The sequence below is a fragment of the Vicugna pacos genome, chromosome X, assembly GCF_048564905.1.
Source record: "Vicugna pacos chromosome X, VicPac4, whole genome shotgun sequence".
Classification (NCBI taxonomy): Eukaryota; Metazoa; Chordata; class Mammalia; order Artiodactyla; family Camelidae; genus Vicugna; species Vicugna pacos.
Genome location: NC_133023.1, coordinates 42,520,889 through 42,579,666, shown reverse-complemented (window position 1 = coordinate 42,579,666; position 58,778 = coordinate 42,520,889). Strand labels below are relative to the sequence as shown.

The 58,778-nt window shown below is 45.9% G+C and overlaps 3 protein-coding genes across 3 annotated transcripts; 2 read left to right on the top strand and 1 right to left on the bottom strand.

Annotated features, from left to right (window-relative positions):
* The first annotated feature begins 5,424 nt into the window (after positions 1-5,424).
* HSD17B10 (hydroxysteroid 17-beta dehydrogenase 10) lies at positions 5,425-7,858 on the top strand. Its single transcript, XM_006219261.4, has 6 exons — positions 5,425-5,555; positions 5,915-6,079; positions 6,715-6,879; positions 7,008-7,136; positions 7,215-7,323; positions 7,520-7,858. Exons 1-6 carry the CDS (start codon positions 5,529-5,531, stop codon positions 7,708-7,710), a joined length of 786 nt encoding a protein of 261 aa, XP_006219323.1. The 5' UTR covers positions 5,425-5,528; the 3' UTR covers positions 7,711-7,858.
* A 146-nt stretch (positions 7,859-8,004) lies between these two features.
* RIBC1 (RIB43A domain with coiled-coils 1) lies at positions 8,005-20,754 on the bottom strand. The gene is made up of 8 exons (XM_072956718.1): positions 20,578-20,754; positions 20,130-20,241; positions 15,339-15,455; positions 13,922-14,003; positions 13,374-13,718; positions 9,200-9,318; positions 8,364-8,758; positions 8,005-8,248 (listed from the first exon to the last, which is right to left on the bottom strand). The coding sequence occupies exons 3-8, from the start codon at positions 15,453-15,455 to the stop codon at positions 8,167-8,169; spliced, it is 1,140 nt and encodes a 379-aa protein (XP_072812819.1). The 5' UTR covers positions 20,130-20,241; positions 20,578-20,754; the 3' UTR covers positions 8,005-8,166.
* Positions 20,755-20,903: 149 nt separating this feature from the next.
* SMC1A (structural maintenance of chromosomes 1A) lies at positions 20,904-54,104 on the top strand. Its single transcript, XM_006219259.4, has 25 exons — positions 20,904-21,117; positions 25,398-25,586; positions 25,704-25,816; positions 26,792-26,995; positions 27,089-27,327; positions 27,991-28,249; positions 28,352-28,492; positions 29,319-29,401; positions 29,544-29,751; positions 30,716-30,901; positions 30,994-31,173; positions 31,274-31,420; positions 31,519-31,656; positions 32,489-32,605; positions 32,712-32,818; positions 35,769-35,910; positions 38,202-38,347; positions 38,439-38,592; positions 39,634-39,744; positions 46,475-46,631; positions 47,039-47,193; positions 47,317-47,468; positions 48,595-48,664; positions 48,954-49,064; positions 49,497-54,104. Exons 1-25 carry the CDS (start codon positions 21,009-21,011, stop codon positions 49,578-49,580), a joined length of 3,702 nt encoding a protein of 1,233 aa, XP_006219321.1. The 5' UTR covers positions 20,904-21,008; the 3' UTR covers positions 49,581-54,104.
* The last annotated feature ends 4,674 nt before the right edge of the window (positions 54,105-58,778 follow it).

Genomic DNA, 58,778 nt, shown 5'->3' with positions numbered 1-58,778 from the left:
GCATAGAGAGCTGTGGGAGCCTGAGGAGGGACATCACACTATCCTGGGGATTATCTGTGGGGTAGGGTGTCACATTTAGCAAATAAATATACAGGATGCCCACGCAGATAGGAATTTCAGACAAATAACAAATAATTTTAATTAATAACAAATAATATTAGTGTAAGAGTGTTTCAAATATTTCATGGGAGATACTTATACTGAAAATTATTTGTTGTTTATCTGAAATTCAAATTTAGTTATGGAACATCCTGTCTCTCATCTGGCAGCACTACTGTGGAGGGTATCAAGCTTTGTTGCTGGAAAGTACAGTGTTATATACAGGCTGAAGTCCGATCGTCAGAAGGCAGCAACTTATGGGAGCCCTAAAAGTGAGGTGGAACCACTCAAAGGGTTTAAAGCAAGCTGGGTAGTATAATCAAATTTTAGTTTTAGGAAGAGGCTTCTTCTGGCTTCTTGGAGGATCCTTTTAAGAGTGGGATCTCACCAATTATAATAGTACAGCCAGAGGTTTTGGATAGTGATAATAGGTAGGACAGAGGACGTGCCAGATTTAAGAAGTATGTAGTAGTTAAATCAACAAGATTTAGCAATTGATTAGATGGAGTGAAGAGGGCATCAATCCTAGGGGCCAGCTTGGGTGTCTGGGAAGGTTGTATTGCTTCCAACTGAGAAAGAGCAGCTGTTGGAGGCAATGACTAATTTTAGGTTAGGACATGTGTTGGAGATGCCTAAGAGACATCTGGTGTAGGGGACAAGCAAGAGATTGGCTATTTCATTCAGTGGAGAAAGTGAGCCTGGTGATTGGGAAGCTCTCAGCAGAGAGGTATTATTGAAACCAGGAGATGGATGAGTTCCCCAAAAGAGGAACTGAGCAAGAAGACCAAGAAGAAACAGAGAAGTAGGAGGAACCAGGGAAGTGAGGTGTCATGGAAGCCAGAGGTGGTTTCTAGGAGGACAAAGTGATCAACCATGTCAAATGCAGCCAGAAAGTTCTGACTTCACAAAGACTGAATATTGATTTGAGCAAAGGTAAAGTCATCATGACCTTAGGCTGGCATCACACAGGCTTATTTAGACATCAGTCCCATTTATTCAAATGATCAACACTTAGCTAACATGCGTCCTGAGCATGCTCTCAGATGCTCATCACAGTCATTCTCACATCCCACACACTCCTTCAGAATATAAACCATTCATACGAATTGTGCCCCAACTCACTCAGAAATTACAGGCACACATTCAGATGCTCTCCATATTCATTAGTTGGGGTCCTTTATATTTGCCAATGTCATCTCAGAGCTGGAGCCAGTGCAGCTCTGCCTTTGCAGGGATGACTTCAGGCACCCACAAGGGTTAAATACGTTATCCTGTGGTTTTTCTCTCCCAGGAATGAAGACCACCTTTGTTTTTCTCTCACCTCCTGGTGGGGCTAATAACCCCTTGGGACTATGAGATAACTCTGGATGTTCCTGGTTCTGGTGTCCCTGACATGCCTCTTTGCTCACCTCTGGCCCTTGTGCACCCTAACTGATGAGTATCTGTTGTGGCCAAAAGTTGAACTTGCTCTGTTCCCTATTTTCTAATTATCTTGGAGATAGTTACGAACAATAAAGACAGGGGATGCCCAATGGCACAGATCCCCAAGGAAGTGAGAGGGTTTGGGCCCCAGAGCTCAGTGGAAAAGGCAAGCCCCAAACAAGACTTGTCTTCTCTGAAACCCAAGGAAACACCAGCGTTGAATAGAGACAATGTTAGAGGTGACAAGAGAGAAAGTGTTCACCTAATGGCCTCCACTTACTTTATTTTTTTGTTTTTGTTTTTTTGGGGGGGAGTAATTAGGTTTTTATTTATTTATTTTTGATGGAGGGACTGGGGATTGAACCCAGGGCCTTAAGCACATGCTCTACCACTCAGCTATACCTTCCCTCCTCCATTTGCTTTAAACATAGTAGTTTTTAACCCAGGGTCCACAGCCCCTTCAGAGTCTGTAGACAGAATTCAAGGAACCCATGGACTTGGATGGAGTGGGGGGAAATTGCAACATTATTTTCACTATCACTAACAGAAATATAGCATGTCCTTCTAGGGGATGTGGGTAACAAACTATAGTAGTATTAGCAGTGCCTGTGGCTTAAATCAGATTTTCAGAGTATATCATGGTTGTTGCCAATCCCCCAAAATAACATTACTCTTTTGAAATCATGGTAGTCACTAGACCTGACTTATATTACTGCATTATAGATGTGTTCCTTATTATTTTGGTAATTATATTTCTTTTGTAGTCCTTATTTATCTTATGCATGCATTATTCTGGGAAGGGTTTCCTTAGACTTCACCAGATTGCCAGAGGTGTCCACACCATAAAAAAGGCTGAGACACTGCTCCGAAGAGTAACTAGCTAATATTTACACAGCTCTTCCTAGAAGCCAGGTACTGTTCAAAGTACCTTTTTTTCTTTTTTTTCTTATGTAGTTGTTAACTAATTTATTCCTAACAACCCTACAACAGAGGTGCTTTGATTATACCCATTTTATGGAAGAAGATAATGAGGCACATCAGTCAAGTAGCCTGCCCAAGGTCATCCAGCTAGTAAATGATGCTGCTGAGACTCACACCCAGACTTCTGGCTTCAGAGTCTGTGCTGAAAAGTCAAGGAGTTGAGTTGATAGAATGCCCAGGGGCAAATGGTTGAGGGTATTGGTGAGAAATGGGTAAAGAGAGAGGAGGGATGAGAAAGGATCTTCACTGTCCAGAAGAAAAGTAGAAAGAGGCTGCTAGGCTGGAAGAAAATGACTAGGCTCACAGAACAATGGGGTTCAAGGAGATAAAAGAAGTGGTGAAAAGGTATAGCTTAGTGGTAGAGTGCCTGCCTAGCACACCCAAGGTCCTGGGTTTAATCCCCAGTACTTCCATATAAATAAATAAATAAACTTAATTACCCCCCCAAAATAAATTAATTACTTTTTAAAATAGTAGTGAAGAGAGGAGACCCTAGGTGACTGGGAGAAGATGGTCAGAGTGAGAGACGGTGGTGTGTAGATGCCAGGGAGGTTGGGGGAGTCACTTCAGGGCGTGACAAGGTTAATAATGTGATCTAGACAGAGGTGGTTAAAGTAGGGAGGAGATGAAAATCCCTGGAGCTAAGCAGATGAAAGAACATGAAGCTGGACCTGCAAATTCTCCCAAGATTGATTGATGATGGATTAATATATTCTTTCATCCCTATTGAGTATTCTTGACATCGGGTAGCCAAGAGGTAAACCAGTAAGAGGAGACTCTGCTGCCATGGGGTTTACCTTGCAGTGTGAGGAGAATGACACAAACACACACACAAGGTCAGATTAGACAAGGCTCAAAAGACTTTAGGCACAATTCCATAACACCAAAGTTTCTGAAAAGTATAAGGTAGGTTTTTTTTTTCATACTTTGGAGCCCAAACTCATTAGGTGACAAAAACTGACCTGAAGTAGCATGAGGCTATCTGTAGTTTTGATTCACTCAGTGTGAATTCTCATACTTTCACTCTGGAAGTATTAATGTTGAATTCTAAGTGATGCTCCAGAACTTTCTCACTAGTTACATAATATAGAGTGTGTGCAGTGTACAGAGTTATGTAATGTAGGGTATCTGTCTTCTTGACTAAAATTGAAAAGATTCTGAATTCCAAAACACATCTGGCCCCAAAGTTGGAAAGAAGATTATAGACCTGTAAGTGCTATGCACAGAATTCAAACATGCAATGTGCTGGTTCAAAAATGGGCCCCTGTACACAGAGGGCAAGGAGAGATGGAAAAAGAGGCAGGACATTCCAGACTGGTGGGTGTCAGATTTAACGAGCAAGGGAACATACTTACAAGGTTTGTTTTGGGTGGCAGAAAGACGAGTAGATCTCTGCACCCATATGCCAGAATCTTAAAAGTTTATATAGAGGACTTAATGAGGTTTAGTCATGTATTAAATCCAGATGGTCTCAACATCACCTTACTCTCCCAAGGCTGTGTCCTTGAAAAAGCTTTGGCTGTGGGAATGGTAGGTAGAAGGTACATTCTAAGGACAGGGGAGGAGGTGAGGATCCTCCCAATGACTGATCCAACTCTGGGGTCAACCAGAGGTCACATCCTCTTGATGACCTCCTCCAACACAATGGACTTGGAATGAGGTGACTTACAGCTTGAGTGGTCAGGGAGGGGAGGTGACATTGCAGCTTCGTTCTGAATGACCAAACAACAACAACAAATACAGTCCTGTAAAGATTGGGGGAGAGCATTCCAAGTAGAGGGAATAGCTAATTCAAAGATGAACATAGAGACTGTGGCTAGAGCATGTTGGGATCAGTGAAGAGTGCTTTAGACTGCTAGGGGGACCTCATGTAGTCAGAAAGTTTGTGAATCTGGTACTAAACCCTTTGATGAATACAGTGTAGTGACCAGGGGTGTAGTGGTTGTCAATAATTAGGAAGCCCAGAGGGAAGTCTTCCTGAGTGGGAAAGCATGTAGGGAGAACCTTCAGATAGAAGAAACAGACAGCTGAATGTGGCTGAAAATGTAGACTAAGGTTTATGGTCTGAAGACCTTGGTTTGGGGAAAAGTATAGAAAGAAGTCAGATTAGGCAGATTAGGTGGGCTCAAGACTCTAATTGAGATACTGGTTGAAAGATGTTCTAGGATGATCAAAGACCTGATAAGTATGACAGTCCCTGGTTCAGGTCCAATCTAAAATGTATGACCTGGCCTTTGAGGTTTGAAATAGGTTAGACACGGAAGACAGTGGCAAAGGCTGAACTGATGAAAGATGTTGTTTGCTTCTCTGTTTATGTCTCCTTGAGTTTGTACTTCTCAGCAGCTGTGTCTCATAATGTCTGTCTCCTAGCTTCCTGTCTCTTAATGGCTCGCCACAGTCATATCTCTAGGATCCCGTCTGGCATCTCTGTTCCTCTCAATCACTTCATCAACACATGTTTCTCTACGTGGCTCTCAGAATCTCCGTCTTTGGGTATCTATGTCTCGGTTCCAGAATCTGATACTCTGTCCCTTCCTTTGTGTCTGTACTGTAATTATCTTTTTTTTTTACTGTAATTATCTCTTTTTCCAAAGGAATCGTGTCCTCCTGGAAGGTATGAACCTTTTATTATTCCCCTGGGTATTCCCAGTGCCCCGCACAGAGCCTGGCAAATAGAAGTCTCTCCGATATGTTTATACTTGAATGGAGGCTTTTTCCGAGGAGTAAGGGACACGCTCTCAATCTTCTGTCCCCCTCCCCCAGCAGAGCTGACCTCCTTACCAAAGGCCAGCTAGAGAGTTGGACGGAGGGCGCGGCGGTTTTGCAAGGTTCTTTCCCCAGGTGAAATAACTCTCTAGGGGTGGACCCAGCCTTGGCCTCGCCCTCTCTGCAGACGACGTGAGTGGCTGACACGCGCCGGAAGTTCCAGGCCGAGGACCGCCCGCCTCGCCGGCCCCGCCCCGCGGCTCCGCCTCCGCCAATCAAAGAGCGCCCGACAGTCCTGCCTGAGGAGAGGTGAGCGCAAGATGGCTGCGGCGTGTCGGAACGTGAAGGTAACCGGGTCTTCTCCCCAGCTGCTTACTCCGCTGAACCGCCCGGGACGGCGCGGCTGGAGAACTAGGGGGAAGAGCTCGGTGCTGGGAGAAAGGGTCACGCTTATCTCGGCCTGGTATTGCGGCGGTTGGGCTCGGGAGGTGAAGGTCAACTCTCCGAGGCACGTGTATGTGGGGCGACTAGATGAGCTGTTTAGGGGTGAGACACCTGGAGGTCCCATCAGTAAGGTGAGGCGGCATACCGCGGTCACTCCGCAGGGGTGACCAGGAGCCTCCCTCGAAGAAGCCTGGAGAATGGGCAGATGAAAGCGTGGGGGTGGTTTGCACAGTGTAACTATTAACAGTGCCCCTCTTCACAGGGTCTGGTCGCCGTAATAACCGGTGGAGCCTCGGGCCTAGGCCTGGCCACGGCAGAGCGACTGGTAGGGCAGGGGGCCACTGCCGTACTTCTGGACCTGCCCAACTCGGATGGGGAGGCCCAGGCCAAGAAGTTAGGGAAGAGCTGCGCCTTTGCCCCAGCGGACGTAAGTGGGATTACCCCGCCTTCCCCATGGGGTCCCTTTTCATAAGGGTGCCGTCTACGTGGGCAGTGGACCCGTCTCCTTTTCCATTTTGGCCTGAGCCATCCTCAAACACCTACGATAAGGAATTTCTAAAGCTGGGATTCACAACGTTGGGGTTGGGGATTGGACATGTCAGAATCTCTTCCAGGAGGTATGTATAGTTTGAAAATGCATATCATGCCCTGTAATTTTATATTTACAAAGTCGAAAAACTTTTCATGAAACAAACAACAGAAAGTAAAGCTTGAGGAAATCATCTTAGCAGGTAGAGGTACAAAAAAATCTAGTTTATCTTCATATCAATAATTCTCAAAACTCTTCTGATCCACAGCAGTTAAGAATCTCCAGGGGTGTGTGAATTTATCAAAAGAGGGTCTAGATTTGAAAAATATTTCACAACACTGCTCAATAGTCCGTAACATTTTCACCTTTGTCACATTCTTTTCTCTCCGCCTCTCCTTGCTTACACAATTCAGTTGTCACTCAAAGACTGGACTTGCCCTCCCCTCCCCCAGGTTCAGTTGTGTGTGTATGTGAGAGAGAGAGAGAGAGAGAGAGATGGGGGATGAATACCTTCTCCACTTCTCCCTTTGAAGGTGACCTCAGAGAAGGACGTACAAGCAGCCCTGACTCTAGCAAAAGAAAAATTTGGCCGTGTGGATGTGGCAGTCAACTGTGCAGGCATTGCAGTGGCCAGCAAGACATACAACTTAAAGAAGAGCCAGGCCCATACCTTGGAGGACTTCCAACGAGTTCTCAATGTAAGGCCTTAGAGGTTCTCCAGGGGTAGTAATGAGAGGTATCTGGCTGTGGGTGCCCCCAAAGCTTTTAGGGGACAAGAGACTGCCTCTGCCTCAGGTCCTACACCATGTCTCTACTGGTCCTCCAGGTGAATCTCATAGGCACCTTCAACGTGATCCGCCTGGTGGCTGGTGAGATGGGCCAGAATGAACCAGACCAGGGAGGCCAACGTGGGGTCATCATCAACACTGCCAGCGTGGCTGCCTTTGAGGGCCAGGTGTGTGGGCAAGGGCAAGGCTTGTGCCTCGGTGACTTGTTGGGGTCCTGCCCCCTGTAACCTGCACTCCTTCTTCAGGTTGGACAAGCTGCGTACTCTGCTTCCAAGGGGGGCATAGTGGGCATGACACTGCCCATTGCTCGTGATCTGGCTCCCATGGGCATCCGAGTGATGACCATTGCTCCAGGTAGACATATCCCCTCCCTGCCACACCTGGGATTGGGTGGGATCCGTGGGCAGTTAGTTGAGAGGGGAAAGTAGTTACCACCTAAATAGCAGCAGCCTTCCATTTCTGGGCACAGGAGGCACCCCAAGTAGGGAGTTGAGAGACTGGGTAAATACGAAAGCAGGGGTGGGTCTTTGACTCTGGCTGTCTTGTCTAGGCCTATTTGGCACCCCGCTGTTGACCACCCTCCCAGATAAAGTGCGCAACTTCCTGGCCAGCCAGGTGCCCTTCCCCAGACGACTGGGCGATCCTGCTGAGTATGCTCATCTGGTACAGGCCATCATCGAGAACCCATTCATCAATGGAGAGGTCATCCGGCTGGATGGGGCCATCCGCATGCAGCCTTGAAGGGGGAGGGCAGAGAAAACATGCACCATGCCCCTTTGCCCCTCCTTCTGGAGTTCTTTACTCCAGCTTAGGAGGAAGCCCAGTAGCCATTTTGTAACCTCTGCCCACCAGTCACCCTTTGTGCCTAATAAAGCCTCTGTTTCTCACAGGGAAGTGGGCAGCACTGTGTGCTGGGGGAGCTGGCATGGGGAAGAAAGGTGACTGGGAGAAGACTGACAGGGGTGCTCAGAGCCCAGGGGTGGGGCGGGAGAGGCAGTACCTCACACCTCTTGTGTCCTGTGACAATACGTGGCCTTGATTTTGGTGAATAACTTTATTACCTAGGGTCAAAGGTGGGGGTAGTGGCTCAGCTCTCTCCCACTGGGGAAGGATTGGTGGAGGGGGTCTGCAGCATTTTCCTCTGACTCAGCCTCTGTGGGCTTGATGGGGGAGGAGGGAGAGATGACCGTCCTGAGTTCAGCGGCTGCTGGTGTTGTATTGCAGGTAATACTGGGCTGTAGGCTTATCGATGTAGATGATTGCATTCAGATAATTTTGCCTGTGAAAGAAACCCAGAGGGCTCAGCTGACGGGCTCTGCCTCACTCCATGGCCCTTGCCATCCCTCCTCACCCTCCCTGGGCATTCACCCCTGCTGCCACCCCATAGAACTCACTGAGCCTTTTGCTCCTCAGCCAGCTGCTGGTTGAAGGAGCCTAGCCCCCTCCGAAATTCAGCACAAAGCTCCTTCTCCTGCTCTTCTAATTCCATGGCCGCCTGGGCTAAGTTCACAGCCTGGCTTTCCCATTCGCTATCCAGTGCTTGTTCGGCCTGGCGCTGTGCCTCCTTTTCACGGCGTTGTGCCTCCTGGACTCTTCTGATGGCAGCTCGCTGCTCTGGAGTCATGCCCATCAGGTAGTAGGGCAGGACCCTGTGTGGAGCCACAGGGTTTTGGGCGACCTGGGGGTTCTCCGACAGTAGGTTGCTCGAGACCTGGCTCTGGATCTCCATGAGGTTGGCCTCCTGTTGGCGCTGACGTTCACGGCGCTGCTGCTCAGCCATCTCGGCTGCCTGGTGGGGCCCTCAAATGTGAGTGTGTGGTTGCCCAACCTCAGGGGACTCTCAGCCACAGGGAAGGAGGGGACATGGCCCTACTTCCCTCCATTCCCAGGGAGAGAAGGACCAGATACTTCATGGTCTTTTGAGTGACTTAAGGTAGGGGGAGGGCTGGCATGGGCAAGGAATTTCCCTGCCCTCTGGAAGCCCTGAGACTGAGAGGCTGGGGGAAGGGAGGGCAGTGTTCTGTTCTCAGATCATCCTGAGTCTAGAGGTGGGGAAGAGTACCTTCCACCCTAAAAGGGCCCTTAGGTGAAGGGGGACGTCCTCAGGCAGATGAGGGGGCTGGTGTTGATTTGAGACAGAGTGTGAGGGGGAAGGATGTGGCTCAGGTTCCCCAGGACTTTGTTCAGGGGACTGGGGAGAGCCCAGTGCCCTGGGTGGCTCCTGCCGTACCTGGGCTTTGTTGGCATTAGCCATGGCAGACATCGGGGCCATGCGATAGGACTCCTCCAGCTTGGCCATCTGGGTGGCCCGTATGTTCATGGCTAGGCGCAGCTGGTCACTGAGCATATCTGCACAGAGAAAGATGGCCAGAGCTGTACTGTACTAGCTTGCTCCCTTCCCGCTTCACTCATTCAGCCATTTGTTCAGCAAGCTTTGTGGATGTCTATGTATGTGTGTTTGGGAGGCAGGTAATGTCCTAACTGCAGGAATGTGGAAGGAGCTACTCTTTAGGGCGATGGATAACCAAAGTGACAGCTACAAGGATTTCTCAGGTGCCTAACTGAAAGATTCCTCCAATGGACTTGGGTCTCAGTGCCAGCTCTATTGGATCTGAGCTTTGTGACCTTGGGGAAATCATTTTCATCTCTTGAGCCTCAGTCTAAGGGCCATGTGTTAGGTTTGGAGGACATCAGTGAATTCAATCCTGTTCTCAGAGAATTCCCTGTCCAGTAGAGGAGAGGGATCAAACATAAATCAGCATACCACAAGGTGGTAAGGGCAGTGACAGATGTGTACAGGGCATTAAGAGAGGTTTGGGTGAAAGGAAGGCTTCCAGGAGGAAGTGATCCTTGAAACATGTGTTGCATATAGCTAAAAAGAGCAAAGTGCATTCCAGGCTGCAGGTGCAGCACGAGCAAAGGTATTGACACTTTACTTCAGTCTAGCCACACTGGTCTCCTTGCTGTTTCCAGGACATGCCAGACACTCTTGCCTTAGGGATCTGCAATAAATGTTACCCTTATCTCATGCTCTCTTGCTTCCTGCTTCCCTCAGGTCTTTGCTCAAATGTTACCGCCTCAGTGAGGCCTGCCCTGTCTCTCCTACCTAAAATTGCAGCCTGCCTGCCCCCAACATTTATCCTCTTTCCCTGGTTTATTTTTCTCCCTAGCATTTGTCACCACCCAATATACCCCACATTTTACTTGATTATTTTATCTATTGCCTGTCTCTCTCACTAAAGGTAAACCTTTGTGAAGGCAGGGAATTTTGTCTGTTTTATCTGCCACCACACCCCAGCACCTCCATCAGAGCTTGGCACATAGTGGGTGCTCATTAAATATCAAATGAATAAGTCAAGAAACAGCATGGTCTGTATCTCCAATTATAAATAGTCTGCTCTTGCTAGAGCATCAAATGCAAGTAACCAGGAAGCTGTAGAGGGACCAGACTGAGGGCTAGAACCTTGACCCTGAGGGTGGTAGGGAACATGGAAGGATTTTAAGCAAGGAGGGGAGCACAGTTAGATTTGCGTTTTAGAAAGCTCCTTCTGGTAGCCAGTATAGAGGACAGTCAGGCTGGTGGGAGACAGTGGAGGAAGGGAAGCCATCTCGGAGGCTTTCACAGTAGGCCCATCGGGAGGGCTCAAACCAGGCCAGTGATGGAAAGGATGGAGGGGAAACAGATGGAGGTTACATCAGCAATACTTGATGGACTGGATGAGGGAATAGGGGAGAAGAAAGACTCAGGGATGCTTCCTAAGGTCCTGGCTCGGAGGACTGCAAGCATGGTGTGGCCAGCAATGGAAAGAAGATAGAGAATGCAGAGCAGGTTAGGCAGCACTGATTAGTTCTGTTTAGGAAGCTGGGTTGGAGGTGATCAGCATGCATCTGGCTAGCTGATTCTGCAAGTAGAGCATCCTCAGCACAGAGGTGGTGACATGTTCACTGAAACTGGAATGAGGGCCTGGGGCACCTGAGGTAAGCGTGCAGGTTAGGGAGAGCAGTGGACCAGGGACAGAGTCTCAAGAAGGAAGGAGTAGAAGGAAAAGGAGCCCAAAAAGGGCAGACAGGAGGAATGGTCAGAGAGCCATGAGCAGAACATGCTGTCACCGAAGCCAAGGAAGAGACATTTAAGAAGGAAGATGTGGTCAGAGGCAAGTGTAGCAAGAAAGGTCCGATCAAGGAGAAGATACTAAACAGCCTCTCATACCTCATAACACAAGGGCATGGACGATTTTAGTACTAGTAGTGTCAGTGAAGCTGTGTGGGGGGAAATGAGATCTCCGTGGTTGAGGTGTGGCTGGAAAGTTAGGAGGTAAGACAGCAAGTGGAAGCAGGTGTTTTCAAAAGTCTGGCCATAGAGGAAAACAGCTGGCTCACAGCATCTAGAGGAATCACAGGGTAGGGGGAGGCATTTGAGTTCTGAAGATGAGTTAGACGGAAGGAAGCATGTTTACAGCCTGCATGGAAGGGGCCAGTTGAGAATGCTGGGGAGGGGATACCTGACGGAGCATAGCGTGGGTGGCAGGCAGGGAAAATGGAGTCCAAAGCATAGGCTTGGCTCTGAAGAGGCACAGGGACATAGACTTCAGAGACTGGAGGGTTGGGGGAAAGAGAGGAGAAGGGTGCATTGTTTCATTTCACTCCTCACAGCAACCGAGAGAAGACAGATCAGCCCCATTTTTCAGAAGGGGACACTGAAGTCCAGAGGTGAGATCAAATGCCCAAGTTACACAGGCAGCGAGCAGGAGGCTGGGGCTGGAATCCAGGTCTCTTGAGGAAGCAGCCCACGCTCCTTCCATCATACTGCACAGACTCCCCCCTCAGCATCCTGCTGGCCCCTGCTGCCTTGCCCTCCCTTCTTGTATACCCACCTGCTGCCATTGGGCAGCTGGGCCCCCAGTGCCGTGGTAACTGCTCTGTCCCAAATCACCCAATACTCCGAATTTCTGAATCCAATAGACAGGTTTCTGTTCCCACCTGAACTCCTCCAGGGCGTGTGCCGACTCCCTCGGCCTCTCAGTCCCCACTTTCTCATGGTGACAGAGAGAGGGCCAGGATGGTGTCGCAGTCAAGGGTATGGGCTCTGGAGGCAGCCTGCCTGAGTTCACCTCCCACCTCCATCACCGACTAATGGTACGACTTTGGGCAAGTTATTTAACATCTCCGTCCTTCTGTTTCCTCCACTGACAATGGGGATACTACTGGTACTTACCTCACAGGGTTGTTGTGAGGATGAAGTGAGTTAATACACACTAGAAAGCTTAGTGCAGTGTCTGGGATGCAGTGAGTGCACAATGAAGGTTAGCTGTTCCTCTTGCTTCCCCACTTCCTCACCCCTCTAGGTGGAGGGGGGGGCACCTAGAATGACCTCTTCCTGTTCCCGCTCTCCATCTCGCAGTAAGTGTACCCGACTTTTCAAAAATGGTTCCTGACAGCTGACCTTTGCCAACCCCCTACGCTGCCTCCCTTCCCTTATGAGAATTGACCACCCCCATATTGACTGATGGTTGCTCCTTGTCCCTATATATTTCTATTACAGTATCTATCATAGGACCTCACACAGTGTTAAAGCATAGATATTTACTGATAAATGACTTACGCATGTGTCTTTTTCTCTTACACTAAACTGATTTTTCTGGAAGGCATGGTTCTGTGGGTTCCTAGGCCTGCCTTGTTCACTTGGGTCTCCAGTTGTTCATTCAACAATGATTTATTGAGCCCCTGACACTGTGGCAGACTGTTACTAGGCAACTGGGATACAAGGGGTGGAAGAGATGTGGTTCATCTGCAGTGAGCTGACAGCTTAGGAAGAAGACAGACATTCCATAAATACTTTGAGAATTAGTTACCTCTATGATAAGTGGTAGATGGAACAGGATGCTGTTAACAGGGCCAATTTTAAAGGTGAGCAATGTGGGTAGCTAAGAGATGGTCCTTGCCCTTGAAGGGCTTACTCTAATGGAAGAGGACGTGGCCACAGATGTCATAGTAATAGGAACTCCTGGTTATTGAGCACTGACGCTTGTGCCTTTACATACAGTATCTTATTTCATTCTCATACGAGCTCTTTGTGGTATGGATTATTATCCTCATTTTAAAGATGAGGAAACCGAAGCACAGAGAGGAAAATTCATTTGCTCAGACCAGCTATTCAGCAGCAAAGCCCTTAGTCTTCACTCTGCCACCTCCAGGTAATGGAGTGCCAAGGCTGATGGGGGAATCAATGGCAACACTGTCCGTTACTGAAGGAAGTCAGGGAGGTTGGGGCCTGCTCAGTCTAACCTTTCAGCATTAGCCCTGTGGAACTCCCCACACAATTCTGGGCTTCCAGGTGCTGAACCCAGCTCAGGACAACTCCCTGCTAGGCCTCAGGTTGCAGCCTGGAGGGCCCCACTGCTTACCTATACAAGTCTCATTAGCTCTGGCTTGCTGTTGCTCTTGTAGCTGCCTCTCCAGGTTGTACCTGAACTGCTCCTGCTGCATTCTCGGGCATCTGGCCCTGTCCCGGTTCTCCCCCGGGAAGTACTGCAGGCTGGCTGCACCACAGTAGGGATCATTGTCACGGAGAGGAGCTGGATACTTCATCCAGAGTCGGAATGGATCCCAGGGGTCAAATTCACACTTTTTCTTGAGCTGCTGCTTCTGCTCTCGAAACTCCTGGATTTTCTTGGACAGCCGACGGTTCCGTTCTGCTTCTTCTTTCTGTAGCATCTGAGCTACTACATCATACTGCACCTGGGTGGTACCTGGGGGTGGTGGTCATGGACGTTGGAGAAGGCCCCTCAGGAGGGACAGAGCCCATTCAGCACAGCCACTGTTCCCAAAGGCCCATCTGGTTTGTCCCACCACACGCCAGGCCTCAGGCCCCACTCCGAGGCAGAACTGCCCGACCTGCCCACTCAGGCCCTTGCTTTTCCCCTTTGGCTGGCCCCTGGCCTTGGGCTTTTACCATAAGCTGCCTCCTTGCTCCGTTCTGTTGTCTCCCGAAGTTTTCGTTCTTCCACCTGGCTGTTCAGGGCTTCTACATCCACCTGATCCCAAAGAAATGAGTGGAATCAGCAGAGAGGCCCAGCAGCGGGCCTTGAATGCTCTAACACAAACTGCTAAGAATTTACATGCTCAGAATCCCCCTACGGGATCTCCAGTACCTACTGAATAATGTGTCACCATCTCAATCTGGTTTGTAAGTTCCTCAGTGGTCTAGCCTCTGCCTCTGCCTCTGTCTCCAGCCTCATCTCAGTACCCTCTTGCACTGTCCCACCCTCGGGAGCTTTGCTTACAGTTCCCTATACCTCCTAGACTGTTTTGAACTGACAGCCTTTGCTCCAGCTGCTCCCTCTGCTTGGAGCCCTCCTTCCTCCCCTCTTTACCCAAACTCCTATTCATCCCTCAAGACCAGCTCAGGCTTGATTTTCCTGACCCCTCCAGCAGGTGCTACTCCCATAGAGTCCAGGACTCACTGTACACCTTATATTGAAGTTTGCCTCTTTATCTCCTACACCAGACTGTGAACCCACTAAGGGCAGAGACTGGGCCTTCGTCAGCTTTGTATCCCTACCGCCCAATCCAGGACTTGCTCGGCACAGAGCAGGCCCCGAGGAAACGCTTGCCAACTTGATCTCAGTCACACCACTCACCCCTCAGCCAACTACTTACTTGTGTCAGGCACCCCACTCTGTTTTTCAGAGCCATCACCATTTGTTAATACGCACCCCAACACTTCCTTTATTTAGCCTTATCTTACAGAGGAGGAGGTGGGAGCTCAGAGAAGAGCTTATCCAAAGCCACACCTCTAGTAAACTGCAGACCTGGCCCTTGAGCATAGGTATGGGGTCTTTTCCAGAACACCATGCTGCATCCCTCCTCTGTACACCCACCCAGCAATCTATTTTTCTTAAGCTATCAATATTTTCTCTTTCTTTTGGTTATAATTCATTTAAAACATTTCACAATAGTGCAAAAGGGACTACAGTTTAGTGAAGAGTAAGTGTCCCTCCCATCTCTGTCCCTCAGCCCGGTTAACAGTTTCTTATGTAGCCTTCCAGAGAGTTCAGGCACATATACTACCAAATATTCTTTAGACTTCTTTTTGCTCCATGTGCCTGTCTCTCGAGAACCCGGCCGCTTGGCCCAGAGCTGACTGGAGAAGAGTCAGCTGTCACTGGCTCCTCTTCCCCTGCATCCTCCACCCCCTTTCCCAGGCCCTTCCTGCACCTATAGGAGTTGGTGCCTTTTCCCCCTCCTCCCTCCTCTTCAGCTCTCAGGTCTGCTTGAGTCAGGGAGGGGCTGTGATGGGCCCTGCTATGCTCCTCTCCAGGGACATGAGTGAGGCGGCCCCTGGTCCAGAGATGGTGCTGCCCACTCACCCCCATGACTTTGGTCCGCACATTGAAGACTCGGCTTTGTCGTTCTTTTTCTCGATTTCTTCTAGCCTCAATGGCTGCCACCTCCTTGGGATCTGGTGGCACGTTTGTCTTAAACATCTGGAGCGAGGGGGAGGCAAATGGCCAATCAGTGCTGACCACCATCCTTGACTCCACCTCCACCCCAACTCCTTTCTCCCCACAGTATCTCACCGGTTATTGATTCCTACTGATTTTACTTCCTGATATATTTCATATCTGTGTCCTCCATCTCTACTGTCATCACCCTAATTCAGGCCTCACAATCTGGTGCCAGACAGTATTCCCAGGAGCCTCACTGGCCTCCCTTTCTCTAGTGTTAACGCTCTCTACTTCATTTTCTGCCCTGGCCACCAAAGTGATCTTTCTGAAAAGCAAGTCTGACCATGGAACGCCTTAGCTTAAAACCTTTAAAAGCAGCTGTAGAGTACATGGTTCCCCAGTATTTACAAGATCAAGTTCAGCCCCCTTTGTTAGATTTATAAGGGTCTTCAGGATCTGACCCCTCTTACCTTTCCAAGTCTCAAACTCACTTACAACACCCCCATTTGCATTATGTTCTGTTCAGTGTTCCCCATTTCAGTAAATGCCACTGCCATTCCCCCTTTATTCTTATTACTCATTCTCTAGTCAGATGAGAGGCTAGAGGCCATGTTCCTTCATATCTGGGGAAGCCCACTTTTGGCTCGAGAACCAGCCAAAGCCCCAGCCAAAATCACTTTTGCAAACGTAAATCTGATATGTCTCTCACCTGCTTAAAATCCTCCCCTGGCTTCCCACTGCACTTAGAATCAGATTCAAACTCTTTACTGTGAGCTTTCGAGATCCAGTTCCTCCACACGATCCGGTTCCTGCAAACGTCTCCACTTCATCTCATGCCACCCTCTCCCTTGCTTACAGTGCTCCAGGCACCCTGGCTTTCTATCAAGTCCTCCAACAGTACACCTTTCCCACCTCAGGCCTTTGTACCCTTTGTTCCTTTGTTTAGTACACCATTGCTCAACTCCTAGAGCTGGCTCCCGTCCTTTTTTTTAAAAAACATTTTGTAACTGTAAATATTTGACACATACAGGAGAATACATATAAGCCATATGAAAGTTTGGAAGCATGATAAAAGAGACCTATGAACCACCTCCCCAACTTAAGAAATAGAACCTGATCAATACTATTGAAGTAGGTCTTATGTCTCTTCTCCTCATCCTTATCCTAAGAGATAACCACTATCCCAAATGTTACCATTCCTTTACTAATATCATGCATTCATAGACTCTCTGTGTATGATTCCCTGAACAATATTTTAAAACATTTTCCTGTTTTGGAACTTTATGAAGTATCATGCAGTGTACATTCTTTTACATCTTGGTCTTTTCTTTCACCCATGTTCATTCTATCATTTAATGAATATTTGTGGAGTGCCTACTGTCAGACGATCCTTTAAGCATTTGGGAGACATCAAGTGACAGAAATCTGAGTCCTTGTGGAAGTTACTTTCTAGTGGGGACAGACAGACTATAGAGAGTACATTAAGTAGTTTGTAAGAAGATGATGATAAGTGCTTTGGGGGAAAATATAAAGCAGGATAAGGAGGATTGGACGTGCCAAGGAAATGGCGGGGGGTGGAATGTTGCAGTTTTAAATATGGAAGTCAGGGGAGGCATAACTGAGAAGGTAATATTTGAGCAAATACTTGAAGAAGGTGAGGGAGTCTTCTATTCTGTTATCTAGGACGAGAGCACTCCAGGCAGAGGGAACAAGTGCAGAGGCCTTAAGGTGGACACGAGAGGCACACACTCAAGGGGACAGCAGGAAGGCATGTGTGGAAGTGAAGAAGTGGGCTGGAAATGACATTAGGGAAATTAGAGGAGGTGGGGGGCACAGAGGATGTAGGACTTGGCAGACCATTGTAAAGGCTGCAGCTTTTACTCTGAGAGAAATGAGCAGCCATTGGAGGATTTTGAGCAGTGGGAACGATGTGTTCTGTCTTTGACTTTTAAAGGATCACTCTTGCTGCTATGTTAAGAATAGACTGCGGAGGGCAGGGGAGGCAAGGCTAGAGGCAGGGAGACCAGACAGGAGGCTATTGCAGTCGTCCAGGCAAGAGATGAGGGTGACTCTCACCAGGTTAACAGTAGCAGAGGTAGCGAAAAGTGGTCAGATTTCTGGATATATTTTGAAGGCAGAGCCAACAGGAATTCCTGATGGATTGGATGTGCGGTGTGAGAGCAGCCTTAAGAATTACTTCAAGGATTGGGGCTGGGGTGATCAGAGGAGTTGCTGTCAACTGAATAGTCTGTGTGGGGAGAACAGTATAGGATGGCGGGAGGATCCAGAGATGAGTTTTGGAAGTTTAGAGTTTGAGGGGGCCTAGTAGATATCCACTGATAGCACATGGATGGTATGGTAAGTGTTGTTATTGTTCAAAAAGATCTGCTGTTCCTCCTCACAGAAGGATTAGATATCCTTATCTCACTGCCCTCAGGGTTATCCTTATGATCTGCTTTGCTGTCTGCAATGTGAGAATTGACCTGTGCTATTCCCAAGTAGAACTGAGAGCCATGACGTGACAGCCACTTTCTCTGTTCACTCTCTGCTGTGAGACTGGCAATGTCTGAGGTAAGGGCTGCTCCTTCAGCCTCGGTCCTGGAATGATGACAGCACAGAGATGTAGCCAACCCACAATGGACAAGAAGCGGGAGTGAGGAATCTTTGTTTTTATGAGCTGCAGAGATTTTGAGGTTGTTGGTAACCTCAGCATAACAGCCCATCCTGTCGGATGTAAGGACTTTAAAGCTAGGAGGCTGTAAGAGATCTCCCAGGGAGTGAGTGTAGATGGAGAAGAATGCCTCAGGAGAGATGGGGAGAGGCGGAGCCAGCACTGGAGGCTTAGTGGCCAGTGAGGTGGGAGAAAAAACTGGAGTGGGTGGTGTTTGAGAGGCCAAGTGAAGAAAGTGCTTTTGGGCGGAGAGGGTGAGCAAATGATGATGGGTAACTAAGATGAGGACTGAGGACTGACTGATTTGCAGGGAAGGGTTGCTGATGCCCTTAACAAGAACATTTTGGGTGGAGCCTGACTGAACTGGGTTCAAGAGAGACTAGGACTCAGCAGCACAAACAACCAAGTTTAATTTATTTTTTCAAATTGCAATCTCTTGCAATAAGAGGAGGAACTTGCAGATTAGAAGAGACTGATACATACAGGTGGAAAAGTTTCTCTAGCATATACGTTGGAGTGGAAGTGCTGATTTATAGGGCATAAGCCTATTTAAACTTTACAAGATAATGTTAAGTTGTTTTCCAAGGAGATTGTACCAATTTATACTTCCACCATAGTGTATAAAACTCTAGCCACTCCACATCCTCACCAACAGTTGATACAGACTTTTTAATTTTTGCCAATTTGTGGGTATAATATAATGATCAATTTTAATTGGAATTTTCCTTACTGCTAATGAGGTTGCAACATCTTTTCATGTGCGTTTTGCCCGTTTTTGTTTCTCTTCTGTGAAGTGCCCACTCACATCTTTTGTTCATTAAAAAAATCATTTGTCCTTTTCATATTAATTTTAGGAGTTCCTTATGTATTCTACACACTAATCATTTCTTAGTTTAAATGTGGCAAACATCTCCAGTTTGTGGCTTGTCTTTTCACTTTATTATTATTATAGAATAATTTTATGGTAACAGTTGATACATACAAAAGAATATGGTTAACACACATGTAAGTTATGAAGTACAACAAAATGAACACCCATGAACCCTCTACAGAACACAGAGGAGAAAACATTATCAATGTACTTTAGACGCTTTCTGTGTACACTTACCATCTTTTCACTTTATGTTGTAATTTGGAGGTATTTGAATGTAGTCAAATTGACCAGTCTTTTCCTTTAAGCTTAGAAGTTTTTATTATTTAAGAAATCCCCTGAGGTCATAAAGATATTCTCCCATATATTGTTCTAAAATTTCTAAAGTTTTGCTTTTCTCATTTAAGTTTTTAATCTATCTGGAATTGCATTTTGTATATAGTGTGAGAGGTAGGGATCAAATTTGAGTTCTTCCCCGAAGCTCCATTTCATATTCTTAAATGGAGCAATAGTTCCTGTCAATTATATGAGATTGCTGTCCTTTGGTCATTTTACCCCTCAGCCTGATCATGACTGTTTCTCCCAAATGAACTTCATTTATGGCTCCAAGCTTTCTTACTTTCCTGGACTTATTCTAAGGCTCTACGACTCTTCCCAGCCCTCAGACATCATTTTAAAGACAGTTACAGGAATGGCTATGGCAGCCACCAAACCCTTTCCATGTCTAAGCACCAACCCCAGCCTACCCATTCCATCTATCACCACATTATAAGGTCACACTAAAGGGGAGGATTCCACAGACAGCTTCTTGGACTGCTAAAACCATGGCTTAGTAATGAACAGGTATAAGGAGAGGGGGGATGAGGGGATGGAGGAGAGGGATAGAAAAGTTGGGAAACAGGAGAAGGGGACAGAAAGGGCAGACTCAGGGGGCAGAGGGGGAAAGAGGAAGGAGGGCAACAGAGCAGTTGATGGAGGAGGGGGACAGAGAGCAGAGAGAAGAGGAAGGGAGGAAGCAAGGGAAGGGGCAGAGGGGGATGGAGAGGAGGGAATGGGGTGGGGGTGAGGCATGAAGAGTGGGAGAGAGATGAAGGAGGAGAAGCAAAGAAGGATACAGGTGGAAAGCACTGGCTTAGGGACACTGACTTCCGGGGGAGGTCACACAAAATACCTTTCTCAGCAAGAAGTCCCAATTTTGAAGCTCCCAGGTGGGGTCTAGGTTCAAGCAGCCAAGTGGCTCAGGTACAAGACTATTCTTGGGCTACTGCGGTAGCCTCTGAACTCTGGAGAAACAAGAGAGAGGCAGCGGACAGGGGTAGTACCTCTGGCCATAGTTTTCCCCAGCCCCGTATCCCAGTCGCTCCAGAGTCGCTTCAACTCCATTCACACCCCATCCCCCTTCACACCCTATCCCACTTCACACCCTATCCCACTTCTAACCCCAGCCCACTCCCAACCCTACTCCACCCTCAGCAATCTGAGCTCCCATAACACGGAATCCTCTCGCTGGCCCCTCCTTCCTGTACAGCCTTCCGCTCCCTGGGGTCCTTCCAATTCCCGACCCTGTTCCCATTTGAGCTTTCCCGCCGGCGAGGCAAAAGCCACAGCCAAGCTCCTACCTTCTTCTTGCCCTGAGGGCATAGCCCTGCTGGGACTTCTGACTTGTCTCAGCAGGCGTCGGCTCGGTCAGCCAGCTTCCCCGGCTCCCAAAAGCTGCAGACTCCTCCCGGCACCGCCTCCTCTACGACTAGGTAGCCGCCGTTTGCGTTGCCATGCAACAAGAGAGGGCGGGGCCTAAACGTCTGTCGTAATCTCGCGCCCTGGCAACGGATCAACCAAACCTCTACGTCACCCGAAGGCCCCGCCCCTGGCTCCCGGCCCCGCCCCTGGTTCCCGGCCGCGCCGGAAGCCGAAAATCCCGCTAGGCCTGGACAATTCTCGCGAGGGTTGCCGTCCGCCCGGCCTGCACTGCGGTGTTTCCCGCGCTGGCTACCCCAGTTCGCAGGCGTACGGCGGGGCCTTTGGTACAGCCGCCGGCGCCGCCACGGTCATGGGTTTCCTGAAGCTGATTGAGATCGAGAACTTTAAGTCGTACAAGGGTCGACAGATTATCGGACCATTTCAGAGGTTCACCGCCATCATTGGACCCAATGGCTCTGGTGAGATAAGCCCGGCTGCGGCCCTGCGCACGTCCCAGCCTGGACCCCCTATCCGGCAGCAAATTAGTACAACCCAGCCTGTGCAGCCTGAAATGTCGCGAACCCTAACAGGTTCTTTGCCCTCCTGAGGGGGTTCGGCCCGGACCCGCTTTCCCGGCTCGGGTGCTCTGACTCCAGCCTCTTCCCCAGGTGTCAGTTGCCTGCTCTTTGCGCGACCCCCGCCTCGGCCCGAATGGTACGGGCCGAATTGTACGTTACCCCGCCCACTGCCCCCTCCCGCCAAAAGTGGCGCGTCCCGAGCCGGCTGCCAGTTTCTGGCTTCGCAGTTCCTCGCCGGACCAGCTGCATCCGGCCTCCACGCATTGTTTGAACCCTCCGGAAGATGTGGGACCGCTGGTAGCCCTCCGGTGGCCTCCGGTCCCAAACGGTTTACTTCTGCTTCAGCTCAGCGCCCCCTCCCGCTTCGCATTGGTACACTCCAGTTCCTTTTTTTTTTTTTTTTTTTAACACTCCTCCGGAGGCGGCACTTTTGAATTTCGGACTCAGCGCTAATGTCTCTGGAGTGCTTGGGGTCTCGACCCCCCCCACCCTCATCTGAGAGGTGGGATTGCCTCGAATTCACCCCTTTCCTACCACTGAAACCGTCAAAAGTCAGAACTCATTCGCTCGTCAAGTTTATTGAATGTTTTACTGTTTTATAAGGAGTTGTTCAATCGAGGTGCTGTGGAAAAACGGAGACTAGAATAAGCTGTGCTCTCAGGGAACTTACGTTGTAGAGGGGAAAGACTATAATAAATGAGAAAATAAGTTATTTTTCGGCTGTGATAAGTGCTGTGCAGGAAATTAATGTGATACAGTGATGATGTGATAGAGTGACTTGGATGGCTCTTTAGAAAGTGGTCATTAGTTAACAATACTGTATTGTATATTTCAAACTTGGTACCAGAGTAGATCTTAAATCACAAGAGAAAATGTAGCTGCGAAGTGATATATATATTAACTAAGCTTACTGTGGCAATAACTTTACAGTCTATGCAAACACGGAATCATGTTGTACACCAGAAACTAATACAATGTTATATGTCAGTTATAGCTCATTAAAACTGGGTTGGGGGGAGTAAAAAGGAAAGAAAGAAAGAAAGAGTAGTCAAGTAAGGAAGGCCTCTATTTCTTATCTAAATTCCCCATCTCTAAATGGTACACCTTGGATTCCTCAAGCTTGGATTCCACAAGTGGTCTGTTTGGAATCCTGTGTTTCTCCACCCCAGAGGTGTTCCAGCCAAATCACTTCCTAGCCTGAGGGACTACCCTTGCTGAGGTAGCTCTAACTGATGTCCTTCCTTGGAGTCCTGCCAGAATTTGGCTCTCTGTTGAGCAGGGTTTCCCAACAGCAGCACTATTGACATTTCCAGTGAGATAATTCTTTGCTGTGGGGTCAGTTCTGTGCATTGTAGGATGTTTAGTGGCATCCTTGGCTTCTACACACTAGGTGCCAGCCCACCCCCACTACCCAGGTGTGACAATCAAAAATGTCTCCAGACATTGCCACATGTCCCCTGGGGGAGGGGCAAAAATCACTCCCCTGATCCTCCACCTCGTTTGAGAGCCACTGGCCTAGATGGCTGATGCTTGGGATTCCACTGCAGTTTCTTAGGATTTTGGTGTGGTGGCCCCTGTGGAAAGAGTCAGGATGCACCTCTTGGCCTTCGGTCCTCTCAACATGAGTCAATTTGTATACCCAATTATTCCGAAAAGGCCCTTGGTCTGACTGCACCCCCTCCCCCATTCTTCAGTGCCCAACTCCACAAAGGCATTCCTTGATTCCCCTCAGTGAATTCCTCACTGGTGTACAGTAGACACTTGGTACATGTTAATGTTTAATTTTTTCTGTTTTGTATTCATGGTATATGTTTTTGTATCTTCTTTACTGGTCTATGGTAAGTGCCCCAAAGAAGACATTGCTTAAAACATTGTACCATTGTTTAGGTCATAATGCATGTTATAAAAGTGTTTACAATGGTGAATGATTGGGATAGGGAGGCCTTTGGTTGTGAGATGTTCTTGCCATCCTTAGAGAGCATGGGAGGAGCCCAAAGGTTGGAAATGGGTGCCTAAAAGACCGACTCCTGGTCTGCATGATGTGCTAGTCTTGCTGTGATGAGGGAGATAGAGCCCAGACTGGTTAGGATAGCATTGCCACTTTTTGGGGGGTGGAGGGAGGATAGAAAAGAACAGCTTTATTGCTTTGCCAGGCAAGAGAAGTCACAGCAGGCTAACACCTTAAAGACTGTGAGCCCCAGTATTGCCATTTATTGAGCAACCACTGTGTGCCAAGAACTCTATTTACTGGGACACTTAACATTTAAGTTCTCACAATGACCCTAGGAGAGAGATACCATTATCTTCGTTTTATAACTGAGAAGACTGAGGCACAAAGAACTGTGATCTCAGAGCCAGGATCAGAACCTGTGCCTGTCATACTTCAAAGCCTGTGCCCCTGCCACTCCCACAGAGAACTATGTGCCAAGCATTGTTTTAGAAGCTTTACCCATGAGTCATGGTTTTTCAGATTTTCCAGGTGAGGGAAAAGAAGGTCAGCTAAGAAGTAGTGAAACTAAGATTAGGACCTGGTCTGTTGCACTAGAACCCCAGCTCTTAATCACTGCCTTGTACTGCCCTGTGGAAGGACCCGGACTGCCATTTTTATAGATGCGTAGAAAGGTTTTGGAAACCAGGTCCTCAGTTCAAGGTCAGATAACATGTTAAGGGGAATCTTGAGATAGAACTTAGAGAGATTAAACTTCCCCACCCCCAACCCCAGTCTAAATTTTTTTTTCTTATGGAGATACTGGGGATTGAACCCAGGACCTTGTGCATGCTAAGCATGCACTCTACCACAGAGCTATACCCACCCACCCCAATTTTTTTAATGTTTTTTTCCCCTGAGTCTAAAATGGAGAAACTAAAAACTGTGACTACACTACTGAAAATATAATCACTCTTAATGTTAATTTATTTATTTAATAGTAAATATTTGTACATAGTATAAAATTTAAAAAATCCCAAAGGATATATACAGTAAAAAGAAGGCTCTCTCCCTTCCCTGACTTGTTACCTATTTTTCTTCCCAGAAACAACCACTGTTATTCTGTTTACGTTTTTATGTATTTTTTCCTCTTTCTCTCCCCCATGTTTTTATCATGAAACTTTTCAAACCTACATCTGTGTTTGATGTAATCATCTGAAAGTAAATTGTAGACTTAACGACATTTCACCTCTAACGTCAGCATTCATCTCCTAAAATCACCATTCTCAGATACATCAGTATCACACCTAAGAAATTAACTTCCTCATGTCATCGGTTATCCAGTTTATATTCAAGGTTCCCAAAATGTCTTTTGAAGAATCCAGTCAAAGTTTGTGTGCTGCCTTTGCTTATGTCTCAGTAATCTCTTGTTTTCTGGAATGGTTCTCCCAAAAACACATTAACTTTTTGAAAAGACCAGACCAGTTGTTTGTAGAACATCCCACATTCTGTGTTTGTCATAAGATTTCCTCATGGTATCATTTACCGTTTTCCTTTAACTGCTGTATTTCCTATAAACTGGAAGGTAGATTTAAAGGTTTGTTTAGATTCAGGTTAAATATCTTTGGCAAGATACTTCATAGGTGATGCTGTGTGCTTCATATTGTATCACAACAGGAATATGCCTTTTAAAAAAATATGGAATATGGGAAAATACACGTAACATAAAATTTACCATAGTAACCATTTTTAAGTGTACAGTTCAGTAGTGTTAAATATATTCACATTTCTGTGCAACCAATCTTCTGAACTTTTTTGTCTTGCAAAACTGAGACTCTGTACTTAAACAATAGCTCCCCATTTTCCCCTTTCCCTCAGCCCTTGGTTTTTTTTGCCTTTTTTTTTTTGACTTGGTTGAGATCAAACTATGTTGAATTTTGTATCTTGCTTGTTTCTCCTACTGTGGACATTTTCCCATGTCATCAAAGGTTGTAGAATGATCTATTCTGTGAATATACCATTTCCTTAGGTGGGATTCTAGTTTGGAGCTGCTGTAAGCGATCACTGCAAAGGAGCTGTTTTTCTAAGCCTTTACCCAGTCTTTATGGGGGCAAAGCAGTATTTTTTTTCTCTTGTTCGTTTGAGCACTGAATAATTAGGGAACATTTCTTTCCTTCTCAGTGTCTCCTTTATTCCTTTTCCTCTCCCCTTCTTCCTGATTTCCCCTCCTCTGCTTTGTCCCCTCCTCACTTAGGTAAGTCAAATCTCATGGATGCCATCAGCTTTGTGTTGGGTGAGAAAACCAGCAACCTGCGGGTTAAGACCCTGAGAGACCTGATCCATGGAGCTCCTGTGGGCAAGCCAGCTGCCAACCGGGCCTTTGTCAGCATGGTCTACTCTGAGGAGGGTGCTGAGGATCGCACCTTTGCCCGTGTCATTGTTGGTGGGTGAGGCTGGCCAGAAGGTTCTCTTTGGGGGTGGGGGTGGGGGCGTGGCTAGACTAGTTTGTTGGGGTAGGAGGGTGGCCTGACCCTTGCCTGACTCCTGCGTTGTCTTGTAGGGGGTTCCTCTGAGTACAAAATCAACAACAAAGTGGTCCAACTACATGAGTACAGTGAGGAATTAGAGAAGTTGGGCATTCTTATCAAAGCTCGTAACTTCCTCGTCTTCCAGGTGGGTATTTTTAACAATTATCAACTATCTTTTCGTCTTCTCCCCACTGGGCCTGCTCCATCTCTGGCTTCATCATCTCTCCCCTGAACTAATGTAGCAGCTTCCTTACTGGGCTTCCTGACTCCAGTCTGGCCCCTTCCAGTTCATCCCCGAGGCCAGGTTCATCTTAACGAGGGCACAGATACGTTCCTTTCGCTCCTCTCCTCAAAACATTTCCATGATTTCTCATTGCCTTAGGATGGCATTTCTCAAATTGGAGTCTCCAGATCAGCATCAACTGGGTACATGTTAGAAATGCACATTCTCATGCCCTCCCCAGACCTATAGGGGCGGAGACTGGGGGGGGAGCAATTTGTGTTTTCCCAAGTTCTCCAGGTTTTTATGGTGCACACTGAAGTTTGAGAACCATTGCCTTAGCACAAAATTCAACTCCTGTCATTCAGGAAACACCACCCTTTTGTTCTTGCTGACTTCACAAGCCTTATCTGCCAATACTCTGCCCCTCCAGCCCTACACTCCAACCTAACTAAACCCTTAACAGTTCCCCAAATTCACCTGCTTTCTTTGGCCTACAGGCCTTTGCAATACTAATTTTCCTCTACGTGAAATAGCCTCTTCTCTCTTACTTTCTTGGTTAGTTCTTCCCCATCTTCCAAACTCAGCTTAGTCCACTTTGGGAAGCCTTCCCAGATAGATACCCCTACTACTAGTCTCCTTCCCTCAAGCTTTACTTAGTCCTTCTTGTGTGCTACTGCTGTTACTGCATGTAGCACACGGTGTTGTCTTTGCTTCTGTCTCTTCTGCTACCCATGTACCTCAAAAGGCAGGGGATGTATCCTCAAAGCTCAGTGGTGAAATGTGCATCCAGTGTGGGGAAGCGGGCGGTGAACAACTTCTGAATGGTTGAGTGGGAGTGGGTAGGGGGAACTGGACTGGCTAGGGACTAAGTGGGGAGAGTATTTTGACCTTTACTAGGGTGCTGTGGAATCTATTGCCATGAAGAACCCCAAAGAGAGGACAGCTCTTTTTGAAGAGATCAGTCGCTCTGGGGAGCTGGCCCAGGAATATGACAAACGAAAGAAGGAGATGGTAAAAGCTGAAGAGGACACTCAGTTTAATTACCATCGCAAAAAAAACATTGCAGCTGAACGCAAGGAGGCCAAACAGGAAAAAGAAGAGGTAGGTGGCCAGGCTGCCTCTGGGCTCTGAGAGGCCAGGATGAAGCCAGTGCCTTACTGATGCACCCCTGCCTCCACGCCCCTATTTGCACAGGCTGACCGTTACCAGCGCCTGAAAGATGAGGTGGTGCGAGCTCAGGTACAGTTGCAGCTTTTCAAACTGTATCATAATGAAGTGGAAATCGAGAAGCTCAACAAGGAACTAGCCTCTAAGAACAAGGAGATCGAGAAGGACAAGAAGCGGATGGACAAGGTAGAGGATGAGCTGAAGGAGAAGAAGAAGGAGCTGGGCAAAATGATGCGGGAGCAGCAGCAGATTGAGAAGGAGATCAAGTAAGAGGCAGGCCTGGGCCTGCAACTTGTGGGAAGCCCAAAGGCTGTGCTGTTTCCTGGGGCTCCTCTGAGTGAAGAGCCCAGTGCTTGTCCTGGTTTCTTTATTTTACCCTTGACTTGCTTTGGCCAGAATCAGGCACATTTCCTGACTTGCATTTTAGACAAATAGAGTATTAAAGTACTCAGACTTTGGGTAGATAGGTATTCAGAAGAGGGAGAACTTGAAAGGACTGATGGCTTTGCTGAGCGAGAAGAAATGATAGGAAGCAACTTGTGGCTGGCAGTGCCTTCCTAGGAGAGGAAAACTGGACCTAGAAGTTTAAAGGACAGAAATTTGAAAAGGTTAGATCAGATGGAGGACAACTACGTGAACACGGGGTATTATTCTTGGGAGTTGTTACTGAAGGGCTTGGCCTGACTAGGATTGAGGCAGGGGTGGTAGCTTTACCTTATAGAGTGGCTGGAATGCCAGGCTGAAGCCATCAGTTCCAGGGAATAGCCCCTTTTTGAGGATCTGTGGGACATCAGGCCCTTGTTCTTTTAGGTAATTCCCTGAGGCTGGCTTGGGGACTTAGGCCCCCTTTCTCTGGATTAAAAAGCCTGGGAACCCTCCCTTCTCCCACAGTGCTAATTGGTTTCCCGCCCTGTCTCCTCTGATAAAAGGGAGAAGGACTCAGAGCTGAACCAGAAGCGGCCTCAGTACATCAAAGCCAAGGAGAATACCTCCCACAAAATCAAGAAGCTGGAAGCAGCTAAGAAGTCCCTACAGAATGCACAGAAACATTACAAGAAGCGCAAAGGTGACATGGATGAGCTGGAAAAGGAGATGCTGTCAGTGGAGAAAGCCCGGCAGGAATTTGAGGAACGGATGGAAGAGGAGAGTCAGAGTCAGGGCAGAGATTTGACCCTGGAGGAGAATCAGGTAAACTCTGGGAGGGTTGGGAGGTGGAGGGGGTGAAGGGATCACTGGGCTGACATGGACTGACTTGTTCATCCCTGTCCTCCTTCCCTGTCCCTGACACAGGTGAAGAAATATCACCGGTTGAAAGAAGAAGCCAGCAAGAGAGCAGCTACCCTGGCCCAGGAGCTGGAGAAGTTCAATAGAGACCAGAAAGCCGACCAGGACCGGCTGGATCTGGAAGAGAGGAAGAAAGTAGAGACAGAGGTGGGCATGCATTACAACATTAGGGATGATGGACAATGGTCCAGAGAAAAGGAAGTAATGATAGTCTTAATAATAATGACAATAGCTGATATCTAGCAAGCACTTACTGTGTGCTAGGCACTGTTTTTTACGTGTAGTCACTCATTTAATTCCTTAGTTTCCAAATGAGGAAGCCTGTAGCACAGAGGAAGTAATTTGCCTAAGGTCACATTGTTATTATTAAGTGGCAGAACTGGCGTAGGAACAACCTAACGTAGGTGGTCTAGCTCTAAAGCCTACACTTACCAAGTATATGTCACTTATTGTCTTCTTAATAACAATAATAGTAAAATAATAACAATGCTAGAAAGTTATTACAGTACCCCAAGAGCCTACAGTGTTTCAGGCATTATGCTAAGTACTTTTAAGTATTTAAAGAAAGCAGTAGGCATTAATATTAATAGCTACTCGATGTTAGGCACTTAATGTATATTCTGTGAAGTAGAGGTTACCTGCATTTTACAGATGAGAAGACAGAGGTGCAGAAAGGCCCAGAAAGCTTCACTTTGCCTTGGTTTGAGCCTCCCTGATTGGTGAGGCAGGTAGTCCTGGCTGGGTAGAACGCCTGTGAGAGGGTCTCCTAGGGCCGTGGGTGGTCCCATCAGTTAGCAAAGCCACACTGAACCCTGTCTGTGTGTCTGCTTTTTAGTAGGCCTCCTGCATTAGTGACAGTGGCCATGACTGCTGGGCTCTTGGATGAGTGGGCATATGGGGGTAAGCCAGGGCCCCATGGTCTGGAAGTTAACTTGCTCAGCCTGTGGTGATGGGGTATTTGTCTCTCTTCCAGGCCAAGATCAAGCAAAAGCTGCGGGAGATTGAAGAGAATCAGAAGCGGATTGAGAAACTAGAGGAATACATCACGACCAGCAAGTATGTGGCTCTGTAACCTTTCCTGTTACCTCCAGGCCTATTCTTGTGAACCCTGCCTGTCCTGCCCCTCCCCTAGAGTCCCTCTTGGCCAGGAATATTTTCTGACCAGCTGGGGTAACCCCTGTGTTTCCTTACTTTGTAGGCAGTCCCTAGAGGAGCAGAAAAAGCTAGAGGGGGAGCTGACAGAGGAGGTGGAGATGGCCAAGCGGCGTATTGATGAGATCAATAAGGAGCTGAACCAGGTGATGGAGCAGCTGGGGGATGCCCGCATTGACCGGCAGGAGAGCAGCCGCCAACAGCGAAAGGCAGAGATTATGGAGAGTATCAAGCGCCTGTACCCTGGCTCTGTGGTAAGAGTGGAGAGGGAACTCGTTTCCTGAGCACTTACTTTCACACTCACTGTCAGGTGATTTTCCCAGCAGCCCTGTGAGGGCAGGATTGCTAATCCCATTTTTACAGCTGGGGAAACTGAGGCTCAGAGAGATTAAATGACTTGCCCAAAACAACATAGCTTGTAAGTGTAAGAACTGCCATTCAAACCCAACTTGTTCTGACTCTTAACTCATGTTCTTTTCATCACACTGGTGGTATTTTTCTGAAAGTTTTGTCTTGCTGTGTCTACTCCTCTGTGGGAGGTGGGGAAACTGGAGAGGCCTTTGGGAAGGGGAAGGGGCCATGGGGCAGGAATTAGCTCCGAGGAAGTAGCTCTATGCAGGCTTCAGTATGAGCTCCTTTGGCATATAACAGCCGGCTCGTTTGCTAGGCTTTATTAGATCTCTTGGCTTCTTGAACCAAATCCTGAGTTTCCAGATTCCTTGAATGTTATCCCTCTATTGCAATAATCCTATCCCTGGGTTCAACAAATATTTCCTGATCTTTCCTCTAGACACTGCTGAGGCATTGATAAGGATGGATTAGGCTCAGTCCCTGCCCTCGAAGATCTTACCTTTTATCTGATAGTTCTTAGAGAACCATGGTTTGTTTGAGGGGCACTGGGGAAGTGAACTAGACAAAGAGATTTATTTTGCTGGGTGTTTGTGAGAATTTGAGATAATGCATGTGGAGTCTCTGGCATAGTGCCTGGGGTGGCAGTGGTCTGTGAAATGGTAAGTGAGGTTTAGAGAGATGATTTTGGATTCAGACGTGATTGCCTGAAGTTGTTGCTTTGGGGCCAGAGTAGGCTTTTCTTCCATAGTGTGGGGGCTGTGTTCCTGATAGATTCCAGCCTCCCTCACTCCTCAGGTTGGGAATTTGGGTTCCTGAGCCAGCTCCCCAATACCTCATGCTTCAGTTTTCTCTTCTGACTTTCATCAGTATGGCCGCCTCATTGACCTCTGCCAGCCCACACAAAAGAAGTATCAGATTGCTGTAACCAAGGTTTTGGGCAAGAACATGGATGCCATTATTGTGGACTCAGAGAAGACAGGCCGGGACTGTATTCAGTATATCAAGGAGCAGCGTGGGGAGCCTGAGACGTTCTTGCCTCTTGATTACCTGGAGGTGAGGCTGGTGCGGATGTGGCCAGGGCCCTGTGAGAGGGCTCTCCTCCTAGCTCTCCATGTTCTGCCACTTAACTGAGCTGCTTTTCACAGGTGAAACCTACAGATGAGAAACTCCGGGAGCTGAAGGGGGCCAAGCTGGTGATTGATGTGATTCGCTATGAGCCACCTCACATCAAAAAGGCCCTGCAGTACGCTTGTGGCAACGCCCTTGTGTGTGACAACGTGGAGGATGCCCGCCGCATTGCCTTTGGAGGCCACCAGCGCCACAAGGTATGGATTCCCCTGCCCAGATTGGAGCTGGACAGGCTTAGTATTGGAGATTCCTCTGTTCAGCTTCTGCCTCCTCCTCTCTTCTCCGTACTCTACGTAGACAGTGGCATTGGATGGGACCCTGTTCCAAAAGTCAGGGGTGATCTCTGGCGGGGCCAGTGACCTAAAGGCCAAGGCACGGCGCTGGGATGAGAAAGCAGTAGACAAGTTGAAAGAGAAGAAGGAGCGGTTGACAGAAGAGCTGAAGGTAAGGCACGGACAGGGCTTCGCTAGGAATGGGGGTCCTTACCTCAGGTCAGCCGGCCACCTTCTTACCACTGAGGCCTTCTCTCCCGTCCACTTTAGGAGCAGATGAAGGCAAAGCGGAAAGAGGCAGAACTACGTCAGGTGCAGTCTCAGGCTCACGGACTGCAGATGCGGCTCAAGTACTCACAGAGCGACCTAGAACAGACCAAGACACGACACCTAGCCCTGAATCTGCAGGTGGGGCCTGGCCTTCAGCCCTGTCTGCCAAAGGCCATCCTCACATTCCTGGCCTGGGTTTTTCTGGGGGGTGAAGAACTTGTCACACTTTCCTCTCTCCTCCTGATCTGCTCCAGGAAACCAAGCATAGCAGAATCAGACAGCCAGGAGTTCAGATCTTGTCTCTGTATGACATTAGGCAAATTACTAATGTTCTCAGCGTCAGCTTTTTCATCTATCTGTAAAATGGAAATTAGAATAATACCTGCTTTATAGTGTCCTTGTAAAGAGTGAATGAGTTAACATATGTGTTTAGACTGGTTCCTTGTACCTAGTGAGTGTTCAGTAAATGTTGGGTGCTATTAACATAATTCATTCAACAAGTATTTGAGTTTCTTCTGAAAGTGAGCTACAGACATTTTGGTCTCTGTGGGTGGGGGTACTTTTCTAGATATATTATAATGTGTTTGATTATGGGTGCTTCCCGAGACCACTCTGGAGGTATTGTGTAATATGTATATATCATTTTTATCTTTTTCTAAAATCAAAAAGTCTGTGAATTCCAAAACATACCTGACCCCAGGGGTTATAGATAAGGGAGTGTGGACCTGCAAGTAGTGATGTTTTCCGGTACCTAGCCTTTTGGATTGAAGTTGGCTGGCTGGAGGCCAGGGAGGAAGTCATGTGATGGTTCAAATGAGATGTCAGAGCCTTGCCTGGAGCAGCGCCAAGTCAGGTTCTTGCAGCATGTGGAGAGCTAGCCCTTACTGTGCATGGGGCCAGTACACTCTAGGTGGCTCTTTTTCTCCAAGGGTCCTGGTTTCTTTTGTCCTCTCCACCCCGTTTCCTGCAGGAGAAGTCTAAGCTGGAGAGTGAGCTAGCCAACTTTGGGCCTCGCATCAATGATATCAAGAGGATCATCCAGAGCCGAGAGAGGGAGATGAAAGACTTGAAGGAGAAGATGAACCAGGTTGGTAGAGGAGGAGCCATGCCAGCATGTGCATTGGGGCAGGACTGGGGCTGGAAGCAGCACTCTGACCCAAAGGACCTTTGCTGTCCCCTGCTTCTCCCCTCAGGTAGAGGATGAGGTGTTTGAAGAGTTCTGTCGGGAGATCGGTGTGCGCAACATCCGGGAGTTTGAGGAAGAGAAGGTGAAGCGGCAGAATGAAATCGCCAAGAAGCGGTAGGTGAAGTGTGGGTAGAAGAGGAGACTGGGGTGCCCTTGAGCCCCTATCCTGACGTCTGGGAAGTCACATGCTATCATAAGGCGGGAAGCAGCTCTTAGAATGATGGACATTTATTGTAGTCAGTCTTAAAGAACGGGGACACCGGGGACGCGTGTGGCACAGTATAGGGGTTAAGAGTGCCAGCTTTAAATGTGGTTTACCTGGGTTAAAATCCCAGCTCCACAGTTCATTATCTCCAGCAGTGGCTTGACCTCTCTAAGCCCCAGTTTCCTTATGCATCAAATGGGATAATGATACCCATCTCATAGAATTGTTGGGCGGATCAGATGTTGGGCTAAATTCTTATAAAGTATTTATTTTAGCATGATACTTAGCACCTACTAAGAGCAATAAATATTAGCTTTTATTGTTGTTGTTATCCTGATGAGTGATGCAGGGGAAAAGGACAAAAGTTCTAAGGTGGAAGAATAGTAAGAACAAGTTTCTCCTCTCTTCCCTGCTTTAGTTTAGTCATTTGTTCAACAAACCTTGCTTGAGTACCTACTTGTGTCAAGTTGTCCTGTGCCAGGTATTGGAGAGGGCAGGAGATGGGGTAAGATAGATGAACATGACAGTCTCTCTGAAGGTCACCCCCTGGACCCTGGGCTTCAGTCAGCGGTTTGTCTAGCCCATCACCCATACAGTAACTATTCATTGCTTTCCTACCCCCAAGCCAGGTTCAAGGGATGTAGAATTGAATCAGAGATTGTCCCTGTCCTCAGGGAGTTTTGGAGTAGTGGGGGCGACAAACAAGTAGATCAGTAATTTCAGAACAATGCTGTACTTGAGGTAGATAGAAAATACAAAGGAAATCTTCAAGGAACTATAAATCAACAAGAGGAAAAATAAAAACCAAGAGACTCAGTAGAAAAATGGACAGAGGATATAGTTAGCATTTCATGGAAAGAGATGCTCAAATGGCTAATTACTATGAATTGATGATCGGTCTCATTCCTAATCAGAGAAATGCAAATTAACACAACCTAGCAGTATTTGGTGAAAATAAGTCTATATGAGCCTTATGACTTAGCAAAGCCACTCCTGGGTATATATCCCAGGGTCTTGGCCATAGGGTCACAAAGAGACATACTCAGAGTTGTTCATCTTGGGATAATTTGTGTTAATGGGATGTTGATGGTAATGTAAACGGCCATTACTGCAGGAAAGTATAAGTTAAATATGACGAATATACAGACTGTGGAATACTGTGTAGCAGTTCAAACAAGAACTAGATTTACAGGCAGTAACATTAGTAAATTTATAACACTGCGCATTTGTGTAAATTTAAAAACAAAACGTTTTACAAGGATGCTCATTTTTAAGGTTATATACATAAGTATGTACATATATATTTATGTCATTTTGGAGTGCATGCTCGCCATAGGGAAGATAATAGGAGTGGAAATCAGATTGAATCACAGGAGACAAGGGAAAGGTCTTGCACAGACAGCGATCATAAGTATGCTATGGGCCATGGGCTCTGATTAACTCAACTGCACCAAAGAGGGAGGAACCCCACAAAGTATAATAGAAACTAAGAACCTGCTCACAATCCTCAGGAAAGTTTTTGCAGAGCAAGGAGTGATGAACTGAAGACCTGTAGAGTGAGTAGGATTTAGCCAGCCTGGCTGTAGACAGATGAAGGGAGTTCTAAGCAGTGCGAACAGCATGCTCAGAGGTGTGAGAAAGCATGCCTTGTTCTGCAAACTAAGTATTGAATGTCTGGAGCATAAAAATGGGGTCAGGAGGAAGGCGGGGGTGGTGGAGAGGTCAGCAGGGGCCAGATCACAGAAGGCTTTATGAGTCATGCTTAGGAGATTGAACTTAAAATTGCATAGCTCAAAATTATAGAGTTAATTACATTCCATTTGGATTTTAGTGACTAATAGGTTTAAGCTGCTAGCATGACATCTGGCAGCATCTGTCACACCATATTGAGGGGTGGAGGGACAGTTGGAAGTTAGCCCTGCCTGTCCTGCTAGTATCTGTGTATGCTGGTTACATACTCTGAGTTTCTAAAGAGATGGGAGGAGGGAACTAGCAGGAATCTATCAATTTTTTTTTTTTACAACCCAACCTCTGGTCCCCTAGAGGTTCTGGAATCTTGGGGCAGAGGTGTTTGCGGGGGTTTGGAGGTAGTTGGAAAGAGTCAAAGCCCATGGGCAAATATGAACTGAATACAGCCAGTGTACCAGGAGATGAAGATGATAACTAAAATTTGTTGAGTACTTACTGTATACCAGGCATGGTTCTAAGGTCTTTATACATTTTAACTCCCAATAACTCTGAGATAAGTACTATTATTATTTCCATTTTACAGATGAGGAAATAGGCATGGAGAGTATAAGTGTCTTGTCTGAGATTATTCTACTAGTAAATGGCACAGTTGGGATACCAATCCTCTTATCCCACGTTACATTGCAATGGTGCCATAGGAGAAGAAACCCCGGTTTTGGTGTTTAGGCCTGGGATCCAGTCTCACATTTACTAACTGGCCTTGGGCAAGGTCTTTCACCTCTTGGTCCAAGTTTCTTCATTTGTAAAATTAGGATAATAATGCCTACCTGTGGAGCGGTTGATTAGGGGATTAGAGGTAATGTATGTAAATTACACAGGAGCTTAATGAATAGGAATTATCATAGCTGGTGGGTTTGGGTGGACCTTTTTGTGCCTTTTTCTAGGGTCTTGGAGAGCGGGGCTCCAGTGTTTAAAGGGGGATTATTGGAGTTTGGCCCAGTCTCCTCTACCTTGTACCATATCCACAAGGCTAAGCCAAGGAACTTAGTTCTCTAACTTCAGGGAACAGTTTTATGTGGATCTGTGTAGATGAACTGATTGGTAATTGAAATTCAATAGTAACTGAGTCCCTGCACCCTAGGCCTAGGTAGTTCTTCTTTGTCCCCTCAGTTTGGAATTTGAGAATCAGAAGACTCGTTTGGGCATCCAGCTGGATTTTGAAAAGAACCAACTGAAGGAAGACCAGGATAAAGTACACATGTGGGAGCAGACAGTGAAAAAAGATGAAAATGAGATAGAAAAGCTCAAGAAGGTAAGGAGGGAGAGTATGAAAAACTAAAAACTAGGGGGGTAAATTGTAAGAGATAATATCCATAATTTATAAAGCCTTCATCTAAATAAGAAAAACACCAAGACCTAAATGAGGGAGAAAAAATAAGTGGCACAAACAGTTCAAAAAGAGATTCAAATAGCCTATAAACACATATACATAATTCAGCCTTATTAGAAATCAAAGGAATGCAAATTAAAGCAACAGTCACTTGTAATAATTTGTTCCCTATCACATTATCCAAGATTTTTTTTTAAAGGATACTGGCCATGGCGCACAAGACCAGCATTTTTATGCCACATGGCACCACCATCCATTGAGAGTCTTCAGAATGCATTTATCCCCTCTAACTCAGTAATAGCTGAGGAAATCCAAAATGTTGGCACAGCTTTGTGCTCACAGGTTGATGTTTATGACAGGGATTTGTAGTTTTATGTTGGAAACTACCCAGGGTCCCTTGGGAATTAGGAATTTAGCAAATTAGGCTACATTCATTTAAGTATTTGTATAGTTTAGTGGTTTCAAATTTTAGTAATATACAGACTCCCTTTAAAGATCTAAGATCTACAGTGTTGGCTTAAAAATATCCTTAATGTTAAATATGTACAAACATACAACACTTAACCAAAAAGCCAGGACAAACTTCCAAATTGAATTTTATAATTAACCACATTAACTCAATGCAACAGATGATGGTGTTTTGCTGAAACTGAGTTCCTTTTCACAGTGCGCCTGTGCTGCTGACTGCCATGGCTCAATTTCTTTTGAGTCAAGCATGCCTGTGCTACCGGTTATTGTCTGACAACTGACTCACTTTTCCCACACCCTTTCTCTTTAAATTCCTGTGAAACTTTTGTTCCTCGCAGCATCCCCTCCTGAGGCCATTTGGTCATCACTTGGTTTGAATATATCATTTGACTTTTGTGTCTGCCTATGTTTGTTGTTGGTTGTATGGGTTGTTTTTTTTATCTCCATTAAACCCTAATGATTAAAGCAGTCCTCTTTGGTGTCACTGCAATCTTAATCACAGATGAAGATTGGACAGTAAGCTCCTGAGGCAGGAGTAGGTAGACATCTAGATGATCCCAGAATCATATATTTCTTTGACTTTTTATTTTGAAATCATTTTAAACTCAAGCAGAAAGTTGCAAAAATAGTACTAAGAATTCCCATCTACCTGTCACCAAGATTCATCAATCATTAACATGCTGCCACATTTGCTTTTGCGCTCTCTCTATGCATATTATTTTTTATGAGCCGTTTGAGAATAAGTTGCAGCTACATCCCCTTATGTGACTTTAAGGTCAAAAAGAATACAAAAGCATTCCCTTTTTAAAAAATCAGAACATAATAAGTAAGATTTGACTGACCGCTCTCAATCCCAGTCCTCTTGCTCTTTCTGAGTCTAATCCTATGTAGGGTGTATTCTTCCAGACTTTGTAAGTATTTACTTAAATACTTTTACATTCATATATGTGTACTCACAGAAAATACACAGTATTGTTTGTGTGGGTTTTTAAAAAACATTGTTGTTGTTATTGCTCATGATGGTAGTCTTGATGTGGAAAAGATGCTCAAATAACATTTTGTCAGAATATAGACTTTTAAAAAATTTATTTATTATTGCACCATTTAGTTATTTTATTTTGATGGGGCGGGGGAAATAATTAGGTTTGTTTATTTTTAGAGGAAGTGCTGGGTAGTGAACCCAGGAACTTGTGCATGCTGAGCATGTGCTTCACTACTTGAGCTATACCCTCCCCCCCCGGACTTTTAATTACAGACTAATTTCAACTATGTAGAGCTGTCTATAAGTAATGCTGGGAGGAAATAGGCTAAATGTTAACTGGTTATCTCTGGCTGGTGAGATTACAAGTGATTTGGGGTGAGGAGGGAGGTAATTAGATTTATTTATTTTAATTGAGTACTGGGGATTGAACCCAGGACCTCCTACATGCTAAGCACACACTCACTCTACCACTGAGCTACACCCTCTCACCCACAAGTGATTTTTTTCTCCTACTTTATACTTTTTCTATACTTTGAACTTTTCTACAACAGGCAACTTGTATAATGGGATACGTGGGGAAGGTCAATCAAATAATTTGGAAAAGGGTAAAGGAAGCCTGAAGGGGTGATAGGGGTTTATGCAAGCAGAGCTCATTAAAGATAGGTTCCTTTCCTGGTGGAAAGGGTAGGGGCACGGAGAGAAGATCTGCAGCTGAGATGGGGAAAGCCTTCACCTCTTGTCTTGTTACCCTTGCTTGGACCAGGAGGAGCAAAGACACATGAAGATCATAGATGAGACCATGGCCCAGCTACAAGACCTGAAGAATCAGCACCTGGCCAAGAAGTCTGAGGTGAATGACAAGAACCACGAGATGGAGGAGATTCGTAAGAAACTGGGGGGCGCCAACAAGTGAGTGGGTTCAGGCCTGGGCTTGGGGGAGCTACGTAGTACGGTTAGCCTACTGGATTTGGGTCTCACCTGTCTCCCTGGATCTTCTTAGGGAAATGACCCATTTACAAAAGGAGGTGACAGCAATTGAGACCAAGCTTGAACAGAAGCGCAGTGACCGCCATAACTTGCTGCAGGCCTGCAAGATGCAGGACATCAAGTTGCCACTATCTAAGGGCACCATGGACGATATTAGTCAGGAAGAGGTAAGTATTATGGCTGGTGGTGGGTGTGGGCTGTGAACAGCATAACCAGGGATGGGGAATGAAGGTGGCCAGAGAGGGCAGATGAGAGAGAAGGATGGTGGGTGAGCGTGGTGAGGAACATAAGGAGGGATGCAGGGGAGATGAGGCAGGGTGAGGCTGAGGGTAGGCGAGGTGAAGGGTAACAGCCTTGATATGAGAGGGAAGTTAAATTGGGGGCAGGGCTGTATGTCAGGTGGTGGAGGAGGTAAGCCCGGAGAAGATGAAATCATTCATTAACCTTAGGGACTTGAGCTAAGTTAGCTCCAGCAGGTGATAGATACTGGTAGGAGTGGGGATTGAGGGACATTCACCAAGAGCAAAGGAAGGCGGAAGCTGGGGGACCTGAAGGATGATAACTTAGCTGCAGTGAGGGAGGTTGGCCAGGAGAGGGTTGGGTAAGGGACATCGGCAATGCAGAGGTGACGAAGCTTAGTTATGGGAAAGGGAGGGACACTAGCCAATAGAAGAGCCAAGGTATTTTATCCACTAGAAGTGAAGCTTGGTAGCAAGGGGGTGGGAATGTTAACTGAGAGGAGGTTTGCATGTATCTTGTCTTTGACCTGAACATATATCTCAGTCCCACATGTCTTTCTCCCTCCTTTCTTCCCAAATAGCATTTCTGTTTAATTCAGCAAAATCTTTTTAAACACCAGCAGTGTGCCAGGCATCGTGGTAGCACATGATACAATTACTCCTAATCCCAAGCACAGCCCTGTCAGGCAGGCATTGTCCCATGTTACAGATGAGGGTTTGTGTGTTTAAATGAGGATTCAAGTGTCAGGATCCAACAGCATGGCTTGCCCAGCGTCACACCGTTAGTCAGTGGTAGAGCCCAATTTTGGGTCTTTCTACCTTAAAAGCTGCCGTTCCTTCTGCCACAAGTGCTTTCTCACAGGATGCTTCTCAAAGACACTGAAGGCTGCAAAGGAGCCCCCAGCCCCCTCTAGAGGAGCACTTTCCTGGCTGGTCTACTCCATTTAACTCTCCCTCTTGCCGTTGCAGGGTAGCTCCCAGGGGGAGGATTCGGTGAGTGGCTCCCAGAGAACTTCCAATATCTACGCACGAGAGGCCCTCATTGAGATTGACTATGGTGACCTGTGTGAGGATCTAAAGGTGAGGATCGCCTTGTGGGGTGGGGACATCTTCCCAGCTGTCCAGAGAGAGGGTCAGTCAGCCCATCTGGGGGCCCTGTGGAGACAGACCATGGCTGGAAAGAAGGGCGAACTGGTGAAGGAGGGAGGGTGGAGTTGTGACTTAGGGTCTCCCCTCGTACGCACAGACACACAAAGGCCCATCTTCCACCCCCAGCCCCAATTGCCTGCATCCCTGTCTGCTGCCAGTCTTCCCCTTCCACAAGTGTGCATGTCTCAGCCTGGATACATGGAGAAGGGCTCCTTTGCAGTGAACAGATAGACCTCAGGTGTTCCTCAGGGCTCTGTCCCAGGCGCTTTCTTTCTCACTTGGCATTTGCTCATCTTGGGTATGTCCTCCACTCCCCTGGCTTCAGCTGCCATCTCTATGCCCGGTACCACAGGTACCTCAGACCCCAGCCTTGCTCCCCAGATCTGCCTGTTCTCCTCACTGCCAGCTGCAGCCGCATGTCCAAGCCAGAAATCTGAGCCTTGTCCTTGACTCCCGCTCTCACTTTGCATATTCAATGAATTACCAAGCCCTGTCCATTCTACCTCCTAAACATCTGTTGAATTCTACTTTTTTCTCTTTCCACTGTCTCTCTAGTGCAGGCTACTTCACCTCTCACATGGACTACTGCAGGAGCCTCCTAAATAGTTTCTGATGCTTTCCAATCCATCATTGTAGCTAAGGGGACTTGATTAAAAAACAGACAAAACAAAAACCTTTTTATTATGTAAACTTCCAAACAGAGAATGATATAATGAACCCCAGGTACCCATCTTCCAGTTTCAGCAATTGATAACATATAACTGAAACTCTTTTCTATACCCTTCCCTCTTCTGATTGTCACATTTTAAATCAAATTCCACATATTATTCCATTCAGAATAAATCTCAGTATATATATTTTTTAAATACTATTTTTGTGTTTAAATCAGGATTCAAGTGAGGTCCATGTGTTAAAATTGGTCTTTTCTGGTCTATAACATTTTCTTATCCCTTTTTATTTTTTCTTCTATTTATGGAGGAAACTGGGTCATTGGTCCTGTACAATTTTCTATATTCTGAATTTGGCTGATTGTGTCCCATGATGTTATTTAACATGTTCTTCCATCCCTGTGTTTCCCGTAAACTGGTAGTTAGATCTAGGATTTGATTGGATTCGGGTTTATTTTTTTATTTTTGGCAAGAATATATCATAGGTGGAGCTATGTACTTGTGAATTTTCTTTTGCATCACATCGGTAGACACTGTCAGTTCTTTCTGTCTTTGTAATGATAAGATTGTTGAATGTTCAACATTACTTATGAAACATTCTTGCCAAAAACTCCAACAAGGATCTGATTAGGCTTTTATATCCACCATTATATGAAATGCTGGTGCCAGAGGAACATGTTAAATAAAAGCACAGGGATGCAGTTAGCTAAATCCAGCATATGGGAAACTCGAAAGGACGAAAGACCTGTTCTCTTCCAGAAATTAATGTGAAGAAAGAAGTAAACAGAGAGGGAGAACTTTTATAGACTGTAAGAGACAAATCAATCAATTAGAATATGTGCCCCTCCCTTGAATCCATTGCAAAGAAAAGAGAGGAAGGGGAACTTATAGATTAAATATTTAAGAGACATATCAGCCAATTGCAATAAGTGTACCTTCTTTGGAACCTGCTTTGAAAAACCTGTAAAAAAATTTTTATAACACAATCAGCACAATTTAAACACTGACCAGATAGTTTATGATGTTCAGGAACTGTTAATATTTTAAGGTGAGATAGTGGTATTATGGTTTTATTTTTAAAGCATCCTTATCTTTAATAGCAGTGGTTCTCTATGGGTGGGGTGGATTTTGCCTCCCTAGGGGACATTTGGTAATTTCTGGAGATAACTCTTGTCACACTCACTTGTCACAACTGAAGCAGAGGTTACTACCAGTGTCTAGTGGGTAGACAGCAGGGGTGCTGCTAAACATCTTACAGTACACAAAGGACAGCCCCCAGAGCAACGAGTCATCTGGCCCAAAATGTCATTAGAGCCAAGATTTAGAAACCCATTTTTAGAGATACATACTGAAGTATTTGTGGATGAAGTAAAAAATATCTGAAATTTGCTTTAAAATCATTGAATATAGAAAGGAATTGGATATAGATGGCAGAGTACTGGCCATGCGTTGATAGTTATTGAAGCTGTTAATAGATATGTGGGGATTCATTAATATGATTCTCTTTGTTTTTGTGTATGTTTGAAAATTTACATAATATAAAGTTAAAAAAGGAAAAACGGTCATGGTCACTAGGTTCACGTGTTGTTAGCCCCATCAGTTTTATAAAGTTCCCTATCAGCCTTTCCACAGCTGGTTTTAGCAACTGTTAACGATCATTGCCTAGATCCATTAAGGGTCGCAAAATGGCAATTTTCTGATTTGTTCATTCTCCCTACATTTATTAACTGGATTCCTAAAAAGGACTTTCTCACATCAACTGTTTAGTTTCTTTGAAATACAGTTAGTAACAGAATTAAACACAATTCTTTTCCTTTATTTACCAGCTCTCAGAATGAGTTAATTGCCCTTGTAACCCTTAAAGGTGACCAGTAAGGTTTTTAATTTGTGTTTATTATAAGCTTTATTATAAACACTTGTTTAAATGTATTTTGGTATGTTTCTCTATTTGGATTATTTTTTGATGTTCAGATTGTCCCATCCTTGGCCAGTGGAGCCACTTCAAGTTGATTTTTTTTCTTGTTCTTATTTTTAGATTTTTATTATGGAAAATTTCATATGCAAAAGTAAAATAGTACAGTGTTGTCTCATGTGGCCATCGCCAGTTTCAGCAGTTATCAGCTCATGGCCAAACTTGTTTCATGTGCACGCCCACATACTCCATCTTCCCCTTCCCACCCCCAGGTTGTTTAAAAATAAATTCTGGACATCAGATCATTTCATTTATAAATATTTCAGAATATATCTCTATAAGAGATATAATTCTTTAAAATATTTAGAGCCATTGTCATACCCAAAAAACAACATTGGAGTTATATATTATTATATAATTCCTTACTATTGATATTATGATTAGTATTCACATTTCCTTGATTTTTTTTCTCTAATGGAGGTACTGGGGATTGAACCCAGGACCTCATGCATGCTAAGCACACACTACCACTGAGCTATACCTCCCCCTGCCTTCCCTGATTGTTATACATACACACTCACAGTTTTCTTGCTTGGGTTGAGTCGAATATGAGAGAGATAGGTGGTTGATAATAGTGATAGGTTGAAAATGTCTCATCTCATTTTGGAGTTTGTTTTGCTAGAGACTGCTTCATAAGTGACATCATTACTTCCATCAGGAGGTATAATGTCTGGTTGTGGCCCTTTTTTTGTATATGGTTTGCAGCCATGGTAATTATTGCCTAGATCCAATAATTTGTCAGGGGTTGCAAAATGGTCATCTTATTCTATTATGTCTTTATTAGCTGGAATACTGTAAAGAGAGATTTCCTCTCATCAATTATTTGGTTACCCTGAAGTAGTTTGTATAGGAATAGCAGGATATGTATGCTTGATTCATTTATTTTATTTACCAGTTTATAAAATAATGAGTTGGTTCTTTGGCATTCTCAAGATTTATCCACTGAGTTGTTTTCGTGTCATTGTGAACTTGTGGATTTAAACACGTTCGATGTGTTGCACTCTGTTGTGATTATTATCCTTCTTGTTGGATCAAGTTGTTGCATCTTTGGCCAGTGGGAACTCATTCAAGTTGGCTTCTGAATCATTTTGACATGGCTCTTGTAGTCTTTGATATCTTCCCTGCTTTCTGGTATGTCCAGGCTCATCCTTTACATTTCCCACCCCAGATCTGGAATTAGCCATTTCTCTGAGAAGCTCTGACTTTTTTTAGTGGGAAATGCTATCATTTAGTGACTACCATCTGGACACTGGAGTGTTCATGACTACTGGGTTGCTCAGTGCTTCCAGAACTTTTCAGTAGACTGGGCTACAAAATGCATTTTTTATTCTGAAGGAAAAATGTATCATGAGTTCTATATTGATACTTCCAACTGAAATTGTAATTGTCACAGTTTGACATCATTGATTTTGTTTGAGTCTCCCAATTATTCTTGCCAAAAATCTTGGTTTCTAGCAAATAATATATTTACAGTATCCTGTATATAGAAAATCACAATAACATATTAGTAGCAATTTGATTATTGAATACTGTTTAAGATTTCCTTGAGGTTCTTTTTGTCATTAAGCTAATGGCTCATTGGACATGGACCTATGTTTTGAAGTGATTTGAAAGAATTCTTTGAGTGTTTAACCAGGTTAATATGTAGTCAGATTTCTTTAGTCTCGTTTTCAATTTTTAAAGGATTTCTCTTTTTAGCATTCTGCTTTACTTTTTCCAAGTTTAATTTTGAAAATTTTCAAACCTACAGAATAATTGAGAGAATAGTACCCATATACCTTTCACCTTAGATTGATCAATAAGCATTTTCCCAGTTTGCTTTCTCTCTTATCTCTCTTGATTCCCTCCCTCCGTCCGCACCGCACACTTTTTTGTTTTTTCTGAACCATTTGAAAGAAGTTGCAGGCTTTAACTCTCTTCAGCATGCTAGGACTAAGGGATTCTCCTGCATAACCACAGTTTGATTTTACACCTAAGAAAAATAATAATAATTTTCTATCTAGTATCCCAGCCTTATTTCACATTTCCCTAGTTGTTACAAAGTATCCTTTATAGTAGTTGGGTTTTTTTGTTGTTGTTCTTAAAGCTATGATCCAATCAAATTCATGTACTACTTTGGGTTGTTCTCTTTAGTTTCTTTTAATGTGGGACAGTCTCCTCACCTTTTTTCATGACATTGATCTCTTGAACAGACTATGTGTTGTCTTGAAGAGTGGGCATTATGGGTACATTATAGATGTTAATTTCCTTTCATTATTGCCTAGTTTGTTCCTCCTAACCTTGTATTTCCTATAAATTGGAAGCTTGATGTAGTTTGGAGGCTTGATGGATTTGGGTTAAGTAATTTTTTGGCAAGAACATTTCACTGTGTACTTTATATTTGCATCATGCCAGGAGGCACATAATGTCAGGGTGTCCCACTATTCATGATGCTAAGTTTGAGCCTCAGTTAAGGTATCAATTGCCAGATCTCTCAATGCTAAACATACACTTTTACCTTTGTAAGTAATAAGTAAACTTTAGGGTCATTCTTTGGCATCTTGTGAATATCTTGTTCCCCAATATTTTTTTTTACCCAGTGGTTTTCACATTTTGATTTGATTTTGTTTTATAAGTAAGTAAATTCTTCATTTGGTTCTAAAACCAAAAGTATAATACAAGGTTCATGAAGAGAAGTTTAGCTTCCTTTCTTGTACTCTTCACCTCCCTTCCTCTGTGTGTGACCGTTTTCGATTTTTGGATTGTCTATTTTTGGTTGTTGGATTTTTAAAATACAAATTTATTTGTATGTAAATATATTTATATTCCCTCTCTTAGATAAAAGATAGCATTCTATTGTTTTCCTTTCATATTTCACTTATAGTATATCCAGGAGACCACTCTAGCAGTATATAGCGATCTTTGGAAGGGCTTTTCTAATATATATATATATATTTTCATGTCCTTCCTGTACTTGAAGTCATTCATTGGTACCTCACCTCCCTTGAGGTAAAGTCCAAACTTCTCACAAGGCCTAAAAAGCCCTTTGTCATCGGGTTTCTTCATGTGCCTCCAGCCTTGTCTCTTTGCCTAGCACACACACACGAGTGCATGCACACACAACTGCTACTATTGCCATATTGAATTGTTCTTTGTTTATTTGTTTGGCTTTTGAAGTTTATTAAAGTTGATTACTGTTTTGAGTTGCTTTGATTTCCTTGAATGAACCATGAGAAAACCCTGGTTTTGCATGTGATACTCCTGTCTGCATGGAAGAGTATTCCTTCAAAGTGTCCTCACCATTGATCCTGTAAGCCTGAGCTTAAACATATTCCTGGAAGCCTTCTCTAGCCCCCGAGTCTGAGTTAGGTGCCCTCTTGTGTGCTGACCCATTACCATCTGTTTATCATTGCTTCGGTATTCACCATACGTTGTTCTGATTGTTTATTTATATGCATTCTTCTGTTAGTCCATGAGCTGTGTGAGGACAGGAGCCATGGCTCACAGGATATGAGGGGCCAGTGCCTGGCATCGGACGGCATTCAGTAAATATTTATTGACTAGAAGTGGCAGAAAGGTACAAGCCCAGACATGCATTGCAGTATCTGTAAGACCTAAAACCAAGTTCAAGTGGAATTAGCTAAGGTGTAGTGATCTGAGCAGAAACGTGAGTTGCTTTATTCATTGTAGAGCTGTAAGTGGAGTCCAGACCAGCCTGTGTGGGAGCCTCTAGGTCACCCTGGGATGATGCTGACTCATGGCCTGGGCTGAGAGCCAAAGAGGGGCACCACCAGCTGCTCCTCCTGAGAGATGGAGAGGTTAACAGGACCTGGGGGAAGGGCTAGAGATGAGAAAAGCGACATCAGGCTGTCATTTCCAGGGATGGTGGGAATGATTACTGTGTGTGAGATCTGTTAGGGAAGAAGAACCTGCCTTCTGCCTGAGAACATGTGCCCAGGTCCCCGCTTGGTCAAGCATCTCTTTAGGGACCTGGGCTCAGGGGCCTGGCCCTTCTTGATGTTGCTGGGCCTGGGGTTTGCAGGATGCCCAGGCCGAGGAGGAGATCAAGCAGGAGATGAACACACTGCAGCAGAAGCTGAATGAGCAGCAGAGTGTGCTCCAGCGTATTGCTGCTCCGAACATGAAGGCCATGGAGAAGCTGGAAAGTGTCCGAGACAAGTTCCAGGAGACCTCAGACGGTGAGGGGTCCCTCTTTTACTTGGGCCTAAAATGCAGGCAGGAGGCTGGAGATAAGACAGGGGCCCCCATTTTTACATGCCCTCTTACTTGAAACTCTTAAGAGTCCTGAACAGTGGGGATTATTACACCTACTTTATAGGGTAGAAAACTACTGAGGTTTAGAGAGATGAATGACCTGTCTGAGGCCATACAACTGGTTGCTGGTGGAGCCCACTGGATGCAGGTGGGCCAGCCACCTAGTGCAAAGGTGGAACCATCTTCCTGGGACCCTCCCCAGGCATTCCTCTCCCTCTGGGATGTCCCTGCTCCGTGGATTGTCACTTGCAGGCTATGTTTGCCAGGGCATGGTCTTCAGCCTTGGCAGAGCCTGGCCACTGAGGGATCACCTGTCTTTCGCTTGTGGCAGAGTTTGAGGCAGCCCGAAAACGAGCCAAGAAGGCCAAGCAGGCATTTGAACAGATCAAGAAGGAGCGCTTTGACCGCTTCAATGCTTGTTTTGAATCTGTGGCCACCAACATTGATGAGATCTACAAGGCCCTGTCCCGTAACAGCAGTGCCCAGGTAGGCTGGAGCCCCTTACCCAGCTAGCCCCTACTATTCTCATTTGCCCTTCCCCCCAGGCTTCCTGTCCTCATCCCCATCTAGACCCAGACCCAGACCCTGACCCAGCTGCTTTCTCCCTAGGCATTCTTGGGACCTGAGAACCCTGAGGAGCCCTACTTGGATGGCATCAACTACAACTGTGTGGCTCCTGGCAAACGCTTCCGGCCTATGGACAACTTGTCAGGGGGCGAGAAAACAGTGGCAGCTCTGGCCCTGCTCTTTGCCATACACAGGTAAGGCCGTGCCCCCCAGGGCAGTTGGTGGAGAGACTGAACTGAGGCCACTGAAGGCTCTGAGGTCCAAGGATATGCAGAGATCTGTGGAGGTGAAGATGTGATGGACTCTGGATTGCACCCCTGTTTCCCTACCTATTACAGCATATCTGGCCTTGGTTTCCTGGAACTGTCTCCCCAGTCCACCCTCATCCACTCAGCATGCCCTCCCCTGCATGTATTCAGTCCCACTGCCAAGCTTTTGCTCACATAGTTGCTGGCTAATAAGCCCTTTTCATGCAAATCTAGCTTGACCGTCACCTACCATCCCTTCACATCTCATTTTCCTCCTCCTGTTTCTCTAGGAAGCCTGCTTCGACCACTGTGGCATACCCTGACCTCCCCCTTCTGAATGCCAATAGTACTTAAATCTGACCCCCCAAAAACTTAGCGCTTGATTGTACAGCGTCATTCAATGAACATTTCTCGAGGGCTGCTTTGTACCAGACCCCGTTGGGGGATTAAGTACACAGATGAGTCAGACATGGCTTCTGTCCTCCAGGAGCTCATGGTCTAGTGGAAGCCAGCTGTGTAAACAGACAGTGAGCTAAGTGTTGTAAATGGGTGAGCGTGTGGGCTGTGGATGCACAGAGGAGGGCCACCAACCCAATCTGGGAGGGTGTGGGTGGCCAGGAAAGGCTTTCAAGGGCAGGTGACACTTGAGCAGGAAATGCAAAGGATAAGTAGAAGTTAGCCAGGGAGACCAGTAGGCGTTCCAAGGTAGAGGGTACAGCATGTGCAGAGGCAGGGAGATGTGACAGCATGGTGTGGGTGGTTGGGGTAGACCTCCAAGTAGCTTGGTCAGTATGGCCAGAGCCTAGGGCAGCTTTGTCTCCCCAACCATCCTGGAAACTCCAGAGAGGACCATGTCTTCTCCTGGTTCTGCAGGATTCTGGAGCACAGGGCTGGATGCAGAGGAGGGCTCATTTGGTGTATTGGCTTTTAGGGGCTCAGGCGTCATTTAGACTTAGGTTTTTTAATCTCTGAAGAAGTGGAAGGGGAGGCTGGCCTGTGTGGTGGGCCCTGGGGCTGTCCTGCCCCGCCCCTGCCCCCATTTGTGTCAGCTCACCTACCGGTTCCCTCCCAGCTACAAGCCAGCCCCCTTCTTCGTCCTGGATGAGATCGATGCTGCCCTGGATAACACCAACATTGGCAAGGTGAGTGCAAGGAAAGTGGGGCCCGGGAGGGAGGCCCCCAGGTCGGGGCTGGGTTTCAGGGAACAGTTCCTGAGTGCGCCCTAGCCGTTCCTGTTGCCTGCTCTCTGTGCCCGGGAGGCTGGGCCCAGATTCTTCCTCACTGTGCTAGTCACTGGCCTCCTCTCAGCCTCTCTTCCCCCTCCCCCTCCACTCCCCCCTACCCCACCCCATCTGCCTCTGGTTCTGACTGGAAAAGATGGGGAGTGTTAGGGCTTCAGCCCTGCTAAGTGCTCGGCGGCCCCTCCCACAGGTGGCAAATTACATCAAGGAGCAGTCGACTTGCAACTTCCAGGCCATCGTCATTTCTCTCAAGGAGGAGTTCTACACCAAGGCAGAGAGCCTCATTGGCGTCTACCCCGAGGTAGGGCGGGCCTGGCTCAGGAGCCAGCCCTACTCCCTGCCTGAGTCCCCAGGGCAGGAAGGGAAGGCTGCACTGGATGGGCAAGGGGGTGGGGGAGCACAGGGACTCAGGTCCTGAATAGCCATCTGGGCTTGTTGGAGCTCTGCCCTGGAGGCTTAGCCAGCTCAGCTGGGCAGGGCCATTGCATTTGGGGACAGGTGGAAAGGCCAGGCAGAGGCATCCAGACAGCAGAGCAAAGGAGGAGAGTGCAGAGGTAGGCAGGGAGAGAAGGCACATGGGACCGAGCACATCCTCTTACACCCAGAAAACATTGCCTGGGCTTTGGGCAGGTTATGTAGGGAGGAGGGTTTGAGGCCCCCAGTCCTGGGGCGCTAGACCCCTCTTAATTCTCTCCTTACAATTTTATTTTTCTTTTTCTCCCTCCTCCTTCAGCAAGGGGACTGTGTGATCAGCAAAGTCCTGACCTTCGACCTCACCAAGTACCCAGATGCCAACCCCAACCCCAATGAGCAGTAGCAGTAGTTCTGCCCTCCTGCCCTGTCTGGATCCCTAAGCCTTCCCTCTCCCAATCTCTGGATATTTGGCTCCCAACCTTCCCCTACCTCCTGTCCCTGTTTGGTATAATCATGGGATTTAGGCACTGCTATCAAGCACGAAGAGGAACAGAGGTGATGTTAGTTCTGGAGCAAAAATTCCTGAGCTTCAGGGAGCATCCTGGCCTCTGGAAGGAGGTGCTGAGCTGAGCTGAACTGAGCTGAATAGGGCCATCTGTCCATCCCTCCCTTCCCTCATCCTGGACCTTCTCCCATCAACCATGATCATGGGTCCCTTGGGCCCCCCTGCATTTTGCTTGTGTGTGGGTATGTATGTGTGTGTATATGTGCCTGCATGTGTGCATGTGGGTGTGTTTGCAAAATAATAAAGATATTGGAGACCCATTTTAGAAGGAGCCTAGGCTGAATTTGATTCCAAGAGAGCTTAGTATGACAGCACCCCAGAGCTGGGCAAAAGTATTCTGGACTTCATAGGATTCAGGCAGTTACATGAAACTGCCCTCATTCACTCATTCATGTTTTCATTCATTCGTGTGTTCATCAGACACATACTGAACACCCTCTGTTTTGTCAGGCTGTATGCTAGGAATATGGAACTGAATCAGACATGATCTCTACCCTCCTACTAAGGAGATGCTAGTGGGTTCATGAGTTCCCATAGTTAACAGAATCTTGTATAGGTGCTTTGAATTTAAGAAGAGGACGATCACCTCCAGGCTTCCTGGAGGTCACATTTGAGCTGGACCTTGACAAATTGGTAGGATTTGGTTGGGTACTAGGAGCAGAGCCTGGGCTCTGAGGACAGTTCTAGGCCCACTTTTTATCACTTACTAGTTTGATGTTGGGCAAGTCATTGGACCTTTCTGTGCCTCAGTTTCCTCATCTGTAAAATGGGGCTAACAGTATTTACCTACCTCATAGGATTTAATGATGTCAAACTCCTCACTGGAGGCCTTATCCCTGCTTGGAGCCCACTAGGTGCCAACCCCTCAGAATCCAAGCCTTCTCATGCCCAACCCCTGAGTGCTTCTGATCCCAGCTGTTAGGGTCAGAAGGAGCCTCCAAATCTGGGAGATGCAGAGTGCCCTGGTTATTGGGAAAGTTCCAGGGCACTGATGGGGTTTACCTGGTAAGCAGAGGGCCTAAGGAAGCCTAATGCTTCAACCATGTATGATAACTGAGTGCCTGGGCCCCAACCTGGGTTGTGAGGAAGTAGGGGAGAGGTAGCCTGGGCCACATCCCTGCCAAATGTGTATGACGTCCCTTTTAGGAACTAATCACATTAGTTGCAGGGACCGTGCAGAGGCAGCAGAGTCTGCTGCCATGAGGTCAGTCTTTGCTTGTTCACATATACCATCAGACCATCACTTTGTCCTGATCTGTATGCTATGTTTTTGTTTTTTAAAAGTTAAGTCAGTTCTGATTACGCAAGGAATGCACGAATCCATTTTCTTTTTAAGAAATTAGATTGTTAGAAATAAAGCTAGCTTCATTTGACTGCCATTCCCCCTCCCCCTCTTAATTGCCGTAATGTCTGTTGTACATCCATCTAGACTTTGTTTTAACACTTTTGCATATGAATTCATTGGAAATATTGTGTTTAATGCAGATGGTATATTGAATCATTCTGCAATTTTCTTTTTTGCTTAGCAATGTTTTTGAGATCTATGCATGTTGCTAAATGTAGATGCAGTTCATCCTTTGTAATTGTTATGTAGATTGCCATAGTGTGACTCTACCACATTTTATTTACCCATTTCTCTTGTAATAGACAGTAAGACTGTTTTCTGTTTTGCTGTCATAGGATAAAACACAGGAAAATTGTGTGTGTGTGTGTGTGTGTGTGTGTGTGTGTGTGTGTGTGAGAGAGAGAGAAAGAGAGACAGAGAGAGAAAATTTGCCTGGGGTTGATTCCTAGAAGTTGAATTGCAGAGTCATAGGCTATTTATATTTTTGTTTTTGCCCTCCTGTACTATTTACTCAATATTTTTCTTGAGATTGTCTTAGGTCTAATATTGTTATCTACTTTGATTTTATCCTAAGTAGTGATAACCATGAAATGACGGGTTTGATGTGCTAAGTATGTATTTTTCTAATACATATTAAAAGGCATAACTATCAAAACAAAATAAATTTGTCTGTGTTCAACCAAAGAAGTCACATACCACTACTGGTATGTGTGTCATAATTTGGGAAATGCTGGCATACGTGGAAGAGCACAATTTGGGAATCACACTGGTTCAAACCTAGCTGTAGAAACTTAAGCCTGTTACTTCACTTCCCTGAGCCTCAGTTTCCTCACATAGGAAAGGAGATAATATACACCTCCCTTGCAGTGGTGTAAGGAAGATGAAATGAAATAATATCTGAAGCAATTTCGCTGGCACCTAGATCCTCACGGGCCTTTACAGGTAGCAGTTGCTATTCTCCCCACTTCACAGATGAGACTGAGGCCCAGGAAGGTTAAGTAACGCAGCTACTAGATAACAGTGAAGGTTTGAATCCAGACCCAATTCAGTCTTGTGCTTTCTCTACTGTGAGGGTGGTTATCAACCTTGGTTGTGCACCGGAATCACTTGTGAAGCTTTTCCTTTTTTTTTTTTTAATCGAAGTAATATATACACCGGTTAGAAAATAAAATAGTACAGAAGGGCTTATAATGAAAAGCAGCAGTTTCCTGTCCAAAGGATGTGGAGCTCCTTGTTCTGGTCCCACCCCTGTAAATCTAATTCAGTAGGTATGGATAATAATCTGGATAACTAATCTCTACCTCAGGGTAGTAAGGATTATATGAGCTGCCACTTGGACTAAGGCCCTGGCACATAGGAACATAAGTGCTGCAAAGGACTTAGGTCCTGAGGATCAAGGAAGTGAAATGACTTGTCTGAGATCTCAGGGGTTCAGTGGCAGCACCTCGACCTCAACTGGGGTGTTCTCTGTGCTTGCCCAGTGCTTCCCCCTGTGCCACACTGCCTCCTGTCATCACAAGGCAACATGTGCTCAGTGAAGGCTGTGCCCAGAGGAGAGCAGACACCATGGTGTGTTTCCAAGAGCAAGCTGGATCTGAATAAAATCCCTAGGGCTAGTTGGAGGACACTAGGTTGCCTCCCTTATGCTTTGGACCCGGTGGTCTTGGTCCAGGGGAGTTGAAGAATACTCCATGACAGTGTCTACCTTTAGTTGGTTACTTCACTCTGAGTCACAGTGCCGTGCACCAGGGACACAAACATGAGTCAAATCTTTATCCTGCCTTTGAGGAGCTCACTGTCTAATCGGGGAGGCAATTCATAAAACAGTATGATCAGTGCTCTGACAGGAGCATGGAAAAAGGAGGAGCATCTAGCTTAGGTTGAGGTTCCCGGAAGGCATCCTAGTCATGGAGGTAACACCTGAGCTGAGTCTTGAGGGACTGGCAGGAAGGAATCTCCAGGTAGTGGGAACAGTATGCCAAAGACCGAAAGATAAGAAACAGCAGAGCAATTCAGAAATACTGAAGCATAAGGTTTCCTGGGCTGGGGAAAACCAGCAGAAAATGAAGCTGGAGAAGTAGTCAACCAGATTTGAAAAGAGTCGGAAGAGCCTGGTTTCAGAGTTCAGATTTACCTTGTAGTACGGTGTGGTTCCTAAACTGGCTGTGCACCAGAAACACTTGGGTCATCCTGGGCCCCAGCCTCTAAAAAGTCAATTTTCTGTGACTGGGGTGGAGGCCTCAGGCTCTTGAGTGCTTATAAGAGCACAAGACTCTAGGGTACAGCAGGTTTGGGAGCTATGGGCGGAAGGCAGCAGGGGAGCCATGGGGTAGTTTTAAGCAGGGGAGACTCCAGATGAGAGTTTAGCAAACTCCTTTCTGACTGGGCAGTGCGGAATTGGATTAGGTTAGGTGCTCATGCTGTATGTTCCCATGCCTGCAGTTTCCCTGTTGTTCAGTTCTCACACTGTTTTATATTTGCTTGTTTTGCCTCTCTGAATAAGCTGTAAGCACCACAAGGGTGAGCCTGGGTTTTACTTGCTACAGGTATATCCTCAGCAAGAAGTACAGTGCCTGACCCCAAATAGGCACCCAGTAAATAGGTTTTGAATGAATGAATGCACGAATGAGTACATTTGCAAGGGAGAGAATGGAGACAGGGAGATTAGTTAGGGAATTGTTGAAAATACCAGGCCTACTCAAGGGCAAGGGCAGTGGGAATGGATTGGAGGTGGTATGGTGGGAGCTGTTAAGGGAAGATGGTGAACCAGATTTGGTGACTGGTTATTGAATGTGGAGGGTGACTGAAAGGATAGAGTGAATACTCGTTAATAGCCAAGATTCCTACCCTATCCCATTTTCCTTCCTCATCCATCTGAATCAGAATCTCCTTCCAGCCTCCTCAGCAACTGGAATTCCTCCCTCAAGTTAGGTGAACATTCTCTGTGTGCTGTGTGGTCCCTCCCCTAACCCCTGGCATTGATTCATTCATCCAGTTCAATAAATCTTGGCTAAGCACCTCCTGTGTGTAGTGAGGCTCTTCAAAACCAGGACTCTGACTCCCTCTTTCCTACCCCAAGAGATGTTTTTGAGGGCTTCCCCAGATAAGACTCATATCCTTTATACAGTAATCTAAAGGGAGATGCCCAGATGTCAGACCTGCAAGGGGAATTACAGACTTTGTCCAACCCCCTCCTGAAGCTCTCAGAGGGGAAGAATCTTGCCCAAGGCTCTGCCACTAAGGAGTGTTGGAGCCAGAACTGCAACCTAAGTTCCCTTCCCACATCGCTCCTAGACCCTTGATTTCTCCCATTGCAGATCAGGACAGGCAGAGGAGGCCAGGGAGAATGTGGGGCATGGGTTGGCCGTGAAGGTCGATGTCCTGGACAGGCCAACAAGAAGCTTGCCAATTACACTGCCCCCTTCCGGAAACCCTCAGCAGACCTGCCATGCCCACAGTCCCTTCTAAGGGGGTTATTAAGCATGAGTTGCCATGCTCTGTACCATGTGACCTCACAATCCTGGCTGTAGATGGTTAAGTTGGGATAGTATCTTATTCAAGGACAGCCAATCCCTAGGCTGGCCAGTGGCCTATTAGGTGAACTGACGTAAGAACTCCGCCTCCTAGGGATGGCCTGTATCGAATGGCAAATGTATGAAACCATCAGATCCTTTTTCAGGGAGACCAGATGTGAGACATTCAGAAGTGAACCAGAAATTAGAATTTAGCAAGGCAGAAGTGGTGGTGGATGAGGGGGTGTCAGAAACTAAACAGCAAAAGCCAGAAGAAAGCTGCAGAAACCATGGGACGTATCATGAGAACATAGGGCCACAAAGTAGCAGAAGCCATGAAGCAACAAGACAATGGGCCAAAAGGACACACAAGCCATGAAGCAATAGGAGCCACGATGTAGCAGTAGCCGTGAGGAACAGAAACCATGAGACAAAACCCTGAATCTGTGAGATCCACGAAGCAGCAGAAGGCTTGAACAGACAAGATCCATGAGGCAGCGGAAGCGAAGAGACTGCAAGAGCCACAAGGCAGCTGGAACCGTGAGGCAGCAAGGCAACAGGAATCAAAGAGGCAGCGGGATATACAAGGCAAGCAGAAGTTACAGTGCAGAGGAGCTCTGGATTAATTGGAACTGAAGCCTGGAAGCTGCAGGAGCCAGGAGGCCCCGAAGGCCACGGGCTGGCAAGGAGGGGAAAAGAAAGAAGGTAGTCAGTAGCAGTAGGAGGAGTATAAATACAGCCAGAAAGAAGTTGAGTCACCATTTCGGGAAGCACTAGAGAAGGGAGCAACAGATGCCTGCAGCTGAGGGGGTGACAAGTTAAGCCAGGCTCTAGAGCTGCTCTGGATCATGAACATTTTCAAGTTTCTGTTCTGTGAGGCTGCCTATGTAGCTGTTTTTGTCTTCCTTATTCCCTGTGAATGCTTCAATAAATCTCCGTCACTAACCTGAGTGTGTCTGTTCTTGTACTCTAAAAGAGATTAACACTGGTGTGCACTCTAGGTGGGTGGAGAGCAAGGCAGAAAGTTCTTCCAGGCGAATTTGAACCAAGACACAGAGGTGGGAATTCACTCATTCTTCCCTCATCTCCTCACTGGCACAGGCACAGGCACTTTTCATTTATTTACTTATTGGCTTCTTTTTCTCACTCATTCACCCACTCATCATTCATTTATTCGCTTATTCATGTATAACTCATTCATTCACTTATTAACTCGTTCATTCATGCATTAATATAAGCATTTACTCATTTGCTCATTTGTTCATTCCTGTATTCACTCGGTCATCACTTTTCCATCCATTCATTCAGCAAGCATACGTTGAGTTCCTGCTGGGTGTCAGGCCCTGTGCTTGGTTCTGGTGATAGGACGTACTCCTTAAGCTCCAGGAATTCACAGTTTAACTGGGGACTCAGATAGGTAAGCAGATAAGTGCACCAGCTGTAACAAGTCTAGATGAGGCAGAGTAGAGCATATAAGACCACTAGATGGTTCTTCCTGGGGTGGGGTGGGATGGAGGGAGTACTCAGGGCAGCATTTATAGAGAATGGGGTACTTGAACTGAGTGTTGAAGGCAGAGTTGCTGTTTACCATGTGGAAAGAGGGGAAAGAACATTCCAAGCAGAAGAGCAGCCTAAGCAAAGTTATATTAAGGGTGTGAAAGCACATGGATTTGGGGAGATGCAGGCACTGTCCTGTCTAGTGGAAGAAGGGGTGGAAGCCAGGCGATCAAGCTTAGCTTTGACTCTGGGCAATAGGAAGCCGTGGAAGGGTTTGAAGCAGGGAAGTGATAGAGTCAGATTGGTATTTTAGGAAGATCACTCCAGTAGCGGGTGTGAAAGATGGTTGGGGGCATGAAACATTGACCTAAATAACATACTTGAAGATCGAACGTGTAAGTGTTATAGTTAGAGGCATAAATTGCCAAGGAGGGAGGAAGAAGTTCTCCAGGGGACTAAGGAAGACTTTTTGGAGGAAGTAGAATTTGAGCTGAGCCTTGAAGAATAGGGAAGATTCCAACTGGTAGAGATAAGGAGTAATTTTTTTCCAGGCCTAGGAGACATGAAAACAAGCAAGGAGATGAGTATAAATCTGGCGAATTCCAGTTTGACTGCAGCAGAGCTGCATTTAAGGGAGAAGCAGGAAGGGAGACTGCAAGGTTTCTGAAAGTTTTTTTTTATATTCTGCTGCCATTAGGTCTTCAGGGATAAGGGAATTTGAGTGGTGGCCAGCAATGTTCTTTTTCTGCTTTTAAAAATTAATTTTAAATACACATTCATTTCAAAACAGAAGAAATACATGCACACTATTCAGAAAACAAATCAATAAACTCAAATCAGTACAAAAGAACATCAGAAGAGTCTATTGACCCACACATCGCCATCCCCACTCTATAACTTTTAATTATTAACAGCCACTTTTAGTTATTTCTTCTGAATGTTATCTCCCTATCTAAATAATATGCTGTGCTATGTGGGCATTTGTCTTATCAATTTCAGACATTACCCATTGCTGTCCTGCTATGACAGGATTTAGATAATTTACACCCAGTTCAACTCTTGTCTTCCTGCTTCTAATATAACTTAGTTTCTCTATTAGATACCTTTCTGAATTTAAGTAACACCATTATTCCTTATTCCGTGAGCTAGAGATAATATTTCTTGACCAGAACTCTGTTAGATGAGAATATCTTTACTTTTTGCCCTCTTCCCCACCATCAACCTCCCAACTTCTGTCATCTGGTCTTTTATATGCCAAAGTTGGTAACGTTGAATTCTGTTCTGTAATCATGATTAAGGTTTTTTTGTGTATGTTGTGTCTATAGTTTGATAGCATGGTTCTTAAAAAAGTTGAAAAGCAATAAACAGTTATATTAATATGACTGTAAATATTGTTCATTGCATCACCACTTAATGTACTTTTATAACTTCTTCCTTGTACCAGTTTTTGTTTTTTTCTGTAGTTTCTAATTCTTTTTTCTCTTTCACCATTTTACTTTATCACATATTTCATTTTTTTCTTTTCAAAAATCTCTATTACATTATGTATTCCATCAAGTCCACTCCTACCCCCCCAAAAACCTTCCTGGAGCCCTCCATCCCTTTTTCAAATCTAAACTAGTTGCTCTCTAGGCCTGATGCATGGCTGTCATTTTTGGGACTTTCCTTCACTGCTTTCCTTGGTTATATCTACTATTTACTGATTACCAAGTTTTTTGTTTTGTCTGTTTTTTTTTCATTGTTTTGATAGTGCACATCCTCAAGTGACTTTCTCAGAGAGGTTGTATAGGAGGTAGACTTCCTGGGTCTTTGCATGTCTGAAAACATCTTTATTCCATCCTTAGACTTGGCTATAAAGTTTGAAATTCAATGTCATTTTCCCATAGAACTTTTAAGATATTGCTCCACTTTCTTCTAGCATCCAATTTTAAGGATGAGAAGTCTAATATCAGTCTGAGTCTCATTGCTTTTAGGTAACTTCACCCATTGCTTTTTCTTTCCTCCTTCCGGGATCTCAAAGACTCGAATGTTTGACTTTTTATTATAGTTTCTAAGGTCTCTGAGGCTCTGTTCAGTACTTTTTTCTGGTCTATTTTCCCTGTTTTCCAGATTGGGTAATTTCTCTTGTTCTATCTTTAAGTTAACTGATTCTTTCCTCTGGCCCCTCCATTTTGCTGTTAGCCCATCCGCTGAGGTTTTTGTTTGGGTTATTGTATTTTTCAGTTCTAAAATTTCCATTTGGTTCTTCTTTCTATCTTCTATTTCTTTGCTGACAGTTTCTATTTTTTTCATTTGTTTTAAGCACACTCTTAATTGTACATTGAGGCATTTTTATGATGGCTCCTTAAAAATCCTTGTCAGATAATTTTTAACATCTCTGTCATCTTGGTGTTGGAGTCTGTTGACTGTCTTTTCTCATTCAGGCTGGGATTTTCTTGGTTCATGGTATGATGAGTGATTTTCTATTGAAACCTGAACACATTGGGTATTGTGTTAAATATGACGATCTTATTTAAATACCTTGTTCTAGCTTGCCTCCTCAGACGCTGTTCCAGCAGTGAAAGAGGGGACACTGCCTTGCTACCACCAGGTAGGCATGGAAGTTCAGGATCTCCACTCAATCTCTGTTCACACCTTAGTGGGAGGGTTTCCTCATTATTCTTGGGTGAAGGTGGGAGTTCT

Coding starts and splice junctions, on each gene's coding strand:
- SMC1A (XM_006219259.4), top strand. CDS start 21,009: ATGGGTTTCCTGAAGCTGATTGAGATCGAGAACTTTAAGTCGTACAAG. Junction 30,902..30,993: donor TGCCTCTTGATTACCTGGAG/GTGAGGCTGGTG, acceptor TGCTTTTCACAG/GTGAAACCTACAGATGAGAA. Junction 47,469..48,594: donor CTGCTCTTTGCCATACACAG/GTAAGGCCGTGC, acceptor GTTCCCTCCCAG/CTACAAGCCAGCCCCCTTCT.
- HSD17B10 (XM_006219261.4), top strand. CDS start 5,529: ATGGCTGCGGCGTGTCGGAACGTGAAG. Junction 7,137..7,214: donor TGGCTGCCTTTGAGGGCCAG/GTGTGTGGGCAA, acceptor CTCCTTCTTCAG/GTTGGACAAGCTGCGTACTC. Junction 7,324..7,519: donor AGTGATGACCATTGCTCCAG/GTAGACATATCC, acceptor TGTCTTGTCTAG/GCCTATTTGGCACCCCGCTG.
- RIBC1 (XM_072956718.1), bottom strand. CDS start 15,455: ATGTTTAAGACAAACGTGCCACCAGATCCCAAGGAGGTGGCAGCCATT. Junction 14,004..15,338: donor TGCGGACCAAAGTCATGGGG/GTGAGTGGGCAG, acceptor CTTTGGGATCAG/GTGGATGTAGAAGCCCTGAA. Junction 13,719..13,921: donor GAGCAAGGAGGCAGCTTATG/GTAAAAGCCCAA, acceptor CACCACCCCCAG/GTACCACCCAGGTGCAGTAT.